General features: G+C 41.2%; 2 protein-coding genes across 3 annotated transcripts; both read right to left on the bottom strand.

Moving 5' to 3' along the window:
- Window positions 1–7,540: 7,540 nt before the first annotated feature.
- Window positions 7,541–16,515, bottom strand: LOC140995339 (activated RNA polymerase II transcriptional coactivator p15-like). Of its 2 annotated transcripts, none has more exons than XM_073465304.1 (5): window positions 16,438–16,515; window positions 13,511–13,580; window positions 9,928–10,047; window positions 8,242–8,350; window positions 7,541–8,088 (listed from the first exon to the last, which is right to left on the bottom strand). In XM_073465304.1, the coding sequence occupies exons 2-5, from the start codon at window positions 13,577–13,579 to the stop codon at window positions 8,009–8,011; spliced, it is 378 nt and encodes a 125-aa protein (XP_073321405.1). In that variant the 5' UTR covers window position 13,580; window positions 16,438–16,515; the 3' UTR covers window positions 7,541–8,008. The 2 variants fall into 2 exon arrangements, with proteins under 2 accessions (XP_073321405.1, XP_073321406.1); XM_073465305.1 differs by having other exon boundaries at window positions 7,749–8,088; window positions 13,511–13,583; window positions 16,438–16,454.
- Window positions 16,516–46,012: 29,497 nt separating this feature from the next.
- Window positions 46,013–49,844, bottom strand: LOC140995421 (sentrin-specific protease 2-like). The gene is made up of 8 exons (XM_073465410.1): window positions 49,710–49,844; window positions 47,965–48,087; window positions 47,798–47,863; window positions 47,561–47,649; window positions 47,158–47,263; window positions 46,609–46,714; window positions 46,447–46,502; window positions 46,013–46,304 (listed from the first exon to the last, which is right to left on the bottom strand). The coding sequence occupies exons 1-8, from the start codon at window positions 49,842–49,844 to the stop codon at window positions 46,206–46,208; spliced, it is 780 nt and encodes a 259-aa protein (XP_073321511.1). The 3' UTR covers window positions 46,013–46,205.
- Between the last annotated feature and the right edge of the window lie 22,245 nt (window positions 49,845–72,089).

Raw genomic sequence — 72,089 nt, 5'->3', positions numbered from 1 at the left:
CCTGGGTCTGAATCCAGGCTGGGGCAGGACCTTTTCACGTGGAGTTTGCGTATTCTCCCCATGCTAGTGTGGGTTTCATCTGTCAAAAACATGTGTGTTAAGTTAACTATCCTGTTAGTGCAGAGATGATAGGCTAAATGAAGAGAAAGAGTTTTACTACATTGTACTGAGAATGATGGTATGTGACAATAAAGAATCTTTTTTCATAATAGCTCTCATATCTTTTGCTGCCTCATTTCTTTATTAAAACATGATACAGCGATCATTTATTTGTACTATCACATCTTAATTTTAAGATGGGCTGTATCTGTTAGAAAAAATGAAGGGGCTTTTCTCAAATCACCCCATACACTCTCTCCCTACCCACTTCCTCTCAGTTTGTGCATCCTTGTGCCATCCTAAACCAACTGACCTAGAGTGGAAGTGGGTTATAAAAACAGTGAATCATACATTGATGCTGACAAGGGTTGGGTTGATGTCAAAATCTTCAAACTGGTTTGATATTAAGTGAAATACTGGCCAGCTGGACCAATGGCAAATTGTTTATGTGTATTTTCATTTTTTTTGTATGTGAATTCTAAACCTCACCAATCGCTCATTTTTCACTGGATTGAGCCCGATTTGTCCTAACCAATAAGACGTAACGAGCCAAACTTTGTATCAAATCAAGACAAAAACTGGAAATAAGAGTAAACAAAGTTATACCCTAGTTATAAACCATACACCCAATCATGATATTAGAAACCACATGTAATGCATTATGAGACCTAAAATGTATATACTTAGACTACTGTACCAAATTATATTCTCATTAGAAACCAAATAGGCGATCCTCATACACTATTGCATATAAGATTATGCAATAAGAAAACAAATGCAATGCCATATTAGATCCAAAACATATTCATTGGACACTACCCTAACTACCAGATAATACTGCAGATACTATACTTAATGCTACCAACATGGACCTAAGATGGCTTAATTAGACAACACAGGCTGTAATTTGATGAATGTAGTGCCATATTAATAATGGTGAAAGAACAGAGCTCACAGGATGATGCATTTATTTGGGCTTCATTAACATAGTTTCACTTTATTACAGGATAATTCATAGCTAATTATAAGATTGTTAGCACATTATTAGACATTCTTAGAGGTTTATTAGTGACATGTTACAAGAAAACTGTAATGTAAAATAAAGCAAAGACCATCTACTCCCTGGCATTATTGACCACTGAGGTTCAAACAAAGTGGGATAGCAGCATAATGCACAGTAATAAAAGATGGAAAGGTCATGAGTTTTCAAGAACTGAACAAAATTATAAATTAAACAACCAGGACCACTTCAGATATCTGCAATTAAAGGACTTTTTTTTTTTTTTTTTTCATTTATTTTTTTATTGATTTTCCAAACACGTTAGTGACAGTTATAAGAAAGCAAGTATCAGGTTTCTCATTATTGTTACAAAACTCGAATAAAAACAAACAATGATCAAGATACTTGTATATAAATATATATATAAACAAACAAACAAAACAAAAAAAATAAAAATAAACAAGCAAACAAACAAAAAGAGTAGGTCACTTATACTAAATGAAGAATTGGACAGTAGCATAGATGGCAGTTATTAAAGTGTACAATCACATACATCTGCACAAAGCATGACATTAAAACAGATCAGACAACGTACAAAGGGTTGTTTGTCAGTTCGGGATGTTAGGAAAAGTCAATTTATTTGTGTATACAAAAAATGGGCCCCATGTTTTCCTGAAAGAAGCAGACGATCCCCTCAGTGTGGAACGGATTTTCTCCATGTTGATAAAGTGAAAAATGTCCTTTATCCATACATGACAGGTTGGTGGAGTCGGGGATTTCCACTTCATAAGAATGAGACGTCTAGCTAAGAGGGTTACAAAAGCTACCAGGTTCTTCTTATAATTTGGTACAGCAGGTATGAGGGTAACTCCAAATAGGGCAGTAACCGCCGATGGTGTAAAAGAGACAGAGGTGATCTGTGAAATAGTATTAAAAATCTCAATCCAAAAGGTATTCAGGGAAGGGCATGCCCAAAGCATATGAAAATAGGTAGCTGGGTACTGGCGACATCTGTCACAAATTGGATCAACATCACCATATATTTTAGACAGTCTGACCTTAGTTAAATGATATCGGTGAAGAATCTTACATTGTAGCAACCCGTGCCTAGCAGATATGGAGGAAGAATGGACCAGCCGCAGACACTCATCCCAAACATCATCTGCAAGTTCACATTGTAAATCATTCTCCCATAGCGTCCTAATAGTACGAAGTGAGACTGGGTTTATAGAGTGAATGAGATTATATAACACAGAGATCATGCCCCTTGTAGCAGGCAGTGGGGTCAAGAATGGGTCCAGGCCAGTAGGTTCCGGGGTAAACATTTCTAACAAAACTACGGATCTGTAAATATCTAAAAAAGTTATTTTTAGGAAGAGCCGACTTCTCTGAAAGCTGCTGGAAAGATGAAAATATATCATCATTATACAAGTCCTTGATTGTTTTGATATTAAAGGACTTTTTAACAGAAATAAAGCACAATATAGGTTTAGATAATAAATGAATAATTAGAACCACAATTGGTGTTCACAATTCAAATATATATAAATATAAATATATAAATTCTTCATATTATATCATCACCTAATGGAGAGAAGAGGGAATACAACATTATATGTAAAGCAGAAATGAGAAAAAGAGCTAGGTAGGTGTGAACATTTCAGAAGATGAATGGTTGCATATCCGAAGAACACAGCAGTCCACGACATCCTCACGTGCCTGTAGACAACACTGTTGGAAGAATGTGATAAGATTCTTTATTACACCCAAAATTAAAGCAGATAATTCTCTATAGCATGACCATGTTGGAGAAAATGTGGGGCAATACATGTAGACCATCCATGTATATTTTGTCTTTGTCCTGAAATTGTGCGGTTTTTGGGGAGATGTTCATATGGCTGTTGTAAAGATTCTGGGCTATGATATAACTAACTCATGTGTAGTACTGTACATAGGTTATTTTACAGGATATACTATGTTAAAAGAAGACACATTTTGTTGAAAATCTTGTTGGCAGCCTGCAAAGAGGCCATTACAAAGAGATAGTACAAGGCTGAAACACCACCACAATATGAATGGCTTACAATTGTGACTGAAATATATGGATATGGAACAGTTAACTGATAGAGGAACAATGTTGGAGGAATGGATGATGGTTGCATGTCAACATCATGATAAGAGAATGAACCACTGAATATGTCACAGGAACTGACTGTTTCGGTTTTGTTTGTTTTTTACTTTGGTGTGTATGTACTTCTTCTGTAATAAAAAAATCAAGAATAAATCAGTATTATAAAAATAAATAAATAAATGTGCCACTCAATTGCGGGACGTCACGACCCAAGTCTTTCAGCTGCACCTGGGTCCACTATTTTTAGGCACAGAAATGAACAGAACCATGTCCTTTTCTGAGCACAGTGACTCCTTGTTAAAGAAAGCACATCAGTGCCTCCTTCTGTTGAGGGAACTCAAGAGCAGCAGAACAACAGTCTACAAATTACTAATTGTGTCAGTCCTCACTTTCAGTGCCACATCTCAGTACAACTTACTTTTTGTTTAAAAAAAAATCTAAACTTTCTGGGACCAATAACAGACTCCTCACAATCCTTGCTATCAGATATCTACCTCAGGCAGTGAGATGAAAAGCAACTGTCATTACACAGGATGATTCACACTCCCTCCACAACTCATTCCTCCCATAGAAATCCCTCTGACTAGGACAAATACAGTATATTAAAAAAGAAAATCATTTATACCAACTGCCATTGACAAATAATAAAGCTATGAAGGAAATCCTACTCTAACACATGCACATATTTGCACTTTACATCCAGACTGACTGTGTATAAATGCATATTATTTAGCACTATGTATATTCTGCTATTTCTGCTACATGTTATTATACACTTTACCTTTATGTGTGCCTGCATGAGTCCCATCAAATTTCTATTGCTTGCAATACATTTTTTCTGATTCTTAAATGGGCAACATGCATTGGCCAGTAAACTCATCTTATAAGAGGTTTATACTTACAGTAACATTATGTAACTTTTTACCTTAGTAACAGCTTTAAAATAATTTTGATGGTACAGTGTCTTGTTATAGGGTGAATGGTGTCTCTAGTATGGGGCGCCAATCGTAAAGTTGCGCATGCTAAAATAAACAGCAACTTTTCGCCACATTTAGCAACAAACCACATTTAAAAAACATGTGAATTTTTTTAGGTTACTTTTGACCAGATTTACAGCAATATTTGTGAACTTTGTGATATTTACTTCTCTTGTAAAGATATGTCAATGTTAAATCTAAATAAAAAATCTAAATCTAAATGTTAAATCTAATCTAATTTAATCTTTAGATTTAACATTTAGTTAATATTTAGTAAATATCACAAAGTTCACAAATATTGCTGTTAAACTGGTCAAAAGTAACATTTCACAAAATAAAAAATCACATACATTTTTTAAATGTGCTTTGTTGCTAAATGTGGCAAAAAGTTGCTGTTTATTTTAGCATGTGCAACTTTACAATCGGCGCCCCATACTCTAGCCCCATTCACACTGCCTTTTCAGGTCGGGAATCTTGCGGCGTTATTCCGCCTCGCCCCCTGTATGAATGTTACAGAGGCGGAATGGGGGGACAGTTTTGGAGGTAGTAACAGAGCCGCAACAGAGGCTAGACAACGTCTGTGTGTAAGGGTAAGTTGACTGGCAGTGATTATGTGATGGATTTCGAGCAAAATACTTTAACACTCACTTCGTTGTTGTCACTGCCACGATCAGCTCTCCTGACCAAGTCTTGCGTGAACAGTCTCCCAGAAAGCAGCTCCTTCTCCATGAGTGAGAGCCAGACAGGGTCCGCTATTGACTGATTGCGGTTATGTAATAATGTAATTTAGAGCAAAAAATGTATGTCACTTTCCAAGGTGCATTGTGCATCAGGATCTCCATAACATCACATTATAACAGCATCCATATGATTATAAACAGACAGCGGATACATACATTTTCAGGTGGAAACACGTTAAAAAAACCACATAGATCTCAACGTTATGACATATACCTACACACCTTATGCTTTTGCAGCACAGGCATGCTGCATGAAATGACACACTGGAGCGGCTTCATGCCTGCACTGCTTGGTTCAGTGTGAACAAACAAAGGTGGTGTAGAGGCGAGCCTCCGTTGTGGCGATATCACAGAATCTCAGTCTGAAAAAAGGGCTTCTGTCTCAGCCACTGCTCCCCCCATCACTTGTTTCTGCACCATTAGCTTCAGTGAGAGGGGAGGATCCCAGTGTTGCATTCATGTTTACTTCAATATAAGAGTTTTCAACACATAACATCGTTATGAGTTTTGTTTGTAGTTAGCACCTACATTACGTCTGACAAACAGTTACAGACCTGGGATTTGTATTTGTCTGATAGTGGTGGGCCAAATAGCGCAAAATGCCAATTTGTATACAATGATTTAAAAACATGCATAGTTTCACCTAGAGTTATAAATATTGATGTTTACTGACACAACTGAGCTTTATACAGCAGCTATTCTGAAGTGTAAACTACTCGTAATTTTTAAGGGCAATTATCAGTGAAGCTCACCTTTTATAAATGATGTGTAAATGTATTACTGAACACGTTATTATAAGGATCTATGTATATGCAAATCATTAACAAATTTTTACACATCCCAAAACTAAAACAAAAATCCAAATCATATTTTCACTGCGAGCTATCTATGTCAAACTTTTGAGCATTTTTAAAATCGTCATTTATCAATTACAAAACCATTTTTTGTAGATGGCTTTATGACATATTCTTAGATTGTCTCTTAATATTGATTTTATTTATTTGTCAGGGATCAGGCACAGTTTCTTAGCTGTACCAGAGTTAACTATAAGCTTATTTACATCTCTGTCCCACTCGGGCACTGGGGAGATTAAGCTCTGTAGTGCTGGACCCCCTCGGTGCGATGGTCCTGCGATGGTGTTTGGCATCAGTGAGCTGGACAGCTCAGAATGTCAATGGTGTCAGTAGCCATGACGACGACATCATCTTCTGTGATCTCCATGGGACCTCATTAAAAATGGCCAGGTGACTTCCCTCAAAAAGTGACAGCTGGATGTTAGGGTAGCTCCTCACAGTTTGTCAGCTTTAAGGATACAGGGAAGGTGGAAATCGGGGTTGGCGACTTGGCACAGGCAGGAAGCTACCTGGCTAAGCTAAGCAGGTACTGTAACATTTTTTTAACTTTTTACATATATGCAATGAATATTAACACTTTCAAATAATCCTTCTTGGGGAAATCTACAGTCAAAATAACCCCCCATAAAGCTCCAAAGATATTTAGCAAGATCTGTGGACCAAATAACGTTTAGATGTGTGTAAACTATATATGTACTACATAGAACCAAAATTTGGTTGCAAGAAAGTAAAAACAAGCAAAGATAAAATGGAAGAAATGACTTCCTGTTATTATTTTGATTACTGTAACGATTCAGCAACAACTACTTATATGAATGATTGTTGCCAAGTATCCTCAGGGTCTCCTGGAGGTTCAGGACAAATTTCAACCCAAACCAGTGAAAAATACGTGATTGGTGAGGTTCAGAATACACATTCAAAGAATCACAAAAATGCTCAGAGGGCCAAACTTCAAAAATTCCTAAATAAGAAGTATTTAGAGTACAGCTATAGGATTTTGCAAGGTCCAATGTTAGACGTTTCAACAAGAATTTCTATCAAGACAATCCATGATGTGAACTGGAAAGCCCTAGGTGAGTTGGTATGGAATTACCCATTTATGTGAAACTTGCCACTAGGCTGCTCTTTAGGGAGTGTTGAGTCATTTTGACACACTTGTTCACAGGATCTATAAAATATTTAATTTTCCATCACTTCTGATGCCTGTGCAAAGTTTTGAGATTTCCAGCACCTTCAGGGCCTCAAAAATGTGATTCATTTGAGAGAAAAATACAAATCCCTTGCATCACAATAGGGCCTTTGCATTGGTGGGTGCTCTAGCCTTGCTTTGTGCAACACTTGATTCTGTAGTTTTATCTGCAGGTTTATTCATCAGATCTCCATTGTAATAGAGGTGTCTGACGTCAATGGGGCATATCTAGTTAAATAAAAAAAAAATTAAAACATACATAGGCCTGGACAATATGTACTGTATTTATACATGAGCATATGAATTTAATGATATATTGAGTCAGGACTGAGGGACTTTGGTATACTCCACTAATATCTATCTGCCAAGTTTTGTGAAAATTCCATGAAAGGTCAACAGCTTTTGGCCTTACACCCCACACAAGCCTCATGTTCACTGGTTCACAACTGGCATTCTTCATGACTGACATAACTGGTTCATAGTTACCACAAACCTGTTTAGGTGATGCAAATCTAATACAATGCTTTCATTAATGTAATATGTGTATCAATTTGGTTAATAGTATCATTTATTCCCAAACCCTTTGTCATGATTCTACCAATGAATATAACCACCTGCAGGTACATGAAGGACTGGGCCCAGCCCTGATGTTGGTGCTACATACAGTATTACAAAGGTCAGATGAAACAAAGACTTATGAGCTATATTTACATGCTAGTCAAACTGTGAACATGAACTTACACAGCAACTGAACAATATTAAGCTAGTGCCTCATTTTTATTATTCAATACAAACATCCCTGTATTGATGCACCCCACCCACCAACCATAATTATCAACCACCTATTCATCCCCATACCATTACTACAACAGCTCAAAAACAAGTTACACAGAAACCCAGAGAATGCAGACAACACTAGATCGATACAACTACAAACTAAAGTCCATTAGAAAACAATCCCAGGCTTTTTACAAAAATGATAAGCCAACATGTTCAACAAATAACATTAAAGGAATGCTTATATTCTTTTAATGGCATCATCGATTTCTGAAATCTGGTCCTTCAGTTGGTTCCATTGTTCAGGATTCAGGGAGATGCCTACAAGAAATTTGAGACAGACCATTGAAGTGCGTCTTACAGCACAGCTGCAAACTATCCAAGACATCAAACATTCCTTTCTCCAGGTCCTGCTGTAGTTTTGCAGATAAATGTGTTCCATATGTACATCACCACAACTTCAGATGTGATTACCTTTTTTCCCCGGTTTCATCTCTCCATCTTGGTTCATCCAGTACTCTCTGATGTCAATGAGGACTTTACCTTTGAAGTCCCTGACGCTGACGTATCTCATCTTCCCAATCTGTGGGAAGCAAACTCACTGTCAATACACTGAAGGTATCAACCAAAAAATGTCTTTGCAATGGTTAAATACTACGCTAGCCTAACTAACACTGCACGCTGTGCTGTGCATATGTATATGAGGAGTTTGTGGAATAGTGAATTAAAACAGAACTAAAATATCCTTCTAGTCTTTATAACATTATTATTCTATTATTTTATTACACAAATTTAAAACTGATAACAAGCAACACAAAAAGTGGACACAGCACCCTGCAGCTGAGCTGCTCTGATCTTCAGGGAGAAAGTGAGAAATACCCACAAGTCTAATATATAGTAATTTATTCCCATGCATGCTGTAATTTCAGTCTGCATCTATCCATCTTCTCTCTCTCCTGATGGTGACACACAAGCCAGGAGTGAGTGAGTGAGTTACTATGGTTATGGGGATGCTATGTGTCTCTGTCACTTAGAAACTTTGGCTATGTTCAGACTGTAGGGAAATCCGATCTGTTTCTCAAATCAGATCTGAAATATGGAACAGCCGCATGTTATTTGCAAGTGATCTGACTGGGATTTTGTGTCCAGACAACAGCGGCCTATCTGTATGGGTTGTTGTAGCAACAATGTTGGTTAGTCACTACTCACGCTGGTGAACCCTAACCTAACACAGAAGTATGACAAATATGGATCCATCATCTTGCCCTCCAAACTTTCATGTTGTGTAGTTGTGGAGCAGGCAGTTTATTTGAAAGTGACTGTTCTCTTTGTTGTCTTCCAATCTAATGAACATCTGTCTCTCTGGATTTGATGTCATCATTGTGTGTCACGCTGCGAGTGACACAAGATCAGACTAAAATCAATCTGGACATGCCTCAACAAAAATGGATTTGGGCTGGCAGTCTGAACATAGCTTTTGTCGTGATTTCCATTAAGAGGTTAATGACACACACACACACACACACACACACACACACACACAAAATTAGGAAAGGTTAGGTTAGATAAATTAGGCTCAACAATAATAGGACACTAGAATAGCTACTACTAGTTTGAAAATCGAATAATCATCATCAACCGGTATTTATCTTAGCGCTTATGTATCAAACAGTGCCAGTTGTGCCAAGGTGTCAGAAGATGAATTGCCTTTGTAGTCTTAAGAGTAAATATGTGTGAAAGCACATAGACATAGACAAAGCAAAGACATAATCAATGAGAAAAATATGATATCCAAACAAAATAGTTCGGCTAGTTCTCCTCTTTCTAGGCTGGCTTTCTACTTTAATCAAATCTAGTTTGTTTTCTGGACAAAATGATCCACTGTCTTTGAACAATGTGTTTTTCTCTTTCATTTACTTTCCAAACAGTGTTAGCAGATGAAACTACTTGCAAACCTCCAGCTTGTACTGATGGTCCCATTTTTCAACGAATTTGAAGAAAAAAAAAACATACTCATATCTAGCACTTACATATAAAATGTATCTGTTAAATAAAAAAATGTTAGAAGTGCAAAATGGCTGCAAAGACTTGAAACATAATTCTATTTCTGTGGAGTTTATTTTTTCTGAAGTGTAACTACATTATAGCTGTGATACCTACCTGGAACATGTTGTCGTCACCATTACCGCTGGCCTTGGATGAGCCACCTGGCTTGGAACTCTCTCCACTTTTTGGTTTCTTGGCTGGTTTCTCTGGTACACTTGACTTCTTTCTCTTTGCCTAAAAAACAGACAGCTACTTTTCAAATTCTGGCTCCTCATCATGTCCTTAAAAGAGATGGCACAACCCTTACTCCAGATAGCTGGGATTCAAACCCAGGACCTTGAAAATGTTTGACCTGCATCTATAAATGCAAGTTAAGACTCTACATGCAACGTGAAACCCACACATCAACAATATCCAGAAAGGCCACAGACTTTGACCCAGGGGAATTTAGTGGTTGTCAAATATAATTTGCGATTTCTGACAAATTGTCGTGTTGATATTATATGGATCTAATCATGGTTATATGTTTGATGAAAACATAAACAAATAAAATCCCTAATCTGAAAAAACAAAACACTGGCGCATCTAGGGCTGCCCCCTGAAAGTTGATGAGCCATAAAGGAATCATAAATATACTTTTATATTAGCTGCTGCTTTAGTTTAAAAAAAAAAAAACCTTTAACAGATGAGAGAAGCTGCAATTTAGAGGCACCAAAACCTAATCTCCCCTTGAGCCCCAAAATGTCACAGATGAGGAAGAAAGGCATTTAAACGCGAGTCCAAAGCTGCAGGTAAAACATACTCATGTAGGCTGGTAAACATTTTAGTGTGGCGCTAAACTGAAAACAGACAAACGGTTCAACTGATAAAATCCTAAGTCGGGTCGTTAGTTAGTTAGTAAGTTTATTCAGCAATACCAAGTTTGTGGCTTTGATTGCTGAAATCCGTGTGTCAGGATTGGTCTTGCTGCAGCAGAAAATACCACAATGATTGAGATATGCACAGGTAGTCGGAAATGGTGACCAGCAGATTTTTTTGTCTTGATAGCATGTTTCCTGTTATAATTATTTTAAAACGGATTTGTTGTTCACAATGTAGTATTATCAGGAATAAAATATGGAGCATGCCCTGGATGCATGGATGGTGAGTTCACTCTTTTCTTTTTGGACTTTAATGCGTCAGAGATGCAGGGACATCACTGCATTTCAAATTTTGGACATTGTGTCCTCCATGCTAAAGAGGAAAAGGACCATCCAGGTTGTGAGCAGTGCCAAGTTTCCAAAGCCAGCATCTGTGATGGTATCGGGGTGCATGAGGGCTCATGACATAGATAACTTGCACATCTGCAGTGTTTCCGTCAGTGTATTGCAAGACCGGTAGCTGGTCCAATGCTGACTCCCTGCCAGGCCATTGTGTAAGTTTTTAAAATGTAGTTGAAGATGTTATATAAAAAGGAGACATATTATGCTTTTTATTTTTCTCCTTTCCCTCAGTTTGCTATGTAAGTTCTTGTGCATGGAAAAGGTCTTAAAAGCTAAAATGGCCATAGTCCGAGCCAAGCTCTTCTTTCCAACAGAAAACACGGCTCCTGAAGTGCCTGAAACGCCTCGTCAATACAGTAGTCCTGCCTTTAATTATGTGACTTTGTGACATCACACTACGTCACCATGACAAACATTGATGTCTAAGGATAGTTTGGCATGTAAGAATGAATTCAGCATATTTTAAATGGGGTACCATAGTGTTTCAACATTTGTAAGCGTGAAGCCACACTGTATTTTTCACAGGTCCAGGGCCAGTACAAGGCCAAGCATGGGAGCTGCTCTGTTGTTGGCTGCAAGAATCAGCACAAACATCTACACCTACTCCAATCTGAAGATGTCAGGACCGAGTGGATTAACTCTATTTTGGATGGAAATATGTCAGACATGGCCTCACATGTCTGTGTGTTATATTTGTGAATGGCTCAGGTATTTTACAAGCTCAAAGATGAGTGGATTTTTCCACTGTGGTGCGGTGATGAAGTGTTTGGTTTAGAAGTGGTTCTTGTGGTGATATTCATGATAGACATGAGGCTAACTGGGAGCTAAGAGCTGACTGGAGACACTGTTAGCGCCAACCAATCAGAGCAGACTGGGCTTTTGGGGTATGGGTATGGAAAAACATAGAATACAGATTTGAGGGGGAGACAGGTGCTTGTTACGGGATGGTCACAGTCACGAGTCCTCACTGCGGCCCACTCGCAGGCGGGACGGGCCCAACTTGGCCCTACTCTGGAGCAGGTCCATCGCCGGCACAGCACGGCACGGCGCGGCATAGCTTGGCTCAACTCGGTGCAGTAAAAAACTGGTGATGGAAAAGCAAATCAGTGCGGCTCAGTTGACTCTGTGCGGCCAAAAATGCTAGTGGAAAAAACTTTTATGTCCCGTTTACGTAATCGATTATGTCGATGCGTCGCACCAGCCCTAATTAGTTTCCCTGAAAAGAAATGCCGCCACGTATAACGCTGGACGTTAAATATTAGCACACCGTAGCCTCAGTTTGTGCCTGTGCCTTGTTTAGAGCTGGTGGTAACGTAGTGTTAGCAAGATTTATTTAGATATATTCCTTATCTGTCCACTCGTTAACCAGTTAATAAATTCTGTGAAGATTTTTCAGTGCTCCATCATTTCTTTGTATGATCCCAATAATTTTTTAGTTGTAACCTATAGTTTTATTGACTAAATAGCTGAATACATCTTCACCTCATCACTTTAATTAGTAGAAATATTCTACGCTGTTGTGGACAAGTCCATATTTAGAAAATTAGTTTCTTGTCCATGAGGGCCACCTTAGCTGTGTTTCAATCAAGAACCTCACCGCTAGATGCTGCTAAATACTTCAAATGCTACACACTGGACCCACTTATTCTCATCACTTGGCTGCCGGGCCCAACAACTTTTCTGGTGGAAACCCTGCATCTGTGAAGGCACCATTAGAGCCTGTGTTCACATAACAGTTGAGGGCCAACGTCTTTTTTCCAGTTGTTTCTAATGAGGAGCTGGTGTATGCTGCCGCCTAGAGAAAAAGTGCTGCTCCCAGTGTCTTTTTTCAGAGGGCTCTTTTTTGTGCAGCCACTCAAAGCGCTTTTAGTTGAAAAATCTCTCAACTTTTCAGAAAGGCGCTGGGGTCATTACCGTCGCTCTCGCAGCCCACAAATAATATATTGCATTGATCAGGCCTTGTCACCCAATGCCCTGGTAATCCAGAATTCTAGGACAAGCTTGTTCTGGCTGTGTCTGTCTTTCTTTATTCTATCTTTATCAGATAGAAATAATCATTTACAGAGACACCAAAGCCCATTTGTGGGAGCAGATTGTACACTGAATTAATCAAGGAGTATGGTCAAGACCTGCTCAATTTGTAAAGTGTCATAAGATGACTTTTATTGTTAATTGGCGATATACAAATAAAGGTTGATTGATTGATTGATTGATTGATTAATTAATTGAATGTTGCTGGTGAGTGTTGTGCTTTTATCACCCTACCCATTGTAAGCTTGCTATGTGGTCAGCCCTCTGTTACCATAGCATTAGCAGATGTCAACCAAAACCAACTTGCAGCATTTTTTCTCTCATCACACAAGAGCTTCATACCAACACTCCCAAGTGCACCGCCAACGCTGTGAAAAATGCTAGTTTCGCATCATAGCACAAACCTTGGTCTCTACTTCACTGTCGGAGTCACTTCCGGACGTGGAAGACAGCACTTCCTTTGATTTTGGCATTCTGCTGAGACAGGGATCAAATGTCAGACCTTTATTTTACTGCAAAATCACTTTCAAGAGATCATTTAAAAAAAACATTCAGAGAGACATGCACATGGGCAGACGGTAATCTGATAAATTACCTCCAGTGATGTTACTCAGTAGCTAAGCTGCATGGGGTTAATGCAGCTCCACGTTTTGATTAGGAAGAGGAAAGCGTGGAATAAAAATGCTGATATCTCTGGTTCTGCTGGATTGATTTTAATAATTTGTTTTTAAACTGTCCATAAAGAGTCAAACAGTGTTATAGGAGTGCAGTGCTAGAAGAGTGGACTGCTTTTCAAAACCTGACCTACATTCTCCACTTGCACAATGTAGTGTGATGTATATCCGCTTTATGAACTGCATGCCCTTTTTCTTTGGGTGCCAACTCTACAGTACACGTCTTGGGGACAGCCATGTTGTTGACCAGCAGACTACCAGGGCTACAAAAATCTCTGTCAGTGTAACTGACACGTTCTTATTCCCTAACTGTATGTTCAGAGGTTGTGTAGCGTTAATGGGTTGTGCTTGTGTTTTTCTAGCAGTTGGTTTATCAAGACAAACAGCCAGCAACGGAGCTGATGCAGCAGATTGTGAACCGTAGTTTCACGACCAGCAAACACATAGACACTTTGACTGTCACAGCTGCAATGTCTCTGGGCTCGGTGTGTGAAGCAGACAACCCGGGTGGCAAAGCAGTTGCAGGGCTGCCCGTCCTACTAGCTCCACCTAATGAGCCTCGAGACACTCTTGCAGCAAAGAGTGGCTCTGGAAGAGGAGTGACCCTGACACGAGCAGCAGAAGATCAGGACAGAGGCCGATGAGGTCGGTGTGTCTGTGGCAAGGTCACAGAGTTACCACAGCTCAAACACCGCTGATAACAGACATTACCAAGGCGTGTAGGCGAATAGTTTGATAAAGCAAAAAGTTCACAACCAACGAAGCCAACCAATCAGAGGTGGAGTAGGGCGGGTCTTATGAGAACTCAAGTGGGACCCATTATACCGGGAGTCTGTCTTCTTGAGCAGTATGATTGTGCCCTCTGCTGTTCAAACAGAACAATACTATGACAAGGAGGGATAGTAGAATGCATTTATACTGTTTTCCCCTGTTAGACCCCTGAACTTTACGAGCAAAATAACCATGTGGTATGTTTTGCTAGATGTTGTCACAGCCCCACGATACTGTGGCTTTATCAACGCGATGTCGTGGAATTCGGTCGACTGTTACATCCCTACTTTTCACAATTTGCTTTGTATATATTGTTAATAGTTTTCCATTTGTTTTTGTATATAGCATGGCTCGCTAACATTGCTAGCGGTTATCTATTTAAAGGATCAAAAGTTTTAAAAACACTATATAGAAAAACAAACGGTAAAGTATTAACATCAAATACAAAGTGAACTGTGAAAAAAGTATTTCAGCTAAGTTAGGGATGAAAAAGCACCAAGATCACTACAGACCTGTACTTTGGACAGACAGGTTACTGGTAGTGAGGTTAGCTAGCCACATGCTAACATTAGGTTGCTATGAATCGTTTTTACACACCAAAATGAAGCGAGCAGTAAAACGCCGACCTCACACGACATTGGGCAGTAGGAGAATTATCCACAATGCATCTCAGCCACTGTGTGACATCACTGCTAATCATCAGATTACATGCAGCTTCAACTTGAGCCACAAAAGACTTTTTTCACATATGCAATAGTACTCAACAAGACCTGTAACAGAAAACATTACAAAATGCTTGTGTGCACACAACAAATGTAATAAAAGATATGCAGCTGTTCTCTGAAGGGATCTTTTCACAGTTAGTATGGAAGGAGGAATGATTACAGTGACCAATTAAGATAGACTTGAAAAATATATAATTTGGAGAGGACAGCAGGTAGGTCATACAACTGTCATGCTTCTGCAATAAAATGTGCCAGTTCTGTACAGAGAATCAAGCCACTGGCAAATTCCAGGCGCTGGTTCAGTAACAGACAATGATGTTCAAAACATCGTACTGTCATCATCAACTAGCTAAATAAAGTTTGTATTATACTAGTTACATTAAAATTGTATATGCATCCTGCTAATTCAGTATCCCTATTATGCTGTTACAGTGAGGGGCTGGTGTGTGCTGGTGTGTGTGTGTGTGTGTGTGTTGGGGGGGGCAGTCATTCTAGTAGTTTACGAATGTAACAGATTGTCGCTGTTAGCTGCTACAGACAACTATTAGCTTGGAAACATTCAATTTTTAGTCGTCACAAGGAATAAAAACTGTGAGCCAAGCTGCTGTCACAGTGTCTCACTACACATCACTTAATGGGGGGACCATGTGCGCGACACAACGGGTTACTCGGGCTCGAACTATAACCGGACCCGGTGGAGACGCACTTGCACAGTTGGTACTGGTCTTCCACACGAGCAGCAGTTCATTTTAAACGAGCCTAATGTGTTGGGGCGTTTAGCGCTTCAGACTGCACCACAAACTGCGTACGACTTCAGGAAGTGTCAACCTGAAATACGAGACGCTGTCATAGAGGTGATGGACCGAAGGACACGTTGTCGTTGCACTGTAATGATATAAGATTGTGTTTGTATACAAGCACAGATGTTAGCTAGCTGGCTTTGTTTAATGCTATCTGGGTAGTTAGCCACAGTAGCTAACATTAGCAGGGCTAGAGCCCCGTCGCACATGTATACTGGCTCGTTAACATGAAAAATTAACTCATGTAGCCAGTTCATTCTCAGAACACAGCTGCGCAGTAAAACACCGATCTGTTCTATTAAACCAAAATTCTTGACAAAGACACGTTCTGGCATGTTCTTTTCGATCTGTTAATGCTTACATGATATGATGTAGTAGAGCGGATCTCTTGACAGGAAGCGGAATGTAGCGGTGTTTCCGGTGTGTGTTCTGCCTCCTCCCTGCCGACTACACTGGACCAGTTCCAAACCGCTCCTTAAACACTCCCACTCCGGACACAGTCAAGTGCCTGGGCTGTGGGTCCAACTTCTTCCCAGATGAAATGTATCTAATTCATTGAATTATTATATTAGCAAAATATTACATCCATTAAATTGAAAAGGCTTGAAAGATTGCCCTCCTGTCACACTTTTCAAGTTTCAGATTTGAAATCATAAATGAGTTCCATTGAAAATTTAAATAAAAAAAAAGAAAAACAGAAATTGGCAAAAACAATTAGACTATTTAGATATTTCAAATTTACCCCTCTTAGTTAGCAGACCTTAGAATGATGAAGCTGGTCCACCAGCAGGGTCTCATTAACGATGCTGGGCCGAGCATCAGTGATATTGGTGAGGTGAGGTGTCTACACAGAGCCCACAGGATATGAACAGTCTGTTCACCCTGCTGCCGTCTGGAAGGAGATACAGAAGCATCCGCTGTCGTACCACAGACTACAGAGCAGCTTCTTTCCCCAGGCTGTGAGACTTCTGCACTCCCACCATACATAATAGTTTTTGTTTTCTTTCCTAAAAAGCAGTTTTTGGGACTATATCTTAAATTTCATTGTGCAACCCTGTGTTGTAAATGACCAGTAAATTAAATTAACCTTCTAAGTATAAAATAACTGAAATACAGTACAAGAGACCTGAAATAAAAATTAGGCTAGCAATGTCAAGGAGTTCTTCAAGGGAATTAAATTAATTTATTGTAAATACTTGGTGTGAAATAATAAACTCATAACACTGTCTCCACTGTCATACAAATGCATTTACAATATATAAAATACTGAAACTAAACTAAAAAACAAGAGATTCTTGAACATTAACATCTCATTGGAATTAGTTTTATCACAACAATATATTAGCAACACAGTCATAGGAATTACTTGCATTACAATATATTCATTCACATTAACTGACTGGCAGTTGGAGAATGAACCTTTCTGCCTGAACCATCATTACAAAAGATTGAAAACTGATATTTAATAAAAATTTAAACATCAACCATGTGAGCATAAACACTTCAAAATACTTGAATACTTAAAATATAATAATACTTCCAGAACCAGTGGCTCCTCCCACTTTGCAACTCTATTCGTTATTCAACCACATCAGCATCTCATAACATCAGTCATCATCAAGCTGGAGAAAAAAAAGAAAAGGTTTATGAGCCTTGAGAGACTCCCCAATCTGTCCAATATTGTGGAGGCATATTTGACAGCAATTGGATTAATTTCCCAGTAGCCCAGTAAAAAATCTTCTCACACATGAGTATACCGGTTTTCAGGCAGCAACAAGTGGTTATATTTTTAACATTAAAGTTCACCTTTGACCTTAGGGATCAGTATTAGCTTCAGTACTAGCTTTCCTGAGCTTTTAACAGCATTTCATTGTCTTCATGCAAGGTCCTGCACACCCATGGCAAACCCACACATGTGACTTAAATTGTTTTGGCTGAGTAAACTTCATCTCAGAGCTCCCAGGTGTGGGTGTGTACAGGCTGTTTAATATGTCCCTGACTGACACAGGTGCAATAGAGCCAATAAAAGAGTGGAACAAATTACACTCCCATGCTGCTGCTCCAGCTGGGAGTGTGTGTGAGCAGCGAGTCCGCTTCTTTCCACAAGTTTCTACTCATAACTCTGGAGCTATACCTACTACTACTTCTTAGTCAAATTAACAGCCGAAACAATTCTGTTAAATGCCACAATCATATAAACACAAGCTTTCAGTCCGAATCACAGAACGTTGGTCACAATAATCCCAGTAAAATTACTGTTTTTGTCAATGGAGTCTGGTGGCTTTCAAAGGAGCAATAATAACGGCTGTTTCTGGTCAAACAAAGAGGATCTTACTCTTTAACAAAAAGGTCTTCCGTAAAGTGTCAGGTGCTTAGAATAACCCAGTGGCAAAAACAAGCACTTTTAGTGGACGTACTTTGATATACACACATATAGACCATAAGATGGTCTGTTCATCGGTTGTTGCCATATATCTGGTGTTTACAAAAAGATTTGACACCAGCATGGCGTTTTCTCAAAATTAAACCTAACATCCCTAATGTTTAAGAGAAAGTGTTAAAAACTGCAGCTGATCATAGTTTTACCTGGTGTTTATTATCATCACTACAGCTAAATGCGAGCTACAGCATGACCATCTATGATCAAGACTAGTCTCTCTCATGTGCATTTGGAAAGTCACAAATGTACGTCTGATCACCTGTTTTCAAAACAATGCATTTCTGCTCTAACCTGTCTACTGAAATCAGACACACTGGAGAAGAAAGGCTTCCACTTACAAGTCTGATATGTGACACAAACCCATAACCTTGTGATAAAGGAAAGAAGGCATGTGTATGAAGCTTTTTGAAAAGTACAGCAATTTCTGTAACCCTTTCTGAAGGAAAGGATATCATATTCTGAATTTCCCCATAAACACCATCACTCAGCTTTGCAAAACACTCCCTGCATCTCTTACTGAGTCTATATCTTTTGCTGGTATAAACCAGTCCCTTATGCACCATTCTCCTGTGCACTACTATTTCATTTGGTGCATGTTTTTGTGCAGAAATTAAGTCTCTTTTTTCATCATCAGTAGTCTCTGTCACCCTGCCATTATCCAGAACAGTTGTGTCTTGACATTTTGTGAAACTCTTTACTCATTTGTCAATTCAGAACAGAACTGCTTAACTTGCTCACTAACTCCATATCTTGTGGTAAAGATTGGTATTGCTCTGTGTAACAGGAATTTGTCCACAACCTGCAGAGCTACACACTTTGTTCCATGAACCAGTTTCAAAAGACCACCATTTGCATTTTCAAACACAAATGCTGAGTGTGCCCAGAGTGGCCCCCATAATTTCACTGACTTTGCGTGAGTGAGTTAGCAGGTGTACATTAAATGTCATAGATGCTTCACCATACAGCAACTGAAACCTTGCCACAAACTCGAACAGCATGCTATCTGCTTTGTTGATGTCTTGGAAGGTGACGTTCTCTTTTCAAAAGTAGAAATACTGCTGACACCAGAAGGCCTAGGTGCTTCACATACTGTGGCTGAAGTACACCATTCAGGACTGGCAAGCTGTAAAGGAGCCATGCTCGCCACTCTGAGGCTTTCCAGTACTTGAAGTCTGCAAGGGGTCTGGGTAGTCGTGTTATCAGGTGTGGTGGCTTTATGTCCTTGATCCTGTTTTCTAGCACCCTCATAGTGTTGGGACTCCCAGTGTAGTAGGGTTGATCACTATTGTTCAAAAGAAGATCTGTGAGCTGTCTAATGACACCAAGTAAGACAGCATGCATATAGTCTGGAACAAAGCCCCACACTATATCAAAATAAGGCATGTTTATGAGTGGTGACGGACCTTTCACTCCTCTGACACTTCTGTTTTGTGCTACTGCTCGCTCCATATCATAGCCAGCATTTTCTTCGCCTCTCTGTCAGGATATTCTGTAGCAGTCACAGTGTACTTCACCTGTTTCTCTACTAGAGTACCAGGATGTAAACAGAAGCCACAACCTAAATACCCATTAAACTGTTTGGTGTTTTGCATGGCTGGCCTTGCCTTTGAATCTACACAACAACATAGACCAACAATTTTGCTGTTCACACAGGTTCCATTTTTTCTCCAAGGTACACCTTTGGATGCCAGTGTTTTGGCATGATCAACAAAGGGTCTAAGAAAAATGGACATGACTGGCTCTTGACCACCAAACCAAAGACCTGCAAGCACTACATTCTGGAATCTCATTTTGGGAGGGAGCTTGTTTAAATGCAGCTGTATGGGCCATATTGAAAATCTGGAAGACTTGTACACAGGTGAGCCATCAGAATTGAAATTAAATGACAAATTGTTTGGATCTGACAGAATTCCACCTGGCTTTGACAAGTTTTGATAATTTTCACTTCATTTCATTTTTCAGATGACATGTTCATTCTGTGGCCTTTGGTGTCTGTAGCACATGCTGTTTTGTTTCTGAGAATTTTCAAGCAGTGCCTGAATTTGAGGGGCAATTGGTACGTATGTATGTGCCAATATATATTTTACAGGTTTTGCAGTAGAAGTGGAACTCCACTATGTCTGAGTTGTTTTTAAAGACCTTGTTGAACAAATATTTTGATCTTGGTAACACCTCTTTGCCAAATAGAGTATTTATGAGGTTTAACAAATTATCAAGTTGTGTTCCTGTTATATTATGCCTTGCTGCATGGACTTATTAACATGAGCAGTAACTCAGATTTTGTCATTGTACCTGCTGACATTAGTACTGAATCCATGTCTGTGTCAATTAGAGCCCGACCGATAAAGGATTTTTAAGGCAGATACTGATACAAATATTTGGTGATTTAAAAATCCGATATTCCGATATATCAGCCGATATATATATATAAAAAAATAAATCCAGAAACTAGTAACAAAACATAAACAGATTTCCGTAACATTAGTTATTTGTAGTTATTTATGAGTCCTCACTGAAATAATATGATAATGCAGTTTAAAAATAAACTTGTTTGTTTTATTGTCACAACAGAACAGAGGAACATCAAAAATACTAGCTAAGTCAGTTTCACTCTCGGCTTACACGTAACAGCAGCAAAACTGGACATGGACTGAGAACTGATGGGGATGTTCTTTTAATTGTTAATCAAGCAATGTATTTCTCCTGACAATTGCCAACTTACAATGAACACACTTCACCGATGATCTCAGTCGTGGATAACTGGTTCGCTCTGCCCGACTCTGGCTGGATCAGCTGGTTGTAGGGTTTGTGGCGTTCTAAACATGAGTGTTGCCAACAGGGACGTTGTAGAGTGTCCTCTGGTGGACAAACTATGCAACGCCAACACTCATAACATGGTTGAAGGGTGTTTCATCCGTTTTTATTTTATTTTTTAAATATTCATTTATCGGCCATTATAAATGCCGATATCGATAGTTTGGGAAATGCCTAATATCGGCCGATAATATCGGCCAGCCGATATATCGGTCGGGCTCTAGTGTCAATGTGTCAATCTGTGTCTGTCTGAATGGATCATCTTCTGGAAGATCTTCAATTTCTGAATCGACTCCAGAAACACTGCCTTCAGATGATGAATCACAACCAAACTGCTGAGCCATGTCACTTAGTTGCAGCTCAGATGTAGGGAGAGAGTGACCATATGAAGATATGAGCTACAAAATGACAAAGAACACACCTTCATGAGAACATGTGTCTACATACAATGACAGTGAACCCAGAAATGACTGATCAGTGTTACACAGCTGGTTGTGCCCTGCCCTCACCTCAACATTTGCGCAGCTTGAACCAAAGTTATAATACTAGGTGTTGATAACTTCATGATAATTTTGGAACTGGTGTTTCTGTCATGTTTAAGTTTAATCAACACCTCCCAAAAGCAGTTTCAACAATAAAGTATAATCTTCATGAAGGGATGATTTATTACAGGACTGTTGTATTAGTACTTCATTTTATACCCCTTAACTACCTTGAAATGATAAAAGACTGTGCAGTGCCGGCCCTGACCAATTTGGTGCCCTAGGCAAGGTTTTGACTGGCGCCCCCTTGCATCGCAGTCAATTTTATAATTCATTTTCATACACTCACACAGAAACTACATGTATGTATTCTATTCGATTTTATTTCTTTTAAGTCAAAAATATCACACCAAATAAAAACTGAAAAAAGAAACAAGTGATAAATTAAAAATACAATATAAATAAGGTATTGCACAAACATATTAAAGAATATTCTATTTACATACAAAATAAAAACAGTCTGTATTCTTTGGGAGGAAACCTTTTGCAGCAGAAGCAGTGCAAGCTATCATTCTTTTTTGAGTACATCAGCCAGCTTCTTTTGATTTTTCCCCACTGACTCTGGTAAAAAAGTCATGTGGACACTTTCTCCCATCTTTGTTTTTGGGAAATGTGTAACTGTTTTTTATTTGAAATGGTCCTCTGTGAACTAACTCCTTTCTTACTTTGTCAGTTAGAAGAGATGGCCAGTCAGCAGGTCTATTGGTGCAGCCTTTAGTCCTGATGCTGTGTCACTCTGGTGTGCTGAGGTAGAGGACAGGAGCACCTGATGCTCACTGGGGGTGGTGGTGAAATATTTTAAAAGTGCATCTGAAGAGAGAAGAGAAGTATATGTGACCACTGGATGTTACAGTTTAATAAAAAACAGATGCTTGGTGTGTGCTATACATAAGACTAATATAGACTAATAATGAAAATACGATGAGATTCATTCAACTTTATCGTCATTGCAATGCAATTCAGTCTAACCAGAGTGCAAAAAGCAGTAAAGTGCAGTGCAGTGATATATATATATATATATATATATATATATATATAGATATACATATCTATATATATATATATATATATATATATATATATATATATATATATATATATATACATATATATATACATATATATATATATATATATATATATATACAGTCGTCCTCAAAATTATTCATACCCTTGCTAATTTTTGTGATTTTCTATTTTTGTGATGAAATGACTGCATTTTTTCAAGTTTGTTTATGAGGTATACGTGACCAACAAGTGAAAGAATGACAACAATACACAATTCAAGAAATTCGTCATTTCAGGGGTATTTTATTCATGGATTCCCAAAAAATGCCATGTTCAAAATTATTCATACCCCTGACAATATCTCAACAAAAATCTTTGTCCTGTGGTCATTTCAAAATGTTACAATGGAATAAATACCATTAACATTGTTGAACAAATGTTAAACACTGATTTTAAAAAAATAGCATCTTTCCAGAAGAGTATAAATAGAGGAAAAGTGTTCTGGTCATTCTCAATTTCTGGTCATCATGGTCAAGAAGAAGGAGCTCAGTGAAGACCTACGTCAACGTCTTGTGCGTGCCCACAGTGAAGGAAAGGGTTACAAGGCCATTTCAAAGCAGTATGATGTCCCTGTGGCAACCGTCCAGAGCATAATTAACAAGTACAAGAAATTCAATACTGTTAAAAACCTCAGCGGGCGTGGCAAGAAGCGTAAGGTGTCCCCCAAACTTGCCAGGAAAATATGCCGAGAGGTCAACAACAACCCCCAGACCACAACCAAGGCCCTAATTGAAACGCTTGACCAGGCAGGGACAAAGGTCTCACGGTCCACCATTGAGCGAGTCTTGCACAGAGGAGGTCTCCATGGACATAGGCCTCGGAAGACGCCGCTGCTCAGGAGGAAACATGTGCAGGCTCGCCTGGCCTTTGCTAGAGGTCATTTGAAGCAAGATCCCAGCTTTTGGTCAACCATCCTGTGGTCTGATGAGACCAAGTTGGAGTTATTTGGCCATATGGATGCTCAATATGTCTGGAGGAAGAAAGGCGAAGCATATAAACCAAAGAACACTGTGCCCACAGTCAAGTACGGTGGTGGAAGCATAATGCTATGGGGATGCTTCTCTTCCAGTGGCACAGGGAACCTAGTCAAGGTCCAAGGAATAATGAAAAAGGAAGATTACATCAGGATCCTTGATGAAAATGTGAAGGAATCTGCTGAGAAACTACAGCTTGGCCACAACTGGACGTACCAGCAAGACAATGATCCCAAACACACTGCCAAGGTAGTGAAGAAATGGTTCAAGGACAATGATGTCAACGCCCTAGAATGGCCAAGTCAGAGTCCTGACCTGAATCCCATCGAGAACTTGTGGCATCACTTGAAGACCAGAGTGATGGCTAGGAAACCGACCAACCTGACCCAGCTTGAGGCTTTCGCAAAGGAGGAATGGGCAAACATCCCACAGGAGACATGCAGGAAGCTTGTGGACACATACAAGAATCGTCTCAAAGCAGTCATAAAAAACAAAGGCTATGCTATTGACTATATAAGAAAGACATTGGACTAGGGTATGAATAATTTTGAACATGGCATTTTTTGGGAATCCTTGAATAAAATACCCCTGAAATGAAGAATTTCTTGTATTGTGTATTGTTGTCATTCTTTCACTTGTTGGTCACATATAACTCATAAACAAACTTGAAAAAATGCAGTCATTTCATCACAAAAATAGAAAATCACAAAAATTAGCAAGGGTATGAATAATTTTGAGGACGACTGTATATATATATATACATATATATATATATATATATACACACACATACATATATATACATATACACACACACATATACAGGCCTGAACAGGCCTGACGTTAACTTTCCAAATGTCCCTGATGAATTTAAGGTGGAGTAACATTAACTTACATCGACTCAGCTATTTACTGATTATTAAACAATGCTACTATCGTCCGAAGTAAGCTAGCAAGCTAACACTCTGCTCCAACAACGTAACTACGATCATTAAACTATTCATTTCATTCACTTCATCACATTGACGTTACTGTACCTCTTTCTTTTTCATGTTTTGCTTCCTCTGCTTTCCTTCTTCTCCTTCCCTGGGAAGGTCCCCGGATGGTTTTAGCCTTTTGGACATTGTGGTTCCGCTACGGTACTGATAAACCTCTCTTGGTCTTGGGTCACGGTCCGGTCAGATTCAGGCAGCTTGCCTCTCGACCCCGCCCCCACCCTCACAGAGGGGCACAGTGCAACGAGCCAGGAACCCAGAAAAAAAAGGCCTCTCCAATATTTAATAGGCTTTGCAATAAGGTTATGTTGCCCTGAGACTGTGTCTGTAAAGCACCACTTTATCATTTTATAGTGGGATCTAAGACACTACAATTGATAAGTCTGTAACCATGGTAGCAGTGCAACTCTAACCTCACGTGCTACCAACCGTTGTATTCGCTCGTGCGGAACGTAACTTGGACTAACTGTCATATAGGACTCCATTCTAAGAGATGTCCGCATATCTGTGGTCAAGCTCAGTGCCTCGCTGTGTTGTATTAACTCTGAAACTTTCTCTTTGAGTCCCTCATATTTTGCGGTTAGTGCATGCATGATTGTGTGGCGTGCTGGCACTGTATATCCACGTTCCAAAACTTTTAACAAGTTCTTAAAACCTTGGCCCTCCACGACACCAATGGGCCTCATATCCTGAGCAGTAAAGTCGACAATTCCTTCCGTGATATTATTTTTGCGTTTGGATGATAGAGGAGGCTTAACATCCAGCGTGGTCTGGGTGTGTCTGGGGGAGGCTACCGTCTTTGCGGGCGGGTGCGCCTGCAGTTATAAAACGAGTATTAGACTAAAACATTGAAATATAGCAATTCTGATATGTTCATATACTCAAAACAGACGGGGCAACCTAACGCAGACAAGTTAGCTTACCGTTTTTAGGTGATATGCCATGTTTGTAGTCGAGCTGTGATATGCAAACTGTTGCTTGCAAACTTTGCATTTGACTTTTTTTCCGTTATCTATTTTTGTAAAATGCTGCCACACTGCCGATGTCTTTGACATGGTAGAGGAGGACTGTAAATTAAACGCTCAAAATTAAATAAATATTCAGCAAACCACCAGACCAAGGCCTTCTAGTACTTTCTTCAATCTGTCTCCAGTGGGTTGGGCTAATCCAAAAAAAGGAAAACAAGGGGGGTGTTCTGAAGACAGATTGTTACCTGTGAAACAGGGGTGCTCTGAAAACACCCCCATTAGCAATTAGTGCTTTCCACCTGGTGAAATTAACACGGCAAAAAATCGACCAATCAGTATTTTGGTTGAGCCAGAACGTATCGACCAATAAATTGACTAGTCGACTGGGAGATTACAGCCCTACTATCTTCACCACTGTATGGGGCCTTGCAAAGTAAAGTTTGAACAACAAGGTGTCCTACACAGAACACATCTCAAAACTACTACTGAACGTTAGGAATTGCTGAATTCTCTGTGCAATAGACAGCGCAACTGTGACACCTATTGGCTCATTCAGACTACAGCCTACAGTATATATACATACAGTAGGCAATTTGTTCATTTTCACTTGGTGGGCTGGCCCAGTGGAAGCACCCCCCTTCATATAATATTGTAGGAACATTATAGGAATGATACAGGCAGCAGTGTGTCTCTAGGAACCCCTCGCTCTTCTGCGACTACACATTGCTACTTGTCACTAGCCTAATATTTCTGTTTGACGAAACTTTAGACTACACCAGTATTTGGTATAAAAAGGTCTGTCTTCCCCAAAACTACTGTATCTGAACTATCTCTTTAACCAAATCACACACATTTAGGCTATTCTATGTGATCTCCTTTTGATAGCCAATGTACTAACTAATATAACATTTTTTCACTTCCATTCACTGAGCCTCCCCTGAACCAGTTTGGAGCCCGCCTGGGGAGGCCTGCCTCACACTATGAAAACCTCTGCTATAGAGAATATAGGCTACAATATAGTATACATACATACATACATACATACATACAATACATAGAAGGCTCAAATATAGACAAAACATGTAGTCTATAAACCATTTGTGTACTGCAATGTCTTTTTGCATTTCTGACCACATGCATACCAATATCAGGTGATAATATCAGGCTCCAATCATGGTATTAATCTATCAAATAACCATATATTGATTTGACATTACTCTGTTTGGTTTGTTTGTATGTATGTGAGTCTTGTATTACACTGTGATGCCTTTTCCTAATTGTGCTTTTATCCATTTTTCCAGTCAAATCAGAAAAAAGCTGCAGAAGAAGCCAAGAAAGTCAACCTCTTGGCCCGTCTGCAAGAAAGCCCCCACAGATAGTCTTCTTCTCTTCTCAGAAGAGGACGATGATGATGATGACGATGATGATGATGGCGGGGTTGTTCCACAAAAAGTTTTTGAGTAGGCAAATCGGAAAAACAACGCTTCTACCACAAAAAAATATATGGACATGTCTCTGCAACTGCGGAGAACCAAAGAAAAGTAAGGGATTTTTGAAAAGCCTTAAGCAAGATTTATGCTTTTCTGTCAATGTGTTCTAAAATGAAAATAGATCTTGAGCCCAATGTTTGATTTAACCTGCTTGTCATACTATCATAGCAAAACTAGATGGATATGTAGTGTATCATGACAGGTTATCACTGAAAAAAATTCTAGCCTCTGAAAGAGATTATTGGGCCGTGGAATCATTATGGTTCCAAAGTTATTGTGTTTATACTGTTCTTCAGTTCATTGTGTGATATTTTGTACATTGTATGCTAAAATAGCATCGGCCAGGGGTGGAACTTGTTTAGGTTCCATAAGTACCACATACAATCCAGATTTGGTTTTTCAATGATTTCTGAATATTGACAAACTGTGTGCAGGTGCACTGCTACCTGTCTCCGCTATATGTAGCTATAACTTCCCCTAATATATTTCACTAAATTGTGTTTGTTATAATGTCAGTTAGTCATGCCACACTCCTTCTGTTACAGGTTGGAGGAGCAGGAGAAGATAAGAGCAGCAGTTGAGGCTGAAAATAGAACACTGCGTGCTCTAAACATAGAGCTGCAACAACATCTGCTCAAGACGCTCAACTCTACACCAACAGTAAAGTGCAGTGGTGAAGACACTGCACTTTCCTCATTTTCCCTGACCTCTGACAATGCCATTCACACAAAGAATTTGTCATGGTTAATTTGCTTTGTGTGAGGAGTTCAGCAACTCCACTAGGCTCAAAGGTGATATTGACTCAGTATGAGACTGCCCCTTCTTGTCATTGCCCATAGCAGCAGCTAATGCTCTAATTAAAATTTCTGCAAACTGCTTTGGATAGGTGATTGGGGAAGCCTATAAGTCTTGTTGGAGTGCTTCAGCTGTGATCTTTGAACAAAGTTTCTGATCATACTTGTGATATACTTGTTCTCTTTCTAATGGTCAAAGATCCTGTAACAAAAATGTTACTCACAGATTCTTGAAAATAACTATCTAGGCCCGTATTTACCATTTACTGTTAAAGTTAAATTGTGAAAGTTTAGGCCCTGATGTAAGTGGGTATGTTTACATTATGCTCTATATAGTTGCAGGGTCTGGCAGTGACAATGCGATGGAACCATCTGCAACTCCAAAAGGAGACAAGGTACAATATTTGTCCTGTTTACAGTATATGTATACATTGCCACTGCAAGCATAGCTGCAAAACTTAAACTTGTTTGTTGATGTTTGATTGTGTTTGGTTTGTTGATGTTTGGTTGTGTTTGGTTTGTGGATGTTTGGTTGTGTTTGGTTTGTTGATGTTTGGTTGTGTTTGGTTTGTTGATGTTTGGTTGTGTTTGGTTTGTGGATGTTTGGTTGTGTTTGGTTTGTGGATGTTTGGTTGTGTTTGGTTTGTTGATGTTTGGTTGTGTTTGGTTTGTTGATGTTTGGTTGTGTTTGGTTTGTGGATGTTTGGTTGTGTTTGGTTTGTTGATGTTTGGTTGTGTTTGGTTTGTTGATGTTTGGTTGTGTTTGGTTGTGTTTGGTTTGTTGATGTTTAGTTGTGTTTGGTTTGTTGCTGTTTGGTTGTGTTTTGTTTGTTGATGTTTTGTTTTGTTTTGTTTGTTGCTGTGGAGGGTTGACAGGGAGGGTATAGATCCACTGCCAAGCCTTCTTTTTTGTTGAACAATTTTTTTGTTTGCCATTTTTAATCTGATTAGGTCCTTGTTTTGTTTTGTTTTTGGCCTTTCACAGACTGTCACTGCAGTTGTACTATCCATGATTTCACCCATTTAATGTGGTCTCTACTTATTTTTTTGCCTCTACTTCTTCGCCAGTGCCATTTGCAACTTTTTATCAGAAATATTTTCCATGAGAAGTGGCAATATTAGTTATTAGAGAGTGGTGTCAGAAAACAATGCTTGAAAGGCCTTCGCTATCAGTGCTGAGTAGGAGTAAGGTGCTCTGACCATCTAAAAGAGGTCCTACTAGCTGGATATGGACAGCCATCCCAGGTCTGCTCCAGTGGTAACAGCTGCCACTGGTCTGACCCATATCGAAACTGTATGTAGGATCCCAGCCAGCATGTCCATGTGGGGCCCACAAGGGTTAAATACGGGCTATGTGGGTACTGAGTGAGCATGGGCTTGAACTGGGCAAATTTTGCAGGTCCCATGTGGTTTCATTTACATGGGCCCCACATGGGTGCCATATGGGGAGCCCATGTGGGCTGACTACATTGGCCCTATAGGGAATATACATGGGCCAGGTGAGTCTGGGCTGGAGATGGGTAACACGGAAATGGGCCCCATATGGAATATAAGTGGGCTAACTGGGCATGGTATGGGGCTGAGAAACACTATGTGGGACCCATTTGGTTTTAGTTACATGGGTGCCACATGGGGAGCCCATGTAGGCTGACTACATTGGCCCTATAGGGAATATAAGTGGGCTAAGTGAGTCTGGGCTGGAGCTGGGTAACATGGACATTGTTATGTTAGGTTTTCGGCGGACCCAAATTCAGAGAACGGAGACGGTACTCGTCAGGTGGCAAAAGGGTTTATTTTGCAGAGTGTTACAATTTGGCACACTTTGTGCCAAACTGTGCCAAATGGATTACTTTCCACTTCCCATGGAAACTGGCTGGAAAATACAACTTATGTCCATTAGACTAGTGTAATGCCATCTACTGGAGCTTTTGGATATAACATTTACCTTGTGCTTCATCAATTTGTACCATTGTGCAGAATATATGTATAATTAAAATCAATGAAAATAACAACAAAATGTATCATTTTGTCTCCACATGGAGTAGTTTTATGAAAACAGTAACAGATATTAGCAGCAATAACATAATAAAACAACTGTAACAACAATTAGAACAAGAGCAGAGTAAAAAGAAAGTGCAACAAATGCAACTATTTACATGGCCAAGAATGTTAATGTGCAAGAACGTCGATGTGCAAGTAAACAAAATAACAAACAACAATCACAGTTAGAGAAAATAATGTACTCTTGAAAACAACAATTGTAACAGCAATTATAACAAACAGCAAGCAACAAACAGAGTAAAAAAGTGCAACAAATGCAACTATTTACAATGGGCTATAAGGGTGTGGGAGGGATGGCTTGCCAGCAGCAGGCTCATTTTTGAAGTCCCATGCCATGGTACTCGAGGAAGCAGTTTCTGTCAGGAACAAGGCAAAGTGACACATTGCACCTTGAGCAGTACATGGGTGTCTTCATGTCCCTGATTTTGTAGTCTGGCATCTGCTTGGCCTTCACCTTCTCCTTGGCTGCACAGACCACACACTTCCTGCGGTCCTGAGTGCCAGTGCTCCCTCTGAACACAGGCATGCAGGTGTTGGTGAGGCTCGGGCGGGGGGTGGCTTCAGCAACCAAAGCTTTAGCCTGCTAAACTATCTCCCTCATCAGAACTTCTCTGAATTGTGGGACATGGGGGTCTGGTTGTGACTGCTGGCCACAACTTTGTGCAGGATGTAGCTGTTGACGACAGCAATGTCGATGAAATGATAAAAAAACGACTTGTACCACCGCATTGTCTTGCCATGCACCGAGTAGTAGTGGATGAGGGCGTCTGAGAGGTCCACCCCACCCATGTTGATGTTGTAGTCCCTGCACGCATCAGGCACATCCACATCCACAGGAGCCCTGTGCCAGTGTCCATCTGGCCTCTTCACCCACCTCAGTACAGTGGCTCCGCTGTACGCCTTGTGAAAGGTGCTGCAGAGATTGACCACTTTAATGTCCATCCACCATGCAAAGAGGAGGTTGCCCTCATGGATCCACCTAGTGTCTCCCCTCTCAGGCTTCTCTGGGAGGTCGTTGTTTGTCGTCCTTGGAAATCCCTCTCTATTTGTCCTAATGGTGCCACAAGCTGCCGTGTGATTTTTTAAAAGTTTATTGAAAAGGAGTGGACTGGTGTAAAAGTTATCAACATAAAGATGATATCCTTTTCCAAGGAGGTCAAACCTCATCAGGTCCATGACGGATGTGACACTGAGGCCATCATCCTTCTGTCCCCTCAGTTTGACCTTACTCTTATCTTAACCCTGATAAACAAAAAAATTGGCGGTGTAGCCAGTTTTAGAGTCTGCAAGTACAAACAATTTGTAGCCGAATTTTGTTGGCTTATCTTTCATGTACTGCCTGAATCCAATGTGGGCTTTGCTTGCTACCATCCTTTCATCGATTGAGATGTTCTGGTACGGCTGGAAAAGGGAGTTACAGGCATTCACAATCTCGCCATAGAGTGGCTTGATTTTGAATAGCCTGTCGAACTGAGGTGTCCCTCTCATTCGATCATTCTCTTCATCTTCTGTAACATCAGACAGATGAAGAGACCAAAAGATGGCCTCAAACCGGTCCCTGGACATGCTGCTCTTGGGGAAAACAAATTGGTACGGCCACTCCCTCCTCCAGAAGTCTGCCCTGGAGTGCACATGTACCAAGCCAAAGAAGAGGATGATGGAAAGAAAGATGTAAAATGAGTCAACTGAGAGGGGAAACCACTTGTACTTGGAACCTTGTGCCAATCATCGCACAGCATTAGCATTTGTATTGTTTATAATGCTGTGCAGACTGCTGCTGCTGAAGAACAGCTTGAAGAGGCTGAGGAGAGACCAGTCGACAGTGGTGTCAATCCTGGGGCCAGGTGGGTGTTTTGGCTCAAACTGTGGTGTTGGGGGTTCAACATCTGGCTCTTCCTTTGTCCTCCATCTCCCCTGCTGAGGCTCAAAGTCTCCAGCAGCCAGTTTTGGCCGCTTGCTGGCTTGGCCTCTACGGCCAGGACCACGACCTCTCTTAGTTGGCTTGTCAGGGGAAGAGGACCCGGGACTGGAGGATGCAGATCGGCGCCTGGAGGAACTGCGTGGTGGGAGGGCATAATCCACATCCTCATCTCCTTCATGATCACTGTTGTATGAAAACAGAGCAATAGATGTTGAAAGAAATATATTCAAAGGACTGACGAATCACATAAATTTCTAACAGCAGAAAAGCATATAAATGTATCATTGAAGCAGTAAGAGACAAAACCTACACAAATAATCAGTACACAAACCTTGATAGGATAGTTGACGCCTCAGATGGAGACACGGGTGGCTGAGTGTCTGGAGTGGGGGGGGGGGCTGAGGAGATGATGGGCCTGAAGCCTCACTCTCCTCTTCTTGTTGGCTATGAAAATAATGATAATTAGTATTTGGGACAAAATATGTAATGATGTATGTACATTCGACCAAAGGAGACAAAGGTAGTGGAAATGTGTAAAAATATTCAATATAATTGAGTAGCCCTGACCTATACTATATTGTGTTTGCACTTGTATGTACTTTATATATATGTGTATATATTTTTGTATACAGTATTTGGGACGACACACATAATCCAATGTGTGCAAACCACGACCAAAAGAGACAAACGCAGTGAAACATCTACAAAAAAATAGTATTGAATTGCCCTGCTTTATACTGAACTGTGTTTACATATAACCTCTTCAGTGTATTCTGTACAGTACAGAGCACAGCCTGTCCAAAAATGACTCACTCACACACTAACATTTTTTTTATAATAAAATAAAAAAATAAAATATATTTTATAACTTTTGACCACAAAACAGCAAAGGTAAGATGCATTTTACGATTTTGTGAAGTTTATTTTCGCTACTCTTTGGCTGCTAGTTCGCCGAATTTACGTCGCACAGTGAAGGGGGAGACATCTTTGTAGTCAGCAGAGCCTCTGCTTTCATATGACATGTCGTTTATTCGGTTAGCATCTGTTAGCATGACATGGTGAATGTTGTTTGTTTGGATAGCATCTGTTAGCATGACGTGGTGAAATGAGAAGTGGCAGAAAAGTGGACCTGCGCTGTTTTCGCGTTTTTGTTACATGCCAACATAACGTTACTTGCTTGGGGTTTGAGGTGTGTTTCATTTGGTTGGCAGTGCTTAGGATGGGCTTTTAGCAGAAAAGCGCCACCTTACGTGCACTGTTCGTAATGGCGCACTGCAAGGCATTTTCGCTGTTACCTTTACGCGGGGTTTCAATCTCTGCTGGGTATTGTAGTCCATAGAAGGCTTGGTCTCATTCAATTCAGGTGCTCCTCCCCTTTCAAAGGACTACAAACATGGTCGCACCACATTGTGTTCTACGATGATGCAAGGCATTTATTTCCTCGGATCACACTTTTTAAATGTTGCAGATTTCACACCAACAAGGTTTAAAATCATCTCTAAATACTAACGTTTTCACTAAAATGCACGTCCGACCTTTTGTGAACATTAGAGTATAAAATTTGATCAACAATTGAAAGTAAACACCGTTGTCCCATCTTACTTTTTTTTTTTACTGTGTTTATTACTGTTGGGTTTTTTCGGCCTGTGGGCGGGCTTAAAAGGTTAAAAAACAATTAGGACAGATCAAAGACAAAAGCAATTAATATAGATCACAGACAACAATTCGACCATATTTGAAACAAAAGTAATTTATTAAAATTCAAATCTCCAAACAAATTAAACAATTCAAACAATATTTAATACAGGAATACTGTTATTACAACCTGATGAGCTCAGAGGGTCCACAATAGCGCTTCCTACTGACAGAAATCTCAGAATTGCGTTTGGACCCTGAGGGTACCCGTTGCGTTTGGGCTGGTCTTGCTGGACTCGCGAGATTTCATGCCAGACGACTTCCACATGCTCCTGGACTCGGATGTCGTTCTACGGAGACAGTATAGCAAGAGAAAATAAAACACATTTGCCTGAAGAAGGTCTTTTTCAAGACCGAAACGTCGCAACAGCTTGCAATGAAGCTTTTGATTTCATTACGGACCATCACGACTATCTTCTTTGAGATCACAGTGAGTTTTCAGCTAGTTTTGTGAATGAGCCGCATGAAATGGCGGACCGCAGACACGATGCTGGATGGACCGTGGTCAATTACGGCCGCAGATGCAGAGATCGCCCGGTCAACAACCCTCCACCGGTCAGTAACCGAGCCTACTACCACCACTATAATCAACAATACCGAGACCAGCGCAGCTACGCTGCTGTCACTAGGACAGGCCTCCGCGACCTGGCCGGGCGCGTAATGGCTCCACGCAGTGACAGAGGCCTTCATCGTGGCCTGATGACATGCGGCCTCAATCAGGCAGCAGGCGTCCAGGCTTGGACGCGCAACAGAGGACAGAACAGGTATGTTGGGACACCCAGAGGACCCCGGCGGGACCCAGTGACCAGTGCTCCTCTTTCCACTGATCTGGATTTTAGCCTTAAGACACGCACAGGGTCCGAAATTAACACCCGCCAAGCGCCAATGGCGGGTAAATTTTCTGTTTGGCGAGTAAATCGCGGAGGTTATCCGCCACACCAGCGGGTAAATGTTTGTACCAAAGAGTCCACTGCGTTTTGGGACGCACACAACACAACACACACACACACACACACACACACACACACACAGACACAGACACACACACAGTGTGAAGATCGCCCGCACTCTGCCTCTGATTGGGCCTCTGACCCTGACATTTTGGGCAGCAACGAACACCAGCCAATCAGAGGCAGAGTAGGAATAAGAGGGTGATTATCAATTTACGCCGGACAGCTGCTAATTACCGTAAGCAAATTTTAGTAGTAATTTTAAGTATGTGGCGGTATTTGGACGGAGTCAAGAGACCTTTGAAACGAAAACACGAACGCAACGAAAAAGAGGATGGAGACACACATTCAAGGAGAAAGTTTTGCGAAACGTGGAGGTTTGGAGATCGAGGGGTTCCCAGAGACTGGTTACAGTATGATGCTGAGGCTCTGGTGATGAGCTGTTCAGTGTGTCGCCAGTATGCCAAAGAAAAAGCCGACACAACTCGTTTGTTATCGGAAACAGAACGATGAAGCTGGAGAACATCCGCGATCATGAGCGTAGCAAGTGTCACCATTCCTGTATGTCTGTGTCTCGGGCTCAAGCTGAGCCTCTCCTCTCGACACCCACTGTGACGGCGCTTGTGTCAATGTCGGAGCAGACCAGCGCGAAGATGAAGATACTGTTTCGTAATGTACATGCCATTGGAAAGAGGGCAAGACCGCTCTCTGACTTTGAGTGGATGTGCGAGTAAGTGAAATCTTTGCTTCTCTGAAATTAGTGTCACTGTCTTATGTAACCTGTTAGTTGTTTAATGTTTTAAAATGAAAATGCAATCCCACAATAGCGTTTAAATTTTCCACTTAAGTATCATTTGTATCAAAATGAAAATTCAATAATCAATGACCACCTTTTACAATTATTTTACTTAGAACATTCACTGATTTTCTGCTGTGTATAAAGTAATGTTACATACAGAAAATTAGAGGAGAAACAGCTATATTGAATAACATGATCATAAGTTAATTTTTAATGAAATAACCTGTTTTTTTTACTTTTGCAGTTTGGATGAAAAGAAAGGACTCACTGTGGGCTCAACATATAGAAATGAAAAGCAGGCCAAAGAGTTCATGCACCACATTGCAGAGGTGGAGAGGAACAACATCAGAGAGAATCTGAAAAACGCCAAATTTCTTTCCATCATGTCAGATGGCTCCACAGACAGTTCTGTGAAAGAGGAGGAATTAGTTTATGTCAGATTCTGCCACGAGGGCACAATTGCTTCGAAGTTTGTTGGCATCAAGTCGGTGGAGAAGGCAGATGCAGTGCATATAAGCAAAGCCATCAGTGCCATCATGAAGGGAGTATGTGATGAGTGGGAAAGCAAGTTGGTCGCTGTAGCAACAGATGGAGCTGCTGTGATGACTGGAGCCAAGAATGGTGTGGTCAGCCGGCTGAAGGGGGACAGGGACTACATCATCGGCATCCATTGTATGGCACACCGCCTTGAATTGACTTTTTCTGATGCCATTCGGTCTAATGTGATGTTCCAGAAAGTAGAAGACCTCCTCAGTGGGCTCTACACCTTCTACCACACCAGTCCACTGAACAGGGCAAACCTGGTAAACAGCTTCCAGGCTCTTGGGCACACACCACTGGTACCCACCAGAATCGGTGGTACCAGATGGGTAGGACACCTATTGCGCGCCCTGGACCACTTCCTGCGCGGTTACCAGGGGCTTGTCCAGCATCTGGAACAGGTAGTGACTCTAGATTTGTATGCTAAGTACTCTATAAAAAGTATAGTTTTTTTTGGGCAGCAATTAATCTATTTGTATGTCTTTGTTCTTTATGTATTTCAGATTCAATCTCCTGATGCCCAAAATGTCCGAGGTGTCCAGCAGGCCAAGGCCAGGAAATACTACAGTGTTGCCAGGGAGGCTGTTGTTGTCCACTTCTGCGGCTTCCTGCATGACACACTCACACACCTGAGCAGCCTGTCTGCTGGTCTGCAGAGGTCCACAATGGCCATAGCAGAGGCCCACAGATCCTTGTCCTCAACACAGGCAGTACTTAAGAAGTACAAAACCAGGTATGTTTATTTAGGCTGCCATAAAATATACTTACCTTAAGAGAATTAAGAGAAATGACTGTGTAAAAAGAGAGATAGATAGATAGATAGATAGAGAGAGTTTTTTTGTAAAGATAAATTCTGAAATAATGATCATTATGATTATTTTCAGACAAGGGCCCATGATGAAAGCCACAATTGCCAACAGCAACAACTATCAGGGAATTTCACTGACCATTGGTGACAGCAAGATCCTTGTCAGCTCAAAGGAGAAAATGCTTGCCAGGCTAGTTGAGAGTATGACAGACAGGTTCCAGGATGCCAGTGTAGGGGTCCTGTGTGCCACTAAGCTGGTCAGCTTCACTAACTGGCCAGAGTCAGAAGATGCAGAGGCAGGTTAGTTTCAGGTTCATGATCATATTTTGGTAGTTTGAGAATTAAAACAGCATTAGGTTTTTTCTAATGTAATGTGTACAATTATTCTAATCTAGATTTTGGTGAACGTGAACTGGAACTCCTGGTGGACCACTTCAAGCCTGTCCTTGAGACCGCTGGAATCGATGTTGAAAGGATCTCTGACCAGTGGACTGTCCTGAAGGCACTGATGTACCAAGAGCCCCAGTCCCTACAGAAGATGTCGTGGTTCAGTGTTAACAGGAGCCATAAGCATTCCTGCCCTGATTTGCTGGCACTGGTTGACCTGGTCCTGTCCTTTCCTGCCTCCACAGCAGAATGTGAAAGAGGTTTTAATACCATGAAACATTCTTGTTGATCTTGTTTTAACTCCTGTTGACAAATACATTCATCAATATATTAAAAATAATTACGCTTCAACTTTGCTCTGGCCTCTTCTTTAAGTTTGTATTCAACATAATACTTTATCTCAATGAAATGTATGGTAATGAATGGTTATGTAACACAAAAAGGCAATTTATTATTTTGGCCGGTAAAAAATATGCTTGGCCGGTGGATTTTTTCATCTACCAGTCCACTTGGCTGGTGAGTCAAAAAGTTAATTTCGGACCCTGGACACGCATAATCTATAGAATCATAAAGGCCACGCATCATCTGGACAATATCACCGCAGCTGAACCACCAATCACTATAGCCAAAATGACGCACAATCTGGCCACTGCTATTAAACCAGCAGCTCCAAACCCCACAACACTGTCACTGATAGACGGCGATGCCAGACAGTGGGCACACACCACCACAATTATCCTCTGGGACCACTATGAGGATTGTATGCAGAATGACATTCAAATTTTGATCCAGCAGAACTTTGAAATAGCCTCAGCTTGGGCCAGACGGCACTTCGGCCGCCGCATTAAACAAGAGACACTTGACAGCACATATGCTATATTGCTGCAGAGACCCTCGGACCAACATCCGGACACTGACTGAGCCCAGTGTCCACCTGCGCCACTGGCGGTGCGCACCACCACCAGACCAGCAACAGCGGGACCTCCCGCACAGACTGTAAAGCGTCCTGTGACTGTACACACCAGCAGCCAGACGTCAGATGATCCGCCACCGGAGCCCACGAGCGAACGTCCCACCACAACACGGACGGAACCGCAACCAGCGTCGCCGCCAATGACACACCGGCTCACTGTCACGGGAGAGGTACATGCTCCACCGAGACCCTACCAGCGTCAGACTACCACAGCAGCACCATCCGTGCAGCCCACAACCTCCACAGCCACCATGACGCAACAGAGAGGAGATCAGCCACTGGACCCACAGCAGATCACAGAGGGGACCTCACCCCCATCCACCTCTCCTGCCTTCTCTTTTTCCTTCCCCTCTCCTCCTCCCCCTCCTCCCCTCTCGCCCCTTGACTCTCCCTTCTCCAACCTGCTCTCCTTCCCATCCGCCCCCCCTCCACAGACTCTGCCAAAAGAACAGAGAGCCGCACGGGTCCCAAGACAGGCATCTCACCTCCCCACCAATCCAGCTTCCACTCCATCAGCCTGAAAAGGCACAGGAGAGGGAGGAAGATCTACTGATTGACATCTCCACAGGAGGAGAGCCTGTCACTTTGAGCCGGATGGTGACGGCCACCACAACACCTGACAACCAACAGCCACAAGGGGGACTTCTCCCCAGGATTTCACACAAGTCACGTGAGTCAGTCCAGAGCAGACTACAATTTGACCTACACGCAGACCTACATCTACACGCAGACCTACTAGACACATCAACACTACCAATAAGAGCAAAGACTGGTGTCTCACAGCCAGAAAAAAAATGGCTCATCATAGGTGACTAACATAGCCAGATTCCCTCCCTTCCAACAACCAGAACTACAAATTGAAAGTTTCCCAGGAGCCACTTTCCGACATGCAGAGGTCATCCTCGGAAAAACTGAGATGTCCGACACAGTACAAAAACTAATCTTATCCTTTGGTTTGAACAACAGGGCACAAAAAGTCAACCAGACTAGTACTACTATCAAACAATTACAGAGGGCGGTGAGGACTCTCCCTCACCAGGAACAGGACAATTTGAGACGCCTCAATGGCTACATCACCGCCAACCACCACTTCATTCCAGCATTGGCCAGGGGGTCCTTCACCACCGAGAAGGACGGCATCCACTGGTCCCACTCGACGGCCAAACAGATCCTGAATCACTGGCTGCAACATTTAAAATAGGCATCCCTGTGAATGCTGTCACTCATATGGGGTACAAAAATGTCATCTACCTGTGCAATAAATTTACCTTAACTGCAGCACAGCTTGCTCTGCTGAGTAGGGGTCTCAACTTCATTCCCACTAAAAGGCAGCAACAAAAACATGAGAACAAATTAGATGGGACATTCAACAATATCACAGGAGATTAAAATTGGCTACCTATTTCGAACACAAACCGGACTCCGAGCGTCCACCTTTCACTCCCAAATCAGACTGGGTCCCTCCCACGGGCAAACTGCCTCCTGAACTTACTACTGCCATTGATGCTGACATTCAGCACTTACAAACAAAATTCAAAATTGGCTGGGTCAAACAGAACCTCACCAGTGTAGAATTTGAGGCCCTCTTCTCACTGGGCAACAACAGGAACATCATTATCAAACCAGCAGATAAAGGCAGTGCAGTGGTGTTCATGGATAGAGAACAGTAACTGTGGGAGGGATATAGACAATTAAATGATAAAACTTATTACTCCAAATTGACCAAACCCATTTATAAAGACACAATTCCAATCATAGATAAAATTATTCAATCATTATATAGTAAAAAATTCATTAATATTAAACAAAAGGCCTACCTTATGGGAGACACTGAACCCAGGCCCAGAATATTTTACATGCTGCCCAAGATACACAAAGACCCCTCTAAGTGGAGCAAACCTGGTGAAATCCCTCCAGGGAGGCCAATTGTGTCCGACTGCAGCAGTTAAACATATTTCACTGCTGAATTCATTGATTTCTATCTGAACCCTCTCAACGAGGCATGCCAGCTACATTAAAGATACATATTTCATAGTCATATTTTCATCAGACAAATCCAAATTCCTGTAAATTATTTTTTATTCACAATGGACATAGTTTGTATACAAACATTGACATCAAAGTGTGAGGCCTGGACTAAAATGAGGACTCAGATGCAGAGAATATCACGTACAAGCACACTTTATTGATTTCAGATCCTCTTTGAAGAGTGACAAACAATTGGGCTATGAAAAGCTCACTTAATAAACTAAGTCCTGGCAAGATAACTAACGGAAGATAAACTTCCTAATAAGGGAAATCTCCAATAAAAGGGAGAGACAAAAAACACACTAGATTCAGGGAAGACCCTAAAACATAAATCGCTCCCGAAGGAGGAAAACAAAAACTAGACTAAAAATCAAAACGCTCCCGAAGGAGGAAAACAAAAGGCTAGAGTACAAATCAAAGCACTCCCGAAGGAGGAAAAACAAAAACTACTGATCAAAGGGACAAAAGAAAAGGCTCACCTAAACAGGAGGCACTACAACTATCTAATACTAATTAAACACAAAATTGCTCCAAAAGGGAGGACAGAAAACAGTTTACAAAATAACACAAAACAGAACGCTGAGCTAGAAAACTTTAACAAACGAAAAATCACTCTCAAAGGAGGAAACAGAAAACAACTTACGTGGCGTAGCAAAACTCTTGGCAAAATCGACTATGGCTGTGGTTAAAGGCTTGGGTGCACGGACAAGGACGAAACACTTTGGCACAAGACAAAGGGGAGACGCAGACTATAAGCACATGAGGGTAATGGGGAACAGGTGGAAACAATCAGGGATCAGGTGAGACAATCAGACCGGTGGCACATGAGGAAGGGCAAGTGACCTGAAACGAGAGGAGAGTTTCAAAATAAAACAGGAAGTTACGAGACAAAAACCCAAGACAAGACAAACCTCACCGCGGTGTGACACAAAGAAGGCATTCAGGCCATAAAAAACATTTTTCTAAAATACCCGGACATTAAGAGACCAGACAAAGAACTCTTACAATTATTACAAATTAACCTTAAAAGAAATGATTTTGAATTCAATGGAGAGTTCTTTTTACAAATTAAAGGCACAGCCATGGGCAAAAAATTCGCACCAGCCTATGCCAATATTTTCATGGCTGAATGGGAAACATCAGCCTTGGCCTCCTGCTCCAAAAAACCTCTACACTATTTCAGATTTCTGGATGATATTTGGGGCATTTGGACCCACTCGAGAGAGGATTTTGATGCATTTCTACTCACTCTTGGCAGCCACAACCCGTCTATTGGCGTTAAATCCAGCCTCAGCTCCTCCTCTGTGGACTTCCTGGACACAACCACATTTAAGGGACCAAATTTTGAAAAAAGCCTCAAACTTGACATTAAAGTATTTTTCAAGGAGACAGACACGCATGCTCTCCTATAGAAGTCAAGTTTTCACCCTAAACATACTTATGCAGGCCTAGTTAAATCACAACTATTAAGATTTCACAGAATATGCACAAGGCAGGAGGACTTTAAAGAAGCCACCAAACTGCTGTTCTCAGCTTTAGCCACTAGAGGCTACTCTAGGACCTTTTTACGAAGGATGCTCAATACATTTCAACAGACCAAGCCAGTGGTGGTCAGCTCCCTGCTTCCTTTAATCACCACTTATTCTCCATCTACTGTACAGTTGGTTAGAAGTATCAAAAACAATTTCAACAAATTTGTGGAGAAATCTCAAATTTTAAAAGACCATAGATAATTGCGGCCTACAGAAAAAACAAAAATTTACAAGACATTTTAATTAATGCCAAAATTAAGACCTGCACTGACTCCAGACCTAAATGGCATGGAGAGTTTTTTCAGCACTGACCCTGGGTGCGCAACCAGCACAATAACAACGTCTTTAAGACCTACAATCATGGGAATGTCCACCTGAAAAACTGTGTATACCTAATTCAATGCAAACAATGTGGTATACAGTATGTTGGAGAAACGGGCAATACAATGCTGGTACGATTTACACAACACAGGTACACCATTTCTAAAAAGAAAAACACACACACTCTTTTGGTCAAACATTTCCTACAACATAAGGTGGTCCACAGCCCAGAGAAGAAATGCTATTTCTAGTGACGTTCGGCGTCAACATTCAATTTTCCCTTTCCTAACCCTAACCCTTTTGGGGGAAAGCGGGGAACATAGGACCCTTTTTTAGAAAAAGGCCAGGACCCTTTTTCTAAAAAAGGGTCTTATGTTCCCCGGTCACAAACACAGCGGGGAACATAGGACCCTTTGGGTGAACAGTGGGGAACATGTTCCCCGGTCACATACAAAGCGGGGAACATGGGACCCGGGGAACATAGGGATGATCCCAAAATAGCCACCAACACCCGTCTCTGCAGTGTCCACTTTACCCCCGATAGTTACAGCAAAGTTCACCAGGTAAAGTCTGGATTTCTGAAGAGTCCGTTGACGCTGGTCAGTGGGGCCGAACCGACCCTCTCCGTCCCCGGCTTGCATCCTCCCATCCCGCCGACAGCAAATGCCACCATGACGGCCAGCGGCATTATGTGCCCGCCACCGACCCTCTCCGTCCCGCCGACAGCAGGTGCTCTCATCTCCGCGACAGGTGTCGTGCCAAAAAGTGATCGTCTGCCAGAATCTGATTTGTGGCCGCGGGAGCGCGCACAGCAGCCCGTTGAGCGGTAGCGCTATTAAACGTCTGCTTTTCTTTGGATTAAACGGTCATAATGTGCATATACACACACACTTACCACACATTATCACAACTGTGGCCAAAAGAAGTGTAGTTTGTAGCGAACTAAGGCATGGCAATTACGTGATAGACACGTCTCTACAGTATGTTTGATTTAACAGCCAGAGCACTATATATCAGAGTTTACGCCACACAGTGACGCCTCCTTTGTTAAGCTTTCCTCCGAGTCCAAGTTACAACGTGTTTTCAATAAAGTAATGGTCACTTTTGCAATGATCCTTGTGACTCTGCATTGTTTTTTACCTGATCTGGGCCCTATAGTATTTGCTTCCCATGTTTGGATGTGTTTTGTGCCTAATATTGTTTATGCCTAAAATACAGTTTTCACCTGCCAAAAATTGATTGGAGCCCAAATGGTGATTTCTGCCTAAAAATGACTTGATCTCATTCAAGAGCTTCATAATATAAATTCTAAGGCTCACAGGACAGTGTGGAACTCCTTTAAAGGACCATTACAACACAAAATGTGCTTTTTCACCTGCCAAAAATTGATTGGAGGCCAAATGCAGTTACTGAATGGTGATTTCTGGCTAAAAATGACTTGATCTCATCCAAGAGCTTCATAAAATAGACACTAAAGCTCACAGGACCACGTGGAACTCTTTTAAAGGACCATTACAACACAAAATGTGCCTTTTCACCTGCCAAAAATTGATTGGAGGCCAAATGCAGTTACTGAATGGTGATTTCTGGCTAAAAATGACTTGATCTCATCCAAGAGCTTCATAAAATAGACACTAAAGCTCACAGGACCACGTGGAACTCTTTTAAAGGACCATTACAACACAAAATGTGCTTTTTCACCTGCCAAAAATTGATTGGAGGCCAAATGCAGTTACTGAATGGTGATTTCTGCCTAAAAATGACTTTATCTCATCCAAGAGCTTCATAATATAAACCCTCGAGCTCACAGGACCATGTGGAACTCTTTTAAAGGACCATTACAACACAAAATGTGCTTTTTCACCTGCCAAAAATTGATTGGAGGCCAAATGCAGTTACTGAATGGTGATTTCTGCCTAAAAATGACTTGATCTCATTCAAGAGCTTCATAATATAAACCCTCGAGCTCACAGGACCATGTGGAACTCTTTTAAAGGACCATTACAACACAAAATGTGCTTTTTCACCTGCCAAAAATTGATTGGAGGCCAAATGCAGTTACTGAATGGTGATTTCTGCCTAAAAATGACTTTATCTCAGTCAAGAGCTTCATAATATAAACCCTAGAGCTCACAGGTCAGTGTGGAACTCTTTTAAAGGACCATTACAACACAAAATGTGCCTTTTCACCTGCCAAAAATTGATTGGAGGCCAAATGCAGTTACTGAATGGTGATTTCTGCCTAAAAATGACTTGATCTCATCCAAGAGCTTCATAATATAAACCCTCGAGCTCACAGGACCATGTGGAACTCTTTTAAAGGACCATTACAACACAAAATGTGCTTTTTCACCTGCCAAAAATTGATTGGAGGCCAAATGCAGTTACTGAATGGTGATTTCTGCCTAAAAATGACTTGATCTCATCCAAGAGCTTCATAAAATAGACACTAAAGCTCACAGGACCATGTGGAACTCCTTTAAAGGACCATTACAACACAAAATGTGCTTTTTCACTTGCCAAAAATTGATTGGAGGCCAAATGCAGTTACTGAATGGTGATTTCTGCCTAAAAATGACTTGATCTCATCCAAGAGCTTCATAATATAAACCCTCGAGCTCACAGGACCATGTGGAACTCTTTTAAAGGACCATTACAACACAAAATGTGCTTTTTCACCTGCCAAAAATTGATTGGAGGCCAAATGCAGTTACTGAATGGTGATTTCTGCCTAAAAATGACTTTATCTCAGTCAAGAGCTTCATAATATAAACCCTAGAGCTCACAGGTCAGTGTGGAACTCTTTTAAAGGACCATTACAACACAAAATGTGCCTTTTCACCTGCCAAAAATTGATTGGAGGCCAAATGCAGTTACTGAATGGTGATTTCTGGCTAAAAATGACTTGATCTCATTCAAGAGCTTCATAATATAGACACTAAAGCTCACAGGGCCATGTGGAACTCCTTTAAAGGACCATTACAACACAAAATGTGCTTTTTCACCTGCCAAAAATTGATTGGAGGCCAAATGCAGTTACTGAATGGTGATTTCTGGCTAAAAATGACTTGATCTCATTCAAGAGCTTCATAATATAAACCCTCGAGCTCACAGGACCATGTGGAACTCTTTTAAAGGACCATTACAACACAAAATGTGCTTTTTCACCTGCCAAAAATTGATTGGAGGCCAAATGCAGTTACTGAATGGTGATTTCTGCCTAAAAATGACTTGATCTCATCCAAGAGCTTCATAAAATAGACACTAAAGCTCACAGGACCATGTGGAACTCCTTTAAAGGACCATTACAACACAAAATGTGCTTTTTCACTTGCCAAAAATTGATTGGAGGCCAAATGCAGTTACTGAATGGTGATTTCTGCCTAAAAATGACTTGATCTCATTCAAGAGCTTCATAATATAAACCCTCGAGCTCACAGGACCATGTGGAACTCCTTTAAAGGACCATTACAACACAAAATGTGCTTTTTCACTTGCCAAAAATTGATTGGAGGCCAAATGCAGTTACTGAATGGTGATTTCTGGCTAAAAATGACTTGATCTCATCCAAGAGCTTCATAAAATAGACACTAAAGCTCACAGGACCATGTGGAACTCCTTTAAAGGACCATTACAACACAAAATGTGCTTTTTCACCTGCCAAAAATTGATTGGAGGCCAAATGCAGTTACTGAATGGTGATTTCTGCCTAAAAATGACTTGATCTCATTCAAATCTGATACTTAAAATCATCTGAAGAATGTCTTCAATAAAACAATATTCCTACCCTATGACCATAGAAACAGCATCTTAAAATAAGTAAGCCACTCCAAACATGTCATCACAAAATATTATTATTTTTTACATACATATACATACTTAGGCTACATACATTAACTATGAACTATGAACTGTCATTAAATGTCTTAACAGCATGCTACAAAAATACTACTATATACATTAGACAATAAAAAATATAACAAAATTCAACTATATACAATTGGGGTTACCAGCCAGTAGCTACCCTTGCTACTGGCATGCTGCACAAACAAATGTCTTCTTTTTTCCTCTGCCTGGCTTCTTTGTACATGTGCTATGGTACCACCGTGGGCACATGTCACAGCCAATCTGAAATTATTAGACATTTACAATATTAAACACTAAAATGTTTTTTGCTTTGTGTATTCATTTTCTCATGAAATTTGAAATGATGTTTAGCCAAAAAAAACAAAAAAAGCTTAAGAAGGACAAAGAAAACATAAGCAGTTACCCAATTGGTGTCCCCATCCAGCTCCCCACAGATGTGACAGAGGTTTGACAAGTCATCTGCAAAAACATGGAATAAACATAATTTTCTTAACTATGAGTAATGTTTGTCAGAGCAAATGAGCCTAATATATCTTAATTTTAAAATGTAAGAAAAAAGAATAACCTGTGTTCTCATGAAGAGAGACTGCAATGCCCTCTCTTATATGGTTGACACCTGTAGTGGAGTTGTCAAACTGCAAGGGCAGTCCACCCAAGATGCACTCAGCAAACTGTGAATAAAAGATGCAAGAATGTATTTATCATGGGAAGGAACAGTAATCCTAAAATAATTATTTGAATTTCATTGAACTGTACAATGCCCAACATCAACATTAGCTTTAATCTTTGTGTAATTTTAATTAATTAAAGCAACCCATGCATGTAAAATTTGACTGCCTTTGCATCCATGCATGGTTATTAAACATGTTTTTGTGTAACATCAAACACTTAAGGCAAAGTTCAGAGTTTATAACATCTAATCAATGATGGAGTTAATGTGAGTTGTACACAACTTTCAGACGTCTCTAGTAAATGTTTCTAGATTGACTACATCAAATCATCAATAGCCATGTGCACATTATCAATTAAACTTGCTATTTTGATGACCCAAGAGGTTTTGCTGCTTGTGATTAAACATTCAAATTCTTATAGTATGCTTAATCATACTGTATACCTTCAATGCATAGGCCCCACAGGACGTTGCATCATTTTGGATTGGGTGGGGCATGGTCTCACATGCCCATCTTGAGGGATTTAGCCCCCTGTGTCTCATGAATGATCTAAAAGACAAATACATATCATATGTAGTAAAAATTGGTGCAACGTTACTTGAAAAGTCATTTAATACAATGAACATTTTAAATGTCCATTGCATCACTGTCATTTAAAATTTGATAACACCAAAATATGCAAAGTTTCTTACAGTTTCAAACCACATTTTTATTGGAATACAGCACTGTGTCGCAAGTAAAATGTATTTATGTCTACTTCACTCTTATACACAGATTTTACTTTGCTGTCTATGATTTTTAACCTAATGTACTTAAAGTGTCAAAGAAGAATTCACACTAATTTACCTTGTAACATTCTTGCAGTGATTGACTGATGTTTTCTTTTCACCCAGTGGATCCAGAAAAAGAGTTTTTTTCTCTGCTGGCAAGATCACCTAAATATAGAGTTAAAAATTAATAAATATACTGTAAGAGTAGCGTTAAAGTTCTTCATCAATACTATGCAGACTGCATATTCACCATGTACACACACACACACACACACACACACACACACACACACACACACACACACAAAATTACCACCAGCATCCAGTGATGACCCTCGTTTACGATACCCACGATGAAATTGTATAGCAGTGGGTCAATCTGCAAGATAACATAAGAAATCAAAAAATTCTGGTGATTATACAGTAGCATATTTTGGTGTATTAATTATTGCAATAACATGAGATAATATTGTTTATTACCTTAACTTTGGGTTTCTGTCCCTCCCAAATGCGGGTGATTTCAAATGAGTCCAATACAAACGCCTTGTCTGTGTTCTCATCATTATATTTTTTGACAAGCAGGGTCAGATATGCATTGATAACCTGTAATTTAAAAAGAAAATGTTCAAAACATATTTTGCATGTCAAAAAAATAATTAAAAATGACTGTGCCTAACTTAAAGGTATGCTCAATACAGAAACCATTTCAAAAGAAAAAAAAACTCCTCACCTCACTTTCAAACTCCCTTTGTGGCCCAGTGTTGTAAATATCCCCAAAGAAGATTTTATATGGGCCAATTTTGGAAAAGAGGACATAATCCCTCTTCCCCTCCCATGCGTCTTTCACATCTATAAAAGTAAGTTTTAAAGTTGTAGAATTACATTCTGTGAGGACTTATAAAATACACTTGAGATACAAAATAAATTTGCTCAAATGCTAAGCTTATTGAATAACATGTTTTTGTACACAAAAATGTTGTTTTTCTATTCATGATATAGGCTATTAAGGGTGTAATACATTACAATTGTTTAAATTTGGATTACTCTGATGTGTATTCGACTTCCAGGCTATTTCAAGTTTTCTGATGGAAAATATTCAGCAGAACTTTTAACTCATCACTAAATTCACAATTTATGTCTGTATTTTACTGTCATCTTTATTTGCGAAATCCTCTGAGTTGTTATGACTGATTATAAATATTTAGCAGACCGGAGCCCACCCATAAAATTTTCACCCTGAACATTTAAAACTGCAAGTGAAGTTAATAAAAGTGAATACATTTATCAAAAAGGTGCTTGCTGAGGAGTTTGTGGATGTGAGGCAGGCAGCTAACCTGAAAGGGCAGAGGCCCTTTGCCCTGAGGAGGTTGTGGTGGGTGGGACAGCCGATGAGGAGGAGGTGGGTGGAACAGCAGAGGATGAGGTGGGTGGGACAGCAGAGGGGGTGGTGGGTGGAGCAGCAGAGGTGGAGGTGGTGGATGGGACAGCCGAGGAGGGGGTGGTGGGTGGAGCAGCAGAGGAGGAGGTAGTGGGTGGAACAGTAGAGGAGGAGGTGGTGGATGGGACAGCCGAGGTGGAGGTGGTGGATGGGACAGCCGAGGAGGGGGTGGTGGGTGGAGCAGCAGAGGAGGAGGTAGTGGGTGGAACAGTAGAGGAGGAGGTGGTGGATGGGACAGCCGAGGTGGAGGTGGTGGATGGGACAGCCGAGGAGGGGGTGTTGGGTGGAGCAGCAGAGGAGGAGGTGGTGGGTGGAACAGTAGAGGAGGAGGTGGTGGATGGGACAGCCGAGGTGGAGGTGGTGGATGGGACAGCCGAGGAGGGGGTGGTGGGTGGAGCAGCAGAGGAGGAGGTGGTGGGTGGAACAGTAGAGGAGGAGGTGGTGGATGGGACAGCCGAGGTGGAGGTGGTGGATGGGACAGCCGAGGAGGGGGTGGTGGATGGGACAGCCGAGGAGGGGGTGGTGGGTGGAGCAGCAGAGGAGGAGGTGGTGGGTGGAACAGTAGAGGAGGAGGTGGTGGATGGGACAGCCGAGGTGGAGGTGGTGGATGGGACAGCCGAGGAGGGGGTGGTGGATGGGACAGCCGAGGAGGGGGTGGTGGGTGGAGCAGCAGAGGAGGAGGTGGTGGATGGGACAGCCGAGGAGGGGGTGGTGGGTGGAGTTTGTGGGGAACTCTTGGTTTTTCCTCTGTAAAAACAACCAAGTGATCTGTATTTATTTTAGGTACAGTCACTCCATGGCTGTCCAGGAGGTCCACACTTTTCCCTTGTATGGCCACAATCGTGTAGGGTCCAAGGTAAGTGGGGTCCAATTTACCCCCTTTCCTCTGCTGGCTCCTCACGTTCTTCCTCATAACTTTCATCCCCACCTTTAACTGAGGAGTGGGTTTTTTGCCTTTTGTTTTTTTTTGAGGTTTAGTGTTTTGAATGGCACTCTGAAGTGCATCATCCAGTTTGAGGATGCCCTCTGTAACCTCCTCAACAGAGAGGTTGTCCTCAACACTGCTATCCACCTATAAAAATGTTACATGCCATATTTATTTATTTACCAATGAATTCCCATCCCATCTTAATTGATAACTAAATGCAATGTGTTACAGACCACAATGGCAAAGCAGAGAGAGCAAGCAAGGAGACAGCAACAGAGACAGAATAGCGGAGAGGAGAGAGGACACAGGAAAGTAAGCCAGGGCAGAAAGTTGAATCGGTGGAGTGAGGACAGGATGAAGGGAGCAATAGAAGAGTACAAGGAGATTGTTGAGGCTGGTGGGATCCCAAAACTGAGGCTATTGGCTAGGGCCTGGAATGTCCCTAAGTCAACTCTTCAGCGCAGAGTCAAAGGAACAGGCCATCACAAACACACAATTGGGAGAAATCCAATAATTTCTTCCAGTGATGAGGCAGAGCTAGCAGACATGATAGTAGTCCTTGGGAGGCGGGGGTTTCCCCTACGGATGCAAGACATACAAAAGCTTGCATTCCAGTTTGCCAAAAAAAAGGGGTTAAAAGGCTTTAGTACAGTGAGTGACATGGCTGGCTATGGCTGGTTCAGGGGATTCATGCGGAGGAACTCACATCTGGGGATCAGAAAACCAGAAGGCCTCTCTGCGACAAGGGCAGCAGGGTTCAACCCAACTGTCGTCATGGACTGGTTTACTAAGTTCCAAAACATGATCAAGACCCTGGGATTAGAAGACACACCCTCCCATATCTGGAACTGCGATGAAACTGGGCTGCAGGACCACTTCCTCTCCACGAAGGTAGTGGCTGAAGTTGGAGCTCCCTGTTTTGAAGTGACTGGTGGGGAGAAGGGGGAGACAACCACTTGCCTGGCTAGCCTGAATGCTGTTGGTGGGTATGGACCCACTATGATTATTTTCAAGGGGAAACGTATAAAGGCAGAGTGGCTCCTGGGGTCCCCAGCCAACACAATAGTGAAAATGTCTGATAATGGGTGGATCAACACTGAACTTTTCTTGGAGTGGGGCAAGCAGTTTCTGCTGCATCTCCCAAAAGGTGACCCACGACCCCATGTGTTGCTAGTAGACGGGCACAGCTCCCACATTTATAATTTGGACTTTTTGAAATTAATGAAAGACAACAATGTCTTTGTTTTTAGCTTGCCCCCCCACACAACTCATTATCTGCAGCCAGCAGATAGGGCACTGTTTAAGAGCCTGAAACATCATTGGAGACAGGAAGGGAGGCTCATCACCAGGGAAAGTGGTGGCAGAAGGCTGGACAGGGCATTGTTTATGCCACTGTTTGCAAAGGCATGGGCAAAATCAGCGACACCATCAAATGCCCAGGCTGGCTTCCGAGGCAGTGGCATTTTCCCTTTTAATCCAGGACAGATCAAGAATAGCTTGTTTGCTCCTAGTCTAACAACAGAAAGACCCCTCCAGCAGACTGAAGAGCACCATGGAGAAGATGCAGTGCACCCCGCATCACCAACCCCTCACTGTTTTGGCCTACATGTAAGGCATGTTATGGTGCAGACCTCCCCTCATCCACTGCATGACGCCGTTCAACCTGAAATCATACCAACACATCAAACTCCCCCCAGCCCTCTATCCTCCTGCACCGTAACCCCACCACCTCTTGCACAAGAGGTTGAGATGGAACTCCAGCCAGGAGTTTCATTTAAATGTATGATAAGTTTGCCTGTGAGAGAGAGACCCACCAAAAGCCGCCAGAGGACCAAGCCTCCAACATGGAATTTGACGAGTGAGGAGCATTTCCAGTATGTTGAGAGGAAGGGGAAAAAAAACAAGATCAAAACCAAAAATGCCACAGAGCAGGACCAGGAGCCATGCACCATATGCAGACATGTATATGGGGACAAAGATGATCCCCGGTGCACAGAGGAATGGCTCTCCTGCACAGTCTGCAGCCAGTGGTTTCACCAGACCTGTGCAGAAGAAAATGGCATCATAGATGACAATGACTCTCTCATTTGCAAAGATTGCTTGACCTGAATGACATGAAATTTTAGCAGTTTAAATTTCACCACTTTTTCTTACACATTTTCTGTGTTCTTGATTTATTCAGATTAATGTTTAATGACAGTTTTAAAGGTTGCTTATTCAATGAAATCTACTGTAAAATAATTTTAATATCTTTTTTAATCCAATGTTACATTTATGAATTAATTACATGTGTATTATAATTGTTTCTGTCTGAGATTTAACATTTGTAGTAAATTATTTGAAATAAAAACTAGTGTCCCACATTTCAAAACCAAAAATGCCACAGAGCAGGACCAGGAGCCATGCACCATATGCAGACATGTATATGGGGACAAAGATGATCCCCGGTGCACAGAGGAATGGCTCTCCTGCACAGTCTGCAGCCAGTGGTTTCACCAGACCTGTGCAGAAGAAAATGGCATCATAGATGACAATGACTCTCATTTGCAAAGATTGCTTGACCTGAATGATATGAAATTTTAGCAGTTTAAATTTCACCACTCTTTCTTACACATTTTCTGTGTTCTTGATTTATTCAGATTAATGTTTAATGACAGTTTTAAAGGTTGCTTATTCAATGAAATCTACTGTAAAATAATTTTAATATCTTTTTTAATCCAATGTTACATTTATGAATTAATTACATGTGTATTATAATTGTTTCTGTCTGAGATTTAACATTTGTAGTAAATTATTTGAAATAAAAACTAGTGTCCCACATTTCAACACAAGGTGTCCCACATTAGAAAACCCATTAATTCAGAAACAAGACGATACAAGGAACATTAATATATGTGCCATTTTCCCTTTGATTACAATATCTGAAAATTGTCTTCTAATTTAATAAGGGAACATCTTGGGGATTTCAAAAATATATGAAGTGTTGATATATTATATTGGCTTCGTATATAAATATGGTACAAAAGTCAGAATTGCAAAAAGTGTCCCACATTACACTAATCCACCCTACAACTGTCCATCTGTAATGAGTCAAAAACATCCGAGTTGTAAGCCAGTATTAATGAAAGTGATAATATTGGAATCAGTTTCGCTATAATACTTAGAAATTGTACAATTTTTTTACAGCAGGGTATTGCTGCCTCGCCAGGCAAACAAACGGAATCCTATGTTTCAACCGTTTCAATTGAAACGGGCCCCAGCCCGTTTCAATATTTCATATGAGGCCCTATCCTGTTAAACATAAAATTATTTGCCAGCTATGTGCCCATGTGTCGCTGATGCTTCCCTGAATGGACGCAATAAACGCACTATCCATGCATCCCAGGTACGCGTAAAATCACTATCAGGGCAGGAAACCAGGACTTAACAGAAAAAACGAGGACTGAAGTTGGTTTTCATCAAAAACTACATGCTTTAACAATATTCTGAATTTAAATTGACATCAAAAAATAATGAGGGCAAAGTGCTCCGCGTTATTTCAGCACCACGACCACGGACAAGGAAAGGTCGAGACATGCGGACAGACGGCCGTCTACAGACGCTGTCGGTGCTGCGCTGCTGGAGCAGCCACTGGAGGCAGACAGACAGCTGTCTCCTCCATTATTACAATCTGTAAATAAACTGAGAATAATGTCACATTTTAGTTGTGCTCTTGCTGTGTTTTATTTCTCTGTTAAGTTAGGACGTACTGACAGATCGTCTGTTTAGAGGCATTTTAACCCGAAGAAAAAAAGAAAAGAGGAGGAAAGTGATTGACAGACGTCAATCATCAGGTAGCGCACGTCAGGAGGAAAGCAGGAAAAACAAAAGGACATTAGAAATACTAAGAGAAAAGGAATAATAGTGGGAGAAGGAAAACCAGGGTCTATTGATAGTTTGCGGGCCGTTTTCAGCCTAGGAGCGATTACTGTACCATCGCGTGTGGCATGATACGCGCATCAGTGCGGATCACGGGTGTGTGACCGGTAGACAGAGCTGTTTGCGTGTGTGGCGGTGGATGTACAGTAGGCCTGTGTGTGTATGTTAAGGTGAAACCTAGGTGATGAATTATTGTACTGTCTTTTACTTGGTGGCTGGCAGCTGGGGCCCCCCTGGTGGCTGGGGCCCGTTTCAATTGAAACGGTTGAAACATAGGTAAGGCCGCCTATAGGTGGGCCCCCAGCTGCCAGTGCGTGTATCATGCCACCGGAGGCTACTACTCGCTCCTAATTAATAATGCGGCAGGAAATATCAATAAAAGCGTGAAAACGGCCCGCAAACTATCAATAGACCCTGGTTTTCCTTCTCCCAGTATTATTCCTCTTCTCTTAGTGTTTCTAATGTCCTTTAGTTTTTCCTGCTTTCCTCCTGACGTGCGCAACCTGATGATTGACGTCTGTCAATCACTTTCCTCCTCTTTTCTTTTTTCTTCGTGGGGTTAAAATGCCTCCAAACAGGCGATCTATGAGTAGGCTACGTCCTAACTTACCAGAGAAATAAAAGCAAGAGCACAACTAAAATTTGATATTATTGGCAGATTTTACTGTAATAATGGAGGAGACGGCTGGCTGCTCCAGCAACGCAGCACCGTGGTGCTGAAATAGCGCTGAGCACTTTGCTCTCATTACTTTAGTTGCCAATTTAAATTCAGAATATTGATAAAGCCTGTAGTTTCTGATTAAGATTCCTGTTCATGTCTGAAAATGTCATAATGATTTTGTTTTGACGAAAACCAACTTCAGTCCTCGTTTTTTCTGCTAGCCTAACACTCAATGTGTTGCGCAAACCTGGAGTGCATAGTGCGTTTATTACGTCCTTTCAAGGTTTAAAGCATCAGCGAACCATAAAACAAAGCTGATGCGAACCATAAAATTATTTGCCAGCTATGTGCCATAGCTGGCAAATAATTTTATGTTCAACAGGGTAGGGCCTCATATGAAAAATTGAAACGGGCCCCCAGATGTCTAAGGCCGCTGGTATAATGTGGTATAATGGTATAATCCATTTTTTCCCCTGGCTGGCAGCAATAGCCTACAGTATGCTGTCTTATCTTTTAATCTAAACTTAATTCAATTAAAAATGTAGGCTATGTACAATAAAATTAAACATTAAAATTTTGGGGGGGTCAACAGGTGTATTTAAATGGGACTATTTATGATGCACAATGTAAAGGGTACATTATACTCACCTTGCACTTCAAAGTTCTTAGTCTTTCGGTGAAAATTACTTTTTTGGGTTACTGTCATACCAACCGGGAAAGTTCCATCCTTTTTGAAAGCGAGTATCTGCTCAAACAGAGTGGGATCCATAGCGACAACAACTTGTACAGATAAAACTCCGAGATGTCAGGTGTTTCCTCCTGGATTTTTCTTGGCGGCGAGAGTGGTGTGACCGCCGGGGGGGGGGGGGGGGATGCGCGCAAGATCACGGTGGTGGGGGGGGGGGCTCACGCCGTGAGCTGTGGCATTTTAATTACAGTGCATACACGAGCCACGTGTCAATCTTGATTGGAGGTCACTGTGAGGCCAATGTGTACATTTGTACATGTACATTTGTAGCCTATTTGTGTTTATTACTAACAGAGCCTTAGAGATGGAACTGGTAGTGGAAGACAAGCTTTACATTGTTTTAACATTTAGAAGAAAAAAAAACATTCTGAAGGTGTGGCGGCTTTTATTTTCAATGACATAGCCTAGAGGAAACCTTGATTTTTACAACAAAGTTATATCAAATTCTGCACGGGTCACTTGTGCGCATTGGATGCAAAATGTGTGCAGATTTGGATGTGTTAGCAGATTTGTATATGTGTGCACATATGTGTGCAAAATTGTATATGTGTGCAGATTTTGATGCGTGCAGATTATAATATGTGTGCAGATATAATCAGGTAAATATGACTCTAAAGTTACATGAAGACATCGTGGCAGAAAACCATTTTAAGTATAAAATTTGGAGCAGGAATCTATTTTTGGCAAGTAAAAAACTGCATTTTGTATGCATTGGCCCTTTACACAATTTCCAGAGGGTACTATGGTTAATCTATAATGATCTTAATATTGCTCTGTTGAGTAATAGAAAGTCATTTTAGGCGAGAAAACACTTTTCATTAGCAAATTAATAGCCTCCAATCAATTTTTTGCAGGTGAATAGGCCCATTTTGTGTTGTAATGGTCCTTTAAAAGAGTTCCACATGGTCCTGTGAGCTCGAGGGTTTATATTATGAAGCTCTTGAATGAGATCAAGTCATTTTTAGGCAGAAATCACCATTCAGTAACTGCATTTGGCCTCCAATCAATTTTTGGCAGGTGAAAAAGCACATTTTGTGTTGTAATGGTCCTTTAAAGGAGTTCCACATGGCCCTGTGAGCTTTAGTGTCTATATTATGAAGCTCTTGAATGAGATCAAGTCATTTTTAGCCAGAAATCACCATTCAGTAACTGCATTTGGCCTCCAATCAATTTTTGGCAGGTGAAAAAGCACATTTTGTGTTGTAATGGTCCTTTAAAAGAGTTCCACATGGTCCTGTGAGCTCGAGGGTTTATATTATGAAGCTCTTGAATGAGATCAAGTCATTTTTAGGCAGAAATCACCATTCAGTAACTGCATTTGGCCTCCAATCAATTTTTGGCAAGTGAAAAAGCACATTTTGTGTTGTAATGGTCCTTTAAAGGAGTTCCACATGGTCCTGTGAGCTTTAGTGTCTATTTTATGAAGCTCTTGGATGAGATCAAGTCATTTTTAGGCAGAAATCACCATTCAGTAACTGCATTTGGCCTCCAATCAATTTTTGGCAGGTGAAAAAGCACATTTTGTGTTGTAATGGTCCTTTAAAAGAGTTCCACATGGTCCTGTGAGCTCGAGGGTTTATATTATGAAGCTCTTGGATGAGATCAAGTCATTTTTAGGCAGAAATCACCATTCAGTAACTGCATTTGGCCTCCAATCAATTTTTGGCAAGTGAAAAAGCACATTTTGTGTTGTAATGGTCCTTTAAAGGAGTTCCACATGGTCCTGTGAGCTTTAGTGTCTATTTTATGAAGCTCTTGGATGAGATCAAGTCATTTTTAGGCAGAAATCACCATTCAGTAACTGCATTTGGCCTCCAATCAATTTTTGGCAGGTGAAAAAGCACATTTTGTGTTGTAATGGTCCTTTAAAGGAGTTCCACATGGCCCTGTGAGCTTTAGTGTCTATATTATGAAGCTCTTGAATGAGATCAAGTCATTTTTAGCCAGAAATCACCATTCAGTAACTGCATTTGGCCTCCAATCAATTTTTGGCAGGTGAAAAGGCACATTTTGTGTTGTAATGGTCCTTTAAAAGAGTTCCACACTGACCTGTGAGCTCTAGGGTTTATATTATGAAGCTCTTGACTGAGATAAAGTCATTTTTAGGCAGAAATCACCATTCAGTAACTGCATTTGGCCTCCAATCAATTTTTGGCAGGTGAAAAAGCACATTTTGTGTTGTAATGGTCCTTTAAAAGAGTTCCACATGGTCCTGTGAGCTCGAGGGTTTATATTATGAAGCTCTTGAATGAGATCAAGTCATTTTTAGCCAGAAATCACCATTCAGTAACTGCATTTGGCCTCCAATCAATTTTTGGCAAGTGAAAAAGCACATTTTGTGTTGTAATGGTCCTTTAAAGGAGTTCCACATGGCCCTGTGAGCTTTAGTGTCTATTTTATGAAGCTCTTGGATGAGATCAAGTCATTTTTAGCCAGAAATCACCATTCAGTAACTGCATTTGGCCTCCAATCAATTTTTGGCAGGTGAAAAGGCACATTTTGTGTTGTAATGGTCCTTTAAAAGAGTTCCACACTGACCTGTGAGCTCTAGGGTTTATATTATGAAGCTCTTGACTGAGATAAAGTCATTTTTAGGCAGAAATCACCATTCAGTAACTGCATTTGGCCTCCAATCAATTTTTGGCAGGTGAAAAAGCACATTTTGTGTTGTAATGGTCCTTTAAAGGAGTTCCACACTGACCTGTGAGCTCTAGAATTTATATTATGAAGCTCTTGAATGAGATCAAGTCATTTTTAGGCAGAAATCACCATTTGGGCTCCAATCAATTTTTGAGTACAATTACTTACTTGAGTACAATTTTTGGCTACTCTACCCACCTCTGGAAATTAGTAGCCTAAATGTCAAAGTGCTTCCAACAATAAAGAGTCAATTGTGTTGTCAAGGGAAACATTAAGGGCAGTCAGATTATTGTCCAGCAGTAAGATTGCCTTCCCTCACATGTCAGATACTTGTGAAATAATTATAATGTATAACAATAAGGTGAAAGCATGTACAGTATACAATCTAAATAGGAACTAGATAAAATAATCCGTTTCTTATTTGAAATGTTTTTAAACAAAAAAATAGCTGTCCATTATTGATAGTAAGAGATGAGGATCAGAGGAATACAGAAAGCCTTGAAGTCATGTGGGTACACACCTCACGCAATTAACCAATGACACCATAGGTTAGGCTAATTTACATAATCCATCAGGCAACTGGTCCCGAGAGACTGAAAATGGATCCGCGCGTCTACAACCACATTAAGAATTATAAAACAAATGGGACATATCCAGATGGATATTCCAGAAATGAAAAAACAAATTTCCGTCGAAAGGCCAACACCTTTGATGTGCAAGGTAAAACTATGTTAGGACATTTATTACGCATGCATGGTGCACTCCTCTTCTCCACCATTAGTAATTGCTGAAGCAAGATTAGGCCCAGAGATGGGCAGTAATGTGTGTATCATTAATTTCTGTTACAATTACTTGAGTAACATTTTGGATGAATTGTACTCTTAAAACGATTTTTAATGCACAATACTTTTTTACTTTTACTTGAGTAATATCATTCTTAAGTAACAATACTCAGTGTTTTGTTTTAATTAAAGGGGTATTGTTTAAAAACATGTATTTGCAGATCATTACTTTGATTGATTGATTGCATTCATGTTCTTATTTGACAAATAAATCAGACTCCACAAATACATTACTCCACAGTTACTCAGTACTTGAGTAGTTTTTTCACCAAATACTTTCTTACTTTTACCCAAGTAATTATTTGGATGATTACTTTTTATTGATACTTGAGGAGCCTAATATTGTTCAAAAGTAAAAAAATAGTCTTATGTAAGTACAATTTTTGTCTACTCTGTCAGTCTCATTGTCAGAGCCAAGACAAGCAGATAATAAAGGAAATTTGTAAATAATATTTATATTTTCAGAAAAAATAGGCAGAAGTGAAAAGTATTAAGTGTGACTTTTTGCACTTAGCAGGTCTTTCTCTTGAGCAGATACAGGAGATTAACTGCTCTAATTTTCTTTTGGAGCATACCAGTTTCATCACAAAAGACTCTTATCAGTTGTATGTATGTGTATGTGTGTACGTTTCACTAATAAAAGATCCCAACAATAAGATGCATTTGAAGTAGTTTATTGTATGGTGGAGAACCAGGTGATGCAGGAGTGATAGACTGTCACTCCAGAGGGAGGGATGAGGGTGAGATTAGTCGAGGGACTGTGACCCTTTGCCTTCTGTCTTCCCTTTGTCTGTGCATCTACCTGGTTTTGGACTGCTCTTTGTGTTTTTGACCCTTTGTTTTGATGTGGAAATAGGATGTATTTGAGGCTGTGTCTTAGTCTGTTTCTCAGCTGATGCTTTTATTTAATAATCTATACTAATGTAGCCTGTTTTATTCCCAAAGATGAAAAACTCTTCTACAAAAAGAAGGGTAATGTCACCGAGGTGGTGTGTGGGCCCGATAAAGCTGAGGAAATATTCAAAGACTTTCATGCCAGCAGCACTGGGGCACACTGTGGGCAAAAGAAAACCCAGGACGCAATTGGCAGGCGGTTTTACTGGCCTGGCATGTCAGATGACATTGACACATGGGTAAGTATCTAAAGTCACCTATGAAGTCCTTAAGTGCACTATAGTTAATAAAGTGCAGTTATAGTTAGTAATGATAATAATAGTAATGATAATAATATGATGATTTTACATCTGATGTCAGTCTGAATCTATATAGTGTGTCCACTTTGTGGAATGTTAGACAAGTGAAGAGTTACTCTGCCTTTATACAACTTACAGTTTACACAAATTGTTAAGACAAGAAAGCCTCTGTGTTCAGATTTATTGTTCAGAAAATGCTTCAGGTAATCTATTAGTCTGCACAGTATTTTCACCTTCATCCCATCTTTTCATTCAGGTGGCACAGTGTGTGGAATGCCAGGCCAGTGGAACTGCGATAAAGGAGGAGAAAACATACATATTATTTTCCAAATTCAACTTGTGCCTGTACGTTTGTTTGTTTTTTCATTTTGGCTCTGTGCCCTATTTCCCTCCCGTGTTCTGTGTTTCCCCCTCTTGCTTCCCTCTCTGTCTTATTTCTTTGCCCCATCAGATTATCCTCATCTGTCATCTGGTTTAGCTTTCTGTAAAAGTATTTTTGCTACACCTGCCTTGTGCTGTAATATTTGACAGTGAAAATCACAACATATCTGTAATTGCATTCTTCCTTACTTTTTTTGTGTAGACAGTAGTACAGTAAAAACTATTTGTCTTTTAGGTAACACATCCATTTGAGCTGGTAGGCATGGATCTGATCGGGAAGCTGACCAAAACAGGATGGGAACAGCTACATTTGTGTCATGATTGATTACTTGACCAAATGGCCACAAGCCTACCCTATAAAAAATAAAAGTGCTGAAGAGGTGGCTGACTGCCTACTCAAATTCTTTTATCAATTTGAGGCTCCCAAGAGGATCCTCACTGATCAAGGGAGGGAATTTGTGAATGAGGTATGATGAAATTACTCATTAGCTACAAGCAATATTTTGTGAAGTAGACTGAATTTTCACTTAAATTAACATTTAATGTATGTATGTAATTTCTTAATTATCTCTTTCTCAAACACAGGTTAACACTAACATCTGCAAGATTCTTTCTATAAAAAGAAGCCTATGTGCCCCCTACCACCCCCAAACAAATGGTCTGGTGGAAAAAATGAATGGAACCATACAAAGGTAAGTAAAATATTAATTATATTTTCTTGCATAGGGCTTGCTTGCATGAAATTTTTATATATTTTCACCATCTCCTCATATTGATGTGTGAATATTTAGTAAACTATTATTTGAAGGTCATCACAAATTGACATTCAACAAATATATACATGTACAGATAGTTTTGCAAATACTTTTAAGCAGTTGTAAAAAATACTATTCTTTTTCCTATTGCATTTCAGAGCACTTAGAAAACTGGTGGGAGACAGGCCCGATACGTGGGACAAACACCTGGATGCAGTGATGTTTGGTTTACATACCAAAACACAGTTGACCACCAAATTTTCACCGTTTTATTTGATGTTTGGCAGGGAAGCCCACTACCCATCACAGGTCCCCGCGGAATATATGGTATCTTCTGTTGTAATTAGTAGCTTTAATTTATAGATGTTTCAGAGTTTAGTATTATGTTTTAATGCTTATAAAACTCTTTTTGAAAAGGTTGACAGCAGTGTGGAAAATGTGGTGGAAAATGATAGCCCCACAGATGACATCCTCCATCTAAGTGATGCATTGCAGGCTGCTCGAGATGCCATTGCAAACAGAAAGAGAACCAAAAAGGGCAAATTGCCACCTCCAAATTTCAAGGTGGGTGACAAAGTGTGGAGGCAAAATGTAAGGAGCCAGCAGCGAAAGGGAGGAAAGCTGGACCCTGATTACCTGGGGCCTATCACTATTGTGGCACTCCAAAATAAAAGTGCAGATCTTTCAAATGAGGAGGGTCGCATTTATAAAAAGATCAGCACTGATCACCTAAAAATTAATGTGGAGGGAACGCCACACATTCCACACAAGATCGCCACACCTGCCTCTACCACCTCGGCTGCCTCTACAACCCCAGCCACCCCTACCTCCTCCACATCCTTCTCAGCTGCCACTGATAAATGTAAGAAATTGAAGTTCACAGGACAATATATTTGGGAAGACATATAATTACACAAATGTTTAGCGGCTAAAATATCATACACAGATTACAAGTTAATCTGCCTCAGATGCAGTTGATTTGGGCAATTCCTTTAAAGCAAAAAAAAAAAAAAAATCACTCCTTAGGCACTTTGCTGTCTACATTTATTATGCATTCAAGTATCTTCCCATATTCACTTTTTTTCTTGGTTTTCTACTTGGAATTATACTTAAGTATACCTGATCAAATACAAAATAACCGTTGACAAAGGCAGTAGTTTATCATAATTACATAAAAGCTCTGCTAGATGAAAAATGTATCTTGTATTTTACTGCCTGTGTTTTATGTATAATGAATTATTCCCAGTCATTATGATGATCAATCAAAGTCTGCTCTGGAAATCGAATCTATTCAATATAGAATACTTATCATCATTTTTCACAGATGTGATGGACGCATGGGCCGGAAAGGATCTGTATATCCTTTTGGCCAAAGTGGGACCCTATAAGGTCTTTTTTGCGGACGTTGCCAGGACAGCTCCAAATAAGGAGTTGGAGAGTGAGGTAAAGTTCTTTTATTTTTAGGATTGAATGTAGAGTAACTAAACCTTGGTCTTATTCCAGTATGTCATGTCATCACAGATTATCAATGCTTACTTGGAGCTGCTGGTAAGACAACATAATGCGCAGTCACAGGATAAGGCATTTGCAGTCGATACATATGGAATAACAGACATATGGAACAACAGCGACAGACTGCGCAAAGTAGGTGTACTTTTTCGTATTAATTAGTTGTAAGTGATGTACAAATCTAATGAACAAATGTCAGTATTGTTGTAAGTCTGGGAGAAGTCTACAATATGTGTGAATGTATATAGCTTTTGAATCTTTGACTAGTTCCATAACTCACATACCACTTTGCCATGTAAACATCTTCCCATATGTCCCTTCACTTTTCTGGTGTTGCTTTTATTCTTTCAAGGCTATGTTACACATTATTTTATATGGCCTTGTCACTCACTTTGTGGCTTATTTTTATTTTAGCTGGATCCATTGATGTACAAATACATCATTGGGATTTTAAATGAGAGTGGGCACTGGATGTTGTTGGTGAGTTAAAAAAGCATGATGGATATTGTAACTTATCTATTTGGCATTTAATTGAAATAACTTGTATTAATTGAATTTATAAAGGAATATGACTTTGGGCAATGATTAATGAGAGTGACTTAGATTTACATGCAGGTGTTTTCCCTTATTGACCAATACGTCATGAAACCATCCCAAAAGACTTGCCTCTTCCTTGACCCTCTTGGGGAGAGTGACAAGAAGATGAAGCACTGTCAAGGAGTGACGAGGTAAATTAACATGAATTTTTACATTTTTCTTTTATCATTTACATAAACATAAAGTAATACATATCTGTTATTTAGAGCCTTCATGAGACGTAGGGGACTCAATATAACAAGATGGTCCTGCTCAACACTCCCTCACCCTAAACAATCAGACACCACATCATGTGGAGTGTTTGCACTAAAGGTCGGAACCTATTTTTTTTGGGGGGGGGTTAAAATATCACTGCAAAGTCAGTCATTTCTTATATTTTATCTGACAATTTAGACCTTATCTGTCAAATGATTCAGTTTTACTAAACCTATAATTTTACAATGTTTTCAGTTCGCTGAGTGCATTCTCAAAGGGCAGAGCATCTCCTTCAGCACAACAGCCAGCAACATTAATGGACTGAGGAAGCACATCGCATCAACTGTTCTGGAAAACAGTGGTATGTTAGGGATATTTGTGACATGCTGAGATATATGCATAGGATACTTACCGATTTCATTAAAGTCCCATAAACTATAACCAATGACATTTTATCATGAGGTGTGGTCGTGCTTTGATTTTTTCAGAAGACCTCAGTAATATCTGCAGAATCTGTGGGGAGGAGGAGGATGACCAAGAAGATGCAGTTTCCTGGGTAAAGTCATTGTAGGATTTCAAGAAAAAAAAACCTGGTCACACGTATCTACAGAGAAAATATATGAAAGGCTACCCTAAAAGTAACTTTAGTTATGATGATTATATAAAGGTTAAAGGTTAAATGTATTCAACAGTAAGCTAGTAGGAGATTGTCTAATCTAACGCTGTCTTTTGGACAATTTGCAGATTTGCTGTGATGTGTGTCAGTGGTGGTACCATCAGGGGTGTGCCAAATGGGTATCACGAAAAAAAAAAATACACCTGCAAATCCTGCAACTAAAACAAAGTGTCCAGGCTGGCTGGCGGCTCGATGGTGCCAACATACTCAACTATGTTCCTGTGTTCTTGTGTTCATAAATAAACTTTATTGTTGTACTCTGTATGTTGTATGATTTAAGTACAGTACTTTCTTCCATTCAGATATCTTTACACATCAATCAATCAATCAATCAATGGCTTTATTCATACCTTGAAGGATACAGAGCAGTACATGGTGACCAGCACCCTGAAACTCTGGATTGGGAGGGGTTACATTCTCTGTCTTTTCAGCATTAATAGTAGAGGAAACCAGGTGCATGTACAGTAGGCTGCATCAAATTTGAATGGGACATTTTAATTTCAAAATATCAATTTGGCTGGCATTGCATTTTGTTCCAATTAACATAAAAATGACTTTTGCAAAGTTTTGAGGAAATCCATTGAGATCTGTGACCTGAGACCTAACACACAAACTTTTGTGAAATTTCGAAAAATGTGCAATTTTTAGTCTAATTGCCAAAAGGTTGACCTGGAAATGTTGAGTACAGTGAACTTTTATACAGTAACATGTTCTATAGGGTTATCAAAGTAAAATTAGTTTGTTTGCCCTTTGGGCAACTTGGGCATTTCTCAGAATTCAACTTTCAAGATTCTCCATTCATTTGTCCTATAGACAAAATGAATGGAGGTCAATGGGACATGTTCACGTGGCCTTTCCCTGAGTTTTGTGTAGCAGTGATAGATGTCGGACACACATATAAAGTTTAATTGAATTTATTGTTAAACACAAGGGCAATACTAACACACTTAAAAGAACAAACCATCTCTAGTGGCTTACTCACTGGCAACTCGCAGGGCCTAATGATAAGAGCTGACATTAACTAAACTTCAAACTTAATTGCTCAGCCTGTGCCAGAATCCACTCCTCTGAGCAACATCAACAGGGAGAGAGAGAGAGGAAATGGAACCTGAACTCTGAACCTAGCCAGTGCGTCTCCCCCCAGATATGTCTCCCCACCTGCCACCCAAGAGTAACCCTCTTATTCAGGGATTAGCTTGCGTTTGCAGCAGCGAAGGTTTGGCTGTCATGTTCAACTGCCTGCAGCACATTCTGCAGGTGCTGCTCCTTCCTGGCCACTGCGACAAAGTCGGATGTGAGCTTGATGCCACGCTCGGCACAGTCATTGACCACGTTCATTGCATGTACATTGACCTCACTTTTTTTGAACGCAGCATTGGTAGCCCATTCCTTCACATCGAGAGACAGAAATGCTGGATCAATGTGCAGCTGGTGCATCCAAAACCAGCAATCTGTATTGGCGAGGTCGGCCAAGCTGGTGGTTGGCAAGAGGGTGGGGAACTTTGGCTTGCCAAAGCCAGTGCCAAAGCGCTGCTGGGGGACGTGCATGGGGAGATCAGCCGGCTTGTGCTCCAAGATCGCACTGGCAAGTGCACGCTTGTCATCAATGGGCACCTTGCTGCTGAAGAGAGCCAGGGGTAGCATCTCACCTGTCAGGTACCAGCGATGCCTCTCTAGTGCCTTGATCGCTGATGCTGCAATGCCCTCATCTACAGCCTTGTATGCCTGCAGGTGGTGGTAGAGTGTGAGGTCATTCCAGGCAGCATCTACAGCTTTCTCGCAGGTCAGCTACCACTTTGCATAGATGTGTGTGATGAAGTTGGAAAATGCTCGAATCTTCGGCACCTGCTGCCGTGTGGTGATTGTGCCCTGGGGAAGCAATGCGATGTGCTGCTCCATCAAGGCCAGCTTGAGAGTGTAGAGCAGCTTGGCCATCTATTGTGCCTTGTGGAGCGCTCTCGGCCGTTGGAAGGTCACTGCAGTCTGCTCTTCACCATCTGCATCCAGAAACACAAGACACAGCTGCACAAACTCAGGGTAGTCACCTCGCTTGTAGTCAATCACTTCTTTTGCGCATGTGACAAGTTCAGCACGTAACTTGCCCAGGAATGGTTGCTCGGTGTTGCCAGGAATGTAGCGGGACCATTGGCTGCAGGATTCTTGTGGTTCCAGTTCTCTCTCAGACGTGTGAACAAGGTAACCTCTGGCGAGCGTGATGACTCCACCTTCAGGTCTGTGAAAACCTGGTTCAGGAGGACCTCACCAATGTGGTGCCGGCACCCAGACCAAAGCAGTGGTCGGCCCAGTGAGAGCTGTATGGCAATGCAGGCTGCCGTGAGATGGCCAGTGTTTGACGCGGTGGTGTCAAACGCCATGTTGACAACCTGGTCAGCACAGCACCAGTCCTGCAGCAACGTGCATGTCAACCGGGCAATGATCGCTCCACATGCCTCATTGGTCTGCTTCTCATACGCCAGGACACCAAGCAGTTTCAGCCGCTCTGCATCTCCGACCACCACTGTAAGACGCTCCTCCAACTGGTGCACATTGCTGAGTATCGGTGTTAACTTGCTGTCCCAGTGTAGGGTGCACAATGGAGGTGGTGTCCACTGCTTGTGCTGTTCCTCACTGATTGTCTCCAGCACTTGGCGTCTTGCTCGGTCAGCTGTTGCATAGGATGCAGAGAGATGTGTACAATCACCGCCTGACTCTGCGACCAGGCCACGCATGAAGGCAGCCTGTTGCATTGGTGACATCTTCAACCTTGTAGCCAGTGACACGACACTTTGTCGGCTAAGGATGTCATGTGGAATGAAGACGTTTGTTCCAGTCTTCTTACGCTTGACACTTGTTCCAGTCTTCTTACACTTGAGGGATGGTTCATCCTCAGATGGTGGACAGACTGTGTTAGTATCCTCCTCTGGCTCCTCATCACTTTCCAACACCAAGCTGGACATTGCCATCATCTCCTCCAGCTCTTTTTCACACCGGGACTGCCTGGCTGCTGCGGCCGCTTGACGCTCCTCTCGCCGTTTCACCTTGAGCTGCAGCTTTTTGTCCAATACACCAAATGTGGCCACTCTGTCGGTCTTCATGCTGGCCAAGAAAGCTAGGTCTTCTGGGTTATCTATCAGCTTTTCAACATTTGGAGGCCACAGCGGAAATGTGGCATCAAGTCTGCACTCCATTTTCTCCAGTTGTTTTGCTGTAGCCTCACTGGAGCGCTTGGCCTTGGAGATTTTCCGCAGCTTGTTGTTGGCATTAACCAAGTCTACCATCTTGTGGCACACACGCTTGTCGCTCACCATAGAAATGTTGGCCTTCTTGTAAAATGGTCGCACCTGCTCCAGGACGACCTTGGCTGCCTCGAACTGCGTCAATGCTCCATCTGCACCAGGTTCCTTGGGAAGCATGCAGCGTAAGAGCTGACGACCAGTTGGCAGCTTGGCGCCAGTGATGATGCCATCCTCACTGGTGATGCTGGGGCCCAGACCAAAGACCAGGCTGCGACTGCTAGTCTGGCAGGGACCAGTTGGTGAAGGCAGCATCTTAGGAGAGATGGATCCTGGGGGGGGTTGTGTTGTACAGTGCCTGACAATGAAAAGGATACAAGGACAAGGATAGTGTTTAAAATCATATCTTAGCATACTTAATATCACTCAATTATGATAAACCATGCTTGAATAAGCCTCAAATTTTAGCTGTACATAGTCTAACATAGTCTAACTTAATCATTACAATGATAACTTACCGTTACATCACTACCAGAGTAGCTAGCTGTGCTCGCAAATATACCTATATTTAAAATGTTAATTTAACAACTACAATGCTACTCTCAATAAACATGAGACATCAATACTCTGAATATGATATTGTCTAATGTCTACTCTAGAATACTGTTGATGTTAAGCTTAATAGCTTAGCTAACATAGCTAGCTAACTGTGGTTAGCAAACTGTTGTTAGCTAACTTTAGCTAGATGTAATGAGCACCAAATACCTATGAATATGACTACATTTCATTCAAAGTATGTAAATATACAAAGTCTAACTTCATCATTACAATGATAACTTAAGCTAGCTAACTGTGGTTAGCAAACTGTTGCTAGCTAATGTTAGCTAGATGTAATGAGCACCAAATACCTATAAATATGACTACATTTCATTCAAAGTATGTAAATATACAAAGTCTAACTTCATCATTACAATGATAACTTAAGCTAGCTAACTGTGGTTAGCAAACTGTTGCTAGCTAATGTTAGCTAGATGTAATGAGCACCAAATACCTATACATATGACTACATTTCATTCAAAGTATGTAAATATACAAAGACACAACTACATACATAGTAGTAATATGTAATAAGAGTATACATACCCAACACAAAAATATAAAGATCACCTCAGTTTTCTTGAGCTGCAGTCTTTATTACCTCAGAGCTCTACGGCGACCATTGAGCACTGTTTACCACTTCATCCAACAAAAACAGATGTGCGGTGGCACCCCTAAATCATCATGTATTGGAAAAATATTTTGCATGTGTTGTTTCTACATATATTGGAACACTTTTAGCACCCAGCCATATCAAAATTCAAGAACTGTGTTTTTTGATGCACCCTAATGTACAGTGAATTTGGTCAATATCACTCCCTGCAATAAGGACTTACAGGGTGCAGTCACTTTTCGGCAGGGCCTGCCGAAAAGTGACTGCACCCTATAACTCTGGATAGTAGGGATTACATTCTCTGTCTTTTCAGCATTAATAGTAGAGGAAACCAGGTGCATGTACAGTGAATTTGGTCAATATCACTCCTTGCAATAAGGACTTACAGTAACTCTGGATTGCAAGGAGTGATATTGACCAAATTCACTGTATATGCACCTGGCAAACACAGAGAATGTTATGCAAAACCACAGCGCAAACAAACAAACCACAGCAGCAGGGAAACCCCGGGAAATCCCGGGAAACCTCTTGGAGACCCCTTTCCGACACTTGGCTACTTTTGACAGCTGTCACCTCGAGCCCATCTAATGGTTCGCGGGCTAACACTTCAATAACCAATGAAAACGTACACAAGCACGATTAGGCCTACGTAATCACATTTAATCACAATCCATTTACATTACAATCAAACATGGTGGAAAATAAGAAGAAGTGCTGGCAGTACAATGCAAATTACATAAATTATGGATTTATTCCATCACCGACAAATGTACATCTGCCGATGTGCCTGCTATGTGAGCAGGTTTTCTCGAATGAGGCAATGAAGCCGTCGCGATTACAGGAGCATCTGTCAAAAAAACATTCTGACAAGGCATCAAAAGACTCGGCCTACTTCCAGTCACTGAGGGATCAGCATTCAAGGCGCCCTACAATCAACACCATGTTCGCTCGGAGCGTCAACCAAACAGAGAGCGGGTTGGTGGCATCTTATAACATAGCTCTACTAATTGCAAAGGCCGGCTTACCATTCACTGTAGGGGAGTCTCTAGTTGTTCCCGCAATAAAGGAGGCTATCTCCACCGTCATGCAGCGCGACCCTGCGCCAGTCACCAAGGCCATCACGCTCAGCAACGACAGTGTGGCCCGGCGCATACGGGAGATGTCCATGGACACTGAGCAACAGCTGTGTGCTACGTTGCGCGGCTGTCGCTTTAGTGTCCAGCTGGATGAGACCACCACGGCCGACAACAACGTTCTCCTGATGGCCTATGTCCGTTATGTGTCCGGGAGGGATCTGCTTGAAGATTTCCTGCGAGGTGAAACCATCTTAGCCGCCCTGACGGAGTTCCTGCGGGAGAGGGACATCCCGGTGACGAACATCATCGCCTGCGCCACGGATGGAGCGCCAGCTATGGTCGGCAGATACCGGGGATTCGCCACCCTCCTCAAGCAGCAAGTCCCCCAGGTGTTGACAGTGCACTGCGTACTGCACCGTCACAACTTGGTGGCCAAAAAAATGTCCCCGTCACTCCATCAGTCCCTGGATGTTGCGGTCAAGGCGATCAACAAAATAAAAGCCCATGCGCCTAATGATCGGCTCTTCAGACAGCTGTGTGGGGAAAATGATGAGGCCTTTAAGCGCCTGCTGCTCCACACAGAGGTGCGCTGGCTGTCAAAGGGCAACTGCTTGGCCAGGCTGTGCGAGCTTTTCCCGTCAGTTATTGAATTTCTCGACCAGGCAGATGCAACCTTGAAGGCCAAGCTGTGGTCCTGTCGCCATGACATTTTTTACCTCTCCGACTTCTTCGGGAAGATGAATGAGGTCACATTGAAGCTCCAGGGGGATGGGATGATGCTGGTCCGCTCCAAGGCCACCATCTGCAGCTTCCTTGCAAAACTGGAGCTCTACCAACAGAACCTGAGGAGGCGACAATTAACTCACTTTCCGCAGTTAGCCAAGGTAGGTTTTTGAATTAAGGCCTGTTCATACTATGCAAGAAGAAAGAAATGTGTGATTGGTCAGAATGTGGAAATATTAGGCATTTCATATTTCATACTAGAGGTTGGACTGCCACCTCTGTTGCCTCTTTCTTTCCATCTCCTCCGCAATCGCGCATAATAAGCTAATTCAAACGTGTTGTTCTCCTCCTCCTCAATCAACGCAAAACTTGCCATCTCCGCTAAGGGGATTCCCTTAGCGCGCGTTACGTGTACTGCAGTGGGTGGTGCGTATGAGGGACTCCCAGGAGTTAAAAAAAAAAAAAAAAAAGGAACTCCCAGGAGTTTCTCCTGAAGTAGCTAGCCTATGAAATGCCCTGACCATGAGTATGAACAGGCCTTTAGACTACGTTTTATCTCTGCTCTCATGATAAAATGAAATAATAGTTTTACTGTGCCTGTTCAGGTGTTGGATGAGCTGACGGATAGTCACCTGCTGCTCTACACCGACCACTTGAAGGCAGTCAAGGCCGACATGGCGATTCGGTTCAGGGACCTCGAGCAGTTAGATGTGCCTGACTGGGTAAGAGGATCATGGTATGGTCAGGGGGGCGTTTGTTCCAAAAAGGTTGAGAACCACTGCTCTAACAGGTAGGGCTGGGTCCTTCCGATGAGGCTGCTAGCACTAGCTTCCATTGTTGCTGTAGGCTACGTCCTTGTGCAGTACACAGAGGCGGCTCCCCTCCCGAGCGTGGCCGTGGTTCCAGCGCCTCTAACTGACACACCCCCAGCGTTTCACAGCAGAGAGAAGTGCTTGTTTTTCCATGACTTTGAGACCTAATTTTATATACTTGCCGATTTTTTTAATCTTTCAAATTTGGCTCAGTGGTCAATGATACATGTTACTGTGGTGTGACAAACTCATAACACAATTTTTTTGCTGCTTTACACGCACTTTAAGATCAGTTTAAATATTTCTGTATTTGATTTTTTGTTTCACATCTTATAATCTGTTGTGTTCGATGAGTAATTAATAATCATCATCATATAACTGTTAAATTTTGGTTGTTGTCGTTGTTTGGTTGTATGTTTAATATTGTTATTGTTTGCAAAACTGTTATCAAATGTTGTAACCCCCAAAAAATTGAGAGAAGAAAGTGAAATCATTTTACATAACATATCTGCCTCCATTCTACATTTATATGAAGTGATTGGGCCTCAGCTATGGTTTACGTAGACTATTGTCAGCGCTGAATATTGTGAATTTGAAAAGGGGGGATTTAGGACGCACTCACACTTGGCTCAGGTGATCCGTACCGTACTGAAGCACAGTTGTCCCTCCTCCCCAGTCCCCCGCTGGCCTGCACTCACGCTGCTCCGGCCGCAACAGGGCCTGAGCACGGTTACCTCTCGTACATATGTCATCATGTGGTAATACAACACACGCATGACTTTACGTCATCATAAAACGTAATTTATTTTACAAGAAGCGTGGTCGCAGCACATTGGTGAACAACACAGAGAACGCGACTCTTACTTTAGAGACTTTGTGGCTTGTTTTGAGTATTTTTATCCAGTTGACTCTGAGAACTCATGTCTGCCCAGATTTCAAGTAAACACTTGTCCTCTGCATCGGACCAACCCAAACCCTTTCCCGCCACTGTTGTTATATTATTATAGAAAGGAATGGTCACACATTGATTATAACTCACTACCTTGTTGCGTAGCCATGATTGTGCTCGT

Source organism: Pagrus major, chromosome 5 (genome assembly GCF_040436345.1).
Source record: "Pagrus major chromosome 5, Pma_NU_1.0".
Classification (NCBI taxonomy): Eukaryota; Metazoa; Chordata; class Actinopteri; order Spariformes; family Sparidae; genus Pagrus; species Pagrus major.
The sequence above is the reverse complement of the archived record's forward strand: the minus strand, read 5'-3'. Positions and strand labels throughout refer to the sequence as shown.

What these genes read in the sequence shown, in the direction of transcription:
- LOC140995421 (XM_073465410.1), bottom strand. Translation starts at nt 49,844, where the DNA reads ATGAAAGTTATGAGGAAGAACGTGAGGAGCCAGCAGAGGAAAGGGGGT. An exon ending in GACAGAAACCCAAAGTTAAG is followed by an intron (nt 47,864 to 47,964) that starts GTAATAAACAAT and finishes GTTATCTTGCAG; the next exon opens with ATTGACCCACTGCTATACAA. An exon ending in TGGATGGGGACACCAATTGG is followed by an intron (nt 46,305 to 46,446) that starts GTAACTGCTTAT and finishes TAATAATTTCAG; the next exon opens with ATTGGCTGTGACATGTGCCC.
- LOC140995339 (XM_073465304.1), bottom strand. Translation starts at nt 13,579, where the DNA reads ATGCCAAAATCAAAGGAAGTGCTGTCTTCCACGTCCGGAAGTGACTCC. An exon ending in ACAGTGAAGTAGAGACCAAG is followed by an intron (nt 10,048 to 13,510) that starts GTTTGTGCTATG and finishes TCTGTTTTTTAG; the next exon opens with GCAAAGAGAAAGAAGTCAAG. An exon ending in GATGAAACCGGGGAAAAAAG is followed by an intron (nt 8,089 to 8,241) that starts GTAATCACATCT and finishes AATTTCTTGTAG; the next exon opens with GCATCTCCCTGAATCCTGAA.